The sequence below is a fragment of the Apostichopus japonicus genome, chromosome 12 (genome assembly GCF_037975245.1).
Source record: "Apostichopus japonicus isolate 1M-3 chromosome 12, ASM3797524v1, whole genome shotgun sequence".
Lineage (NCBI taxonomy): Eukaryota > Metazoa > Echinodermata > Holothuroidea > Aspidochirotida > Stichopodidae > Apostichopus > Apostichopus japonicus.
Genome location: NC_092572.1, coordinates 10000149 through 10069571, shown reverse-complemented (window position 1 = coordinate 10069571; position 69423 = coordinate 10000149). Strand labels below are relative to the sequence as shown.

General features: G+C 34.2%; 3 protein-coding genes across 9 annotated transcripts; all 3 read right to left on the bottom strand.

The window, feature by feature from the left end:
- Window positions 1-1604: 1604 nt before the first annotated feature.
- LOC139977936 (uncharacterized) lies at window positions 1605-22166 on the bottom strand. 3 transcript variants are annotated; one of them, XM_071987676.1, is made up of 15 exons: window positions 21294-22166; window positions 20123-20271; window positions 18363-18426; window positions 17956-18005; window positions 17471-17767; window positions 16784-17086; window positions 15958-16176; window positions 15530-15640; window positions 13544-13604; window positions 13254-13294; window positions 12483-12540; window positions 12320-12363; window positions 11534-11662; window positions 11161-11307; window positions 10200-10360 (listed from the first exon to the last, which is right to left on the bottom strand). In XM_071987676.1, exons 3-15 carry the CDS (start codon window positions 18377-18379, stop codon window positions 10338-10340), a joined length of 1500 nt encoding a protein of 499 aa, XP_071843777.1. In that variant the 5' UTR covers window positions 18380-18426; window positions 20123-20271; window positions 21294-22166; the 3' UTR covers window positions 10200-10337. The 3 variants fall into 3 exon arrangements, with proteins under 3 accessions (XP_071843775.1, XP_071843777.1, XP_071843776.1); XM_071987675.1 differs by lacking the exon at window positions 21294-22166 and having other exon boundaries at window positions 20123-20475; XM_071987674.1 differs by lacking the exons at window positions 11534-11662; window positions 12320-12363; window positions 12483-12540; ... (8 more) ...; window positions 20123-20271; window positions 21294-22166 and adding exons at window positions 1605-2860; window positions 3673-3777; window positions 4147-4275; ... (6 more) ...; window positions 9101-9232; window positions 9442-9570 and having other exon boundaries at window positions 10125-10360; window positions 11161-11284.
- Window positions 22167-26274: 4108 nt separating this feature from the next.
- Window positions 26275-62092, bottom strand: LOC139977938 (tyrosine-protein kinase CSK-like). Of its 5 annotated transcripts, XM_071987684.1 has the most exons (20): window positions 48466-48675; window positions 47799-47921; window positions 47325-47426; window positions 46681-46812; window positions 44797-44947; window positions 43750-43777; window positions 43286-43542; window positions 42487-42615; window positions 42016-42124; window positions 41110-41358; window positions 34738-34765; window positions 34447-34508; window positions 33308-33478; window positions 32713-32823; window positions 32342-32508; window positions 31914-32033; window positions 31105-31219; window positions 30715-30808; window positions 29827-29908; window positions 26275-29318 (listed from the first exon to the last, which is right to left on the bottom strand). In XM_071987684.1, the coding sequence occupies exons 10-20, from the start codon at window positions 41168-41170 to the stop codon at window positions 29217-29219; spliced, it is 1113 nt and encodes a 370-aa protein (XP_071843785.1). In that variant the 5' UTR covers window positions 41171-41358; window positions 42016-42124; window positions 42487-42615; window positions 43286-43542; window positions 43750-43777; window positions 44797-44947; window positions 46681-46812; window positions 47325-47426; window positions 47799-47921; window positions 48466-48675; the 3' UTR covers window positions 26275-29216. The 5 variants fall into 5 exon arrangements, with proteins under 5 accessions (XP_071843785.1, XP_071843784.1, XP_071843781.1 ...); XM_071987683.1 differs by having other exon boundaries at window positions 47325-47921; XM_071987680.1 differs by lacking the exons at window positions 41110-41358; window positions 42016-42124; window positions 42487-42615; ... (5 more) ...; window positions 47799-47921; window positions 48466-48675 and adding exons at window positions 60390-60500; window positions 60969-61187; window positions 61692-62092.
- Window positions 52034-53715, bottom strand: LOC139977942 (uncharacterized). The gene is made up of 4 exons (XM_071987689.1): window positions 53549-53715; window positions 52979-53036; window positions 52555-52781; window positions 52034-52209 (listed from the first exon to the last, which is right to left on the bottom strand). The coding sequence occupies exons 1-4, from the start codon at window positions 53670-53672 to the stop codon at window positions 52049-52051; spliced, it is 570 nt and encodes a 189-aa protein (XP_071843790.1). The 5' UTR covers window positions 53673-53715; the 3' UTR covers window positions 52034-52048.
- Window positions 62093-69423: the final 7331 nt, after the last annotated feature.

Below are 69423 nucleotides of genomic sequence, written 5' to 3'. Positions count from 1 at the left end.
TGAATGCTAAACATGCACTAAACCCTTTGAATATCGTCCTAGTGTAACTATCTTGCATGTGTGTACGTCATATACATTGGTTTACTTTTCTTTCTTGAACGGTACCCGTAATTTTACACCGTATCGTTTTTATTGTTCCATACACATGATTTCTGGGTCAGCTTGATTTTCTTGTCGCAATGTAAAAATGTACCAATCAGTGAAAACTGTGCATAATTGCTTTAAGCGCTTTGCATTCTACGTGTGAATCTGACTAGTTTCTTCAAGGAATATTCTGGTGGCACACACAGTGCTGTCCTAACTTAAGCTTCTTGTTGAATTGCCTTTGAAATTTGCCACATTTTACATTTCTACCTGTATTCTCTTCATTTAGAATTCATCAATATAATATCCTAAAAATTAAAATTCCTTAAAATTGATTGTATATACATTAAAAATGACAAAATACCTGTTCATCTTAACTGACGTGATGACATTATTTACTGTACTGTTGCTAGATGCTTTCGTCACCGATGAGGTGCTGTCCAACAGATGCAGAAAGTTTAACGGTGATTGTGTTGAACGATAAATTTCAGCCACGGGAATCTCTTTTAACAAAATTATTTGTGATATTTAGCTTGTGTTCAGCATTGTATATAATCACAAACACATCATGTTTGTTATCATTAAAAGGAATAACTAAAAGAAGTTGACAAAAATTATTTTCTGCAAATATATGCATGTGAGTGTGTAAGAGTGAGTAGCGCCATGCGTGTCGATCCTGACAGGGCCTATGTTGTTGCTTCCAACAAAGATATTTCTAGAATCGAAAACGTCGTCACGTATTGTAAGTGTGCATGCTGCTAAAGGGTGTATATTGTTGCTGGTGTAAAGGATATCGTCACGTCTTTTAAGTGTGCATGGTGCTAAAAGGTGTTTATTGCTCCAGGTGTACGGTATCTTGAAAACAACATCTGTGCATTAAGAGAGCTATAGCTTAAAAATAAGATTTTTAGAGAATTTGTATTAAACAAACCGCTTTTCTCACAGAATCCCTGAATTTTACCACCCTTCGACTTTTCAATGTCACAGTAGATGTGGCTCTGTTTTGAAAGAGAGAGGAGTTCAACATGTATTTCGGTTGGTAGCTCTATAAACTACAATACTGCCACACTAAACTATATTATCAGCAACAGGAAAATCAACTCTATAATTTTATATAATCTGTTATTGCTCTCCCAATTGTTAAACTGGAATTACTGTTATAATCATATAGCATTCATATACTGTACAAGTTCATGCTAGAAATGCGCACCACCAGTATATTACACGTTTTGTTAATTTAGAAGAACAAGTCTTTAAAATCGTTTGTGTTAAGTTACAAAACCATTCCGTTACCTTTGACTATGATAAGTAACCATTCCAGAATTATAGATAGTCACTATGTGTGTTTGTTCTAAGCTCACATCGCAGAGTGAAACAATTCCTTTTAAACGCTATACCCTGCAATTACTTTCAACATGTTAGTTTTGGTTTCACTTACGTGGGGATATTGTTATCATTAATGTTCTGATTTTCCTTCTCTTTCATCTCCGGACTCCTTGACACGGTGCATCCTGGTATTTATACAAGAAAACAACTTTATGGTATTTAGGTTTACATCACTTTAATTTTTTTTTTTTCACCTGGTTAGAACGAAAATTATAAAAATAAAGAGTATTGTTATGATTTTTATTCCAAACATTGTTTGCAGCAGTAGCATATTACAGCATAAACGTGAAGTATCATTACTGTTCACTATAGGTAAGGTATACAATAGACATAATTTTAGTAATTCCATTGAAACAACAAACATGTAGGATACTATTTAATTACCCATCATCTTCATCAATTGTGTTTAACTTGCATTTTGCTTACGATGTAGAATTAGTTTCTAAGGCAAATAATTAGCAATTTTTAGACATTCCATTAAAATAAACTATTTTAGAGTACTATTCCATTTACAGCTTCCCTTTTTACATAGTTTTTACATAGTCAAGTTTTACATAACTTGAATAGAGAAATACTCTAATAGTTTCTACATGAAAATTATATACGCTAGTGAACAGACACAGATATATATATATATATATATATATATATATATATATATATATATATATATATATATATATATATATATATATATATATATATATTTATATTTATACACACACACTCACACAAAATAAACGACATTACAATGCACGAGTTGACACTACTTTGTGTCCTTTAATAAGAACACCATGGATACGGAAGAAAAAATTAATAACTAGAACAAACATTGTTTGATAGTTTATTTTGTATGAGAAACATGACAGTGTAAAAACAAATAACTCAAAAAAGGGATTTTAATCTCTCAAGCTGAACAGATGCCACATTTCCGTGAAAGAAATAAAACAAGTTCAGCGGTTAATATATACATTGAAGCGGTTAATATATACAATGAAAAATAAAGAATGACAGATTTGTTTACTGATTCTAGTTAATATTCAAAGTATTTTAGAGTGCGGATCTTTATCAACAAAGTAATGGTATTCCTAAGGATGTGAATGAAGTACGAAAGCGTTTTTGGAAACTACTAATTATTAAGAAGGTAAACACAATTGCAAACGTTATGTTAAAAGAATAATAACGTTCCTGTGAAGAAAGCATACGTGATTAATATCAACAAATAGATTCTTAGGTCATCACATTACTAAAAAAAGAGTTGCCCTCTCTGTACCAGCTCTGTAATTATCCTTATACAACCCACAACTGACATCAGTAGTACAATCTGCCTGTCGTCAACTCTATCGTTACATTTGAAGCAACCCTGAAAACAATTGCCAAGCATCAGTTCCTGCAAAGAAAACAGTAGATATGTAAATTTATTCCGATCGTTCCCTTCATTTTCACTTACAATAAGCAGATATTCTGAATAGCCTACGAGTAAGAAAACTATCGAAAGCTTAACCAATAACGTTCATTGGAGGGAATAAAGAAAGCAACAACATGAGTCATGGGTGTTCTACACCAATGTCTTTGCTACATCAAACACTATTCAAGATATATTTTCAGTAATATTGTCGTTTCTGTCACTGATGAAAGATCGACTTCCCAGTTTTTACTGGAAAAAGAATTTCTTCGAATTGTCTTTAGTGACCTTTTTAAATGATACTCTAAAGATCTGAAATAAGAAGGCATAAACAATCAACAAATATTTCCTGAAGAAATCAAAACTAAACAAAATATTCAACAGTTACATCGTGAAGGTCAGCTATATCTGCATGCCCATCATCAAAACCATCAAAACATAACCAAAACTCATTTCAAGCTTAGATATGGTAACCACAAGCAATCATTCAACTCCCACCAAAAACACCAAAACGTCTCGAACATATTTGGCAGCTGAAACAAACCAGCAAGCCATTCTACCAGCAATGGTCGATCGCCAGTGGATCACAAGCTTACAACAACGAATCGAAGCGGTGCAACCTTTGCATCACAGAGAACAATATATATATATATATATATATATATATATATATATATATATATATATATATATATATATATATATATATATATATATATATATATATTATCCCAGCGTTTATCTCAGCAGTCACAAATAATCGCAATAATGTAAAATTGTATTAATTTAATTATTACCTAACTTAAAGGATTCTTTCATGGCTTTTTCATCCATACTTTTCTGAACATCATGATTGATATTCATTTTTCTTATCCACTTGGAGATAGCCATGCGTACTCGCTCTAAGTGAAAGATAATAAATACTTTTGATTGGAGTATATGTTAATATTAGACCTTTGACTCCTTTCATCAACATATGATTCTATAACATACTCATGGCAGTCCCATTGTAAATATAAAACAAATACCGATATGCGAAAAGAATAAATTCCGTCGGTGATGTTCAGTTCATGACAATTATGCCACATGCATCACATCTTACGAAGTGTGCACTTTATTACAGTGAGGTACTGTGGTATGTAAGACAAAAGTAAATACTTTATTATAGAAGGAACATCGTATTATTCGAGCAAGGTCAATGTCAAACTTCAAATGTACTGATGATAGATGATGTTGACATATTCAACGTTCATGAACCACGAACTACTTGCCTTCGTTTGACTGGGCTGTTCTCTCGAGGTAAACAACATCCTCGTCGGATAGGGATAAGCCATACTTTGCTAATTTGTCCCAATCAGATGCTCTCTCCTTCGAAATGGTTGCTATAACCTCATGAAGTTCTAAATATATGAATGAGATTGCAAAGAATATACCTCATGACATTTATATTGGATCATAGCAAACAAATGGGTCGTGGAAGAGCGTGCAATCTGTTGGTGAACATGTGACTTCGATGTTAATGAGAAATGTTTGAAGAAAATGAAGTTTATATTTTTTGCAATAACAAGACACAATTTTTTGCAAAAGGGCACTTTTTACGAATAAATGGGTGGTACTTTTTCAATCTAAAGTAGCACATGTAAATATGATATGGGCACTGGTGTGGATTTTCATAAAATTTGGAGGACAGTTACCCCAGGCTCTTACGACACTATTTAACAATGACTGATTCACCTAACACCTAAGCAAATGGCGTGATTATTTTTTTTTACCAAGAATTACTCTTAAATTCTTAGTATAACACACATATTAGAATGGTAATGTAGTTAGTTTTAATATGGTCGACTTTCAATGTTTTTAGTCCCTCCACCTTCATGTTTAGGGGCAAATTTAGTTAGAAATCAAGAAATATACATTAAAAGTCGCCTATACAGCAAAAAGCGTAAAATATAGACTATTCAGTTATTGATAATGCCAAGCGAATTCAACTTAAAATGAAAAAGAATCATACTTTTCTCAATGTAGGTTATGACCACATCTCTTGCTGTAAATAGGTTTGCTTCTCTCAACATAAAGCACAGTTTTCCTAGAGAGTTAACGCTGTCATCCACCGAAATCCCCTCTGATGCTCCTGAGAAATTGATCACTTCACCCACAAAATCTAGAACGCGAAGTAGTCCATTCTTAGAGTTCCTTTCTGCAAAATGTTCCCTTCCAACAACACCAATTCTCTTTCTAAAATTTGTTAACATCTCCGAAAACTCATTACTGCCAATAAAAAAAAAATACACGATTATAATGCATTGTATTTTAGGAACCCCGTGTAATACAGATACATATCCTCTAATGTTGGACTGATTTCAACTAAATAGCGAGGAACAATTGATCACAGCATATAAATAGTAATAAAAGCAGTTTAAAATGTTGTAAAAATGTATACCTGCAATCACCCTCGTTGGTTTGTGTCACTAAAATAAAATTAAAAAGCGGTAATTACACTGATTGTTAATTAGAAACGTATCACCACAACTGATTATTTAATGGTTTGTATTAGACATAATTCAAAGTGTTAGTCTTTTAAATAAAAATGTGCAATGTGATGGTACCTTTGAGGTATTGAGAGGTATGAGACTTGAAAAAAGTAATAATATAAAAACAATCTTCCGCACATAGGTATACATTGCCTGCTCCCATATTTTCCTGACAATGATATGTAAACAATACAAATTTTGAACACAAAACACAAATATAAGTCATTGTGAGTTCACTTGCATGTGCTACTGTCATAGACCCGCATCGGGAAAATAGATCTTGCATGACAACAATGATTACATCGCTTACTGTAACTAATAATCTCATTAAGCGAAACGAGCTCCAAGAAGCTGAATATTTTAACCCTCTCATCCGAAGCAAATACGTAAATTTAAAAGTACTGGTAGATAGAGACTAAAATTTAAACTTGTCAGATTGTTTAGCTAACACATCACTTTATGAAAAAAATTCTAGTATCTACTTAGCAGAACGTTTCTTCATTTGTTTTCGTACTTCATAACAATTTATCTACATTGATTTAGGCTGATAGCTCAGTTCAATTCACTCAAGATTTCTTACCTTTTAATGCAGTAACATCTTTTGGTCTGTTTTCTTTTGACAATATTTTACTGCTTAATTTATTGGCGTTGATGAGTTCTTGAAGAAACTGCTTAGAAAATGTTTTCTGCTGACCATGCATATACCTCCATTTCCTAAACATGCTCAGCACCTGCCCTGAAAATTTAACAGAAAGGAAAATATTTTAATTTTATATTATATGATATAATACGTAAGAAATGGTTCCCTACTTAAATTGAACACTATATAACTGATTTTTGGTCCATCTTTAAGTAATTTAATTTGTTTAATTTGCACAATTCGTTATGAAAGTGAGTGTAGTCTGTATTTGTAGAGAATAAGCAGAATTTACATGGCTGACTCACAAATTATGCAAATTTAATTGTTATCTTTAGAAGTACCATCTACCAGTGACTAGTCCTACGTTTTCTGATAAATTGGTTTTATGATGTGAGTAAGAGATGCGAAAGACACTTACCGAGAAATATAACGTAAGGAATACAACCAAGAAACAATAGTTTTCTCACTGAATAATTTGTTATTTAACTTAACACTGTTCAAGAAAACGTTTTACTTACACTGTTTATGATAAATTATAGATCTAATCCAGACTCCATTGCAATAGTTTAAAATGTTTTATATACTTTGTTAATGTAAAGCTTCCTGCAAGTATTCCTTACCCAATGTTATGACACTAATCCATCACTTTCATATTTCTTGTATATCGTCAAACTTTCGTCATGGATTACAGTGTGTATCATTTCTATCTTTGTAGTCGAAATGACATTGACACAAACAATAATTGGAGTAGTGAGTTCATTTGCGACAACTCAGATATTAAAATAATCGGTCAGGGGCAGCCGGCCGAGGGTTATGGGTGTTGGGGTCCAGTGCCTTTTGCATGAACTAGAAGTAACCCTTTTCGTTCATAAACAATACCCATTTTGTTTCTCTGTTGTTATTGTGAATGCGCGTTTGTTTTGTTCAGAATTTAGACACATTTTGAGATATTGAACAAAATTTAACAAATAAACAACAGAGACGTGTGATCCTTCAAAAGTGTCATTTGAGGGAATGCATTCAACCTACAACAAGCACTTTGCGGCAAATTGTTGCAAACTGAAATGCAGCGAGGATTCATTTACGAGGGGGTTATTTTGGTATTGTCTTTACTTTCTTTAATATCAAATCACAATCACCTTTCCCCCGCCCTTAGACTTCTGTGCTCTCTCCACTCATATTTACTCATATTTACCACAAACGACAATTCAAATCCAACTTCTTTGCCTTTGGTAGTCGACTTCTGTGCTCCCTCTAATTATATTTAATATTCTCCCGCCGCTTCGCTACTCAGTTGGCTTTACTAAGATTTATAACAACATGTGCTGAATCATAACATATATTTCAGTTACATTTCAATGAACTTAACGACAAATCGAGTTTCAAATAAAACGTACCCTTTTCGTCCTTGTTTTGTTCAATTATATCCACAACATAATATGTTTCCAACTCCAGGACATCAACTGCAAATATTTCCCAGTCCAAAGATATTTGTGGACAGAGGTCATAGGTGATGTACTTCCAAAGGTCTGTGGTGAAATAGTTATTGTAATGAGTGAGAGTAGACATATGTTTCGGAGGAAATATATTAACATCAATATGTCAGATTCGCAATTGTTTACTTAATTTACAGAGCATCAGTTCTGATAATACGGATTTTGGTCATTTTCCAGTATTTTATATAATATTCACCCTATTCCATAAACACGCGTACGCACATACAACCCTCGCCAGTATGACTGTACCGATGTACGGGGACGGACATTTTCAAAGAAGACAGAGAACGTTATAATGGTAAGAATATCAGCAAGTTATACCAAAATAGCTTTATTGATATTTAATAGCACGAATGGTAAAGAACATTAAACTACGTAACCTCATCAATAATTCTACATTTATGAAGCAGTATGTTAAGAATATTCAGATTACTGAATTCATAGCAGAACCATCCAGTGCTGAAATTATGATAAATATAAATATACCAATACATATCGCAGCGATGCAATAATAAAGCATAATAAAGCAAAATAAAGCATTTTCAGTGTTTTCAAGATCGTTCATTGAGACTTTGTGTCACATTCCTTGATATATATTAATTAAAAAGTATAACAAACCTGCTTCTAAATACGCAAACACTATTTTTCTTGCTCGAAACAGTTTGCAGTCTGAAAGAGTTGAGAGCAAATTTGCACAGTCTTTGTTTATTACTCCATCTTTATCCAGCTTCTCCAGGACGTTGGTTTCGTCTTCAGTTTCAATATTGCCTTTTGTCAATGCTGTCAAAAGTCTACGGATCCCAACTTTCCCAATCCTTTCTCTGCATAATTTTAACATATCGTCTCTATTGTTATCAACGGCGATGATTAATATAATAAGGAATGAGAATAGAAAATTAATCAAAAGATCTCGTCCTAGTATTTTATTTATTACATTGTTTGTATACATTGCGGCCACATTAAGACAAAGAAAACACGTTTACATATTAAACATAATATAACAAATAAGGAAAGTTAACAGACCTGCTTTCGATAGATGATAGATCTTGTTGGGGGATTATTTCTTCGCTTGACGACTGTTCTGAAATTTAATTAAGTTAATTAACATACGCATGATACTGTTCGCAATTCTTTTATAAGATAGGTAGTTAACCTCCGAAATTCACAGACATTTTGATAATTGAAGTTATGAGAGTAAGACACTAGTTAACTATTTACTATTGCTATTTGTAAATAGTAAACCAACGACAACGCTACGTGTTTACTTGTTAACTCACCGAAACGGTTCTTCATTTTCTACCTGACACGATGCCACCTTACATTGTAATTTATTTGTACGAGGTGGATGACAATGACTGGAGCGTAACGACTTACTTGTGAGTTCAAACACACACTCATGTATAATTGTTTGTTGTAAACACGTTATCACGTGTAAAAGAAATGTTGTGAATACTGTGCAATACGTACTTAAACGGAGTATACACACATACAGAAAGCCATCTTATATTATGTAGTCAAGTTTTGTTTTACTTTCTCAGGTTTCTGAAGTAATATTTACCTTCTTCCTCAACAGATTGAAGGTTAAACTCTTCCAGTAAATTTCTCTTTTCCAACTTGTTATGCGTGTTGATGTCATCCATCATTCCAATATGCTCCGCTGTTATTTCACTTATAACTACCTCAATTTGATCTACAAACAATCGTAGAAAATATTTGTTATTTCCGGATAATTACCGAGGAGTAAAACTAAAGCATCCATGAAAGCGGACTGAAACTCAGATTCAAGACAATTTCTTTCTTTCAGATGATTCTTTCATTTTACTTCTAGTTAACGTTTTGTAAACAATAATAATTAACATCGATATATATATGCAATAATAACAAAAGAGTATATCTCACCGTCGTAAGTGTCGTAGTTAATTACCGCATCCTCTACAAGTTCTTCTGTTATGTGTAAAATTTCGATTGCAAATATTTCCCAGTCATTTTTTACATTGTTTCGTATGGTGGCTTTTAGTCGCTGTAAATCTAACACATAATTTGAAAAGAAAGTAACGTAATTGGGACATATAATTGTTGTGATGCTGATGTTGCAACCATATTACCGTGTCATCCGTACAATCCACTTTAACTCAATTTCTAATAAATTGAACCAAAGCTACGGAAGGACACAATGACTTCAGAGAGTAAACTTTATTAAATAGTAATTTATGGATCACAATAGAATATATATTTACGAATTAAGATAAATGAATACATGTAATTCTATGTACTGTCACAGGATTACGTTTAAAACTAGTTCCTGTATATTTTATTACAAAGTTAAACAATAGCGCTGTTACCGTGATATTATTTTTAAGTGAGTTAATAAATCAAGCTATATTCTCACTTATCAGATATTATTGACACATATGATATGAAATGTTCGTAACATTTCGCTTCACATTGACTTCTTCACGCTTCACATTGACATTCAAATAATGTGATCTTGTAGACATATAAGTTAGAACAAAAAACTCGTTTTAAATTTGTACGACCTTGACAATATCGTACTTTACTTTGCAATATTATAATTCACCAACCTGTTTCGAAATTTAAAAGAAGTATTTTCCTCGCTCCATAGATGTTGCACTTAGTTAGTTGTCGTAGAAGATCGACATACGGTTTCCTTATCAAGTTCGTCTGCTCTAACGTTTTCAAAATAGTGGCACCATCCTCAGTTCCAATATCCTTTTCGCCGAATGCTTCCAAAAGTTTCATAATTCCAAGTTTACCAATTCTGATTCCACATGAGACTAATATGTCGTCACTTTGGGGACTAAAAGTAGCAGTAGAAGAATGTAGAAAAAATGTTTTCAATTGGAACTACCTTGCTTTAATGACTACATATGCACCCTCTACGCAAATAGAACACATTTACTACTGTAAATCTAAAATTATGTACCAAAGTAAAAACTGGATCGTGCTATAAATCGGTAGCATGTGCTATTAGGATTACAGTTAGAACTGAGGATATGTGTACTCCCAACAAATCCAGTTGCTAGGTTTACACATATCCTCAATTCTTACTGTAAACCTAATTGCAATGCTACCGACTTCTCGGATTTTTCAACACAACACAGTATTTACTATGGTAGAAAATTTAAAGATTTACAGTAGTTACTGTAATCGTTACATGTAGTAGTGATTGGATTATTTCGTTTCTCTCAGTCATCGTACAATGTATTACTTTTAAGACTTATTGCATTTATTGCATAAATACAATGCACTTATTGTATTTATGTTTTGGAATGTCATTTGTTACATGATAAACTTGGGAATGGGCTTCACAAAAAGGCGTATTTACCACCCCTCTAAAAATAGTTTGTTAAGTAATGACAGTGTAGAGACATTACTCTTTCTAATATTCAATTTTAGTGCTTGAAAGCGGCTACAAGAGAACAAAATATATCAGTATTTTAAAGCTTGTGGGAGATTTGATCATGGATCTTCTCTCCCCGATAACAGTCAACAAATAAGGTTCCCTTCACTAAAAAAAGAACCTGCTCCAAAGCTCTTGGTTTTCCACAATCTCAAACAAATGGTTCTCAACAAACCTTGAGAAAAGTACATACTTACCAGCTTTTGTCTTGTCAATACGTTGAAACAAGTATCCGTTGTTGTCCTTGACGCATTCAAGGCCAAATTGCTTATACAACGTTGCATTGTTGCATAATACCTCGATATGGTATGACGTCATATTTTCAGTAACAGCATTTATTTGATCTGCAAGGAATTATCATGAGTTTCCAATAGCAAGAAGTATTTCCATGCAACAGTACAATGAACTTGAATATAATCTAGAACCATGCTGACGATAACTTTTGATAAACAATTACTGACGAAATCCAAAACAATGAAACATTATGATCTAACACTTTTAACATTTTCTTATCTTATTTGCCAGTTCGCACATGTACCAACTCGTAATCAATATCAAGTAAAGTCTCACCTGCGAAGTTGTCATTTTTCATCACTGCTTCTTCCACAACTTTTTCTGATATGTTTAAAACTTCAATGGCGAAAAGTTCCCAGTCTTTGTTAACTTGTAACAAGATTTTACTTATGAACTTCTGTGGATCTATGAAATTAACACATAAAACACATTAAACAAACAATATTTTGCTATTATGACCAAGCTTATGAAGTGTCACTTAAAAATTTTCAAATGTATTTTATCGTTTATATTATATACTCGATATTTTCTTTAAGTCGAGTCCCTAGCCATTCACATTAGTCCATTACACAAATCCTGAAGACATTGAGTTAAGTTTTTGTAGTTCGATCACACACAACTTTTTCAACTGCCAACTTTATATTTTTTTCTTTTTAAACTGTTTTTTTTTTAATATCATATTGATACCTCTGGCGACGGATTTGAAAGAAAGTAAGATAATACAGTTTTCATTTGAAATAAATGTTTGTCCACTATAATTTGTTTGAGATAAAGAGATGATCAGACGCTTCTTATTTCAAAGACTTCTGTAATACCAGAAAGTGTTAAGTTATATAACCCGGAATGAGTAAATATTGTTGAGATGGCGTGTGGAACCTGCAAGAGAAATCTTACAGCTATGAGCAAAGACAGCTTTGTACTTTGATTGTAGAGGAAACTATCAGATGGTTTTCTGAAATACCATAGTCTACTGTTTCTGAGCACGTTTTCAAGACCACCAAACTCGATTTTGGATCACATATTATCTCAGTAAAGATATGGAGTAAACTCAAAAATCTGTACCTTTTAAATCACCGGTTAGGTTAGTGTGTGGCGATGAAGAGTCACTGAAGTAAATAACAAACAGAAATATGTGATAATAACGTTAAAATATGATGCATTTGTTTTCTCGAAAATAGTCAATTGAATGTGTATAATAATTGTCATTTATCCGTCGACTACTCACTGTTGAGGGGGGAAACTTGAAGCTTCCTCATCATTTGTACTGTTTCTCTCGGACATTTCTATTGTAGAAAAGCAGACATGTTGACGTAATCTTAACAGTGTATGTATTTTGCGAAATGATTTAAATAAATTATATAATTAAATGGTCCATTTGCATTTAATAAAGAATAGGTGCAGGTATGGTCACTTCATTTTGTGAGTCACATTTCATTGATCAAAGACGGAGACTGTATCGAGCCGGTAGGAATAAGTGTGTTGCTGCGGAACGATTTCCGTTCCATGCAAAATTAAGAATAAATACACCGCGTTGCTATCGGTTATAACCAAGAGATGTGATTGACATATCGTATTTGAATTACAATATACAGGAAATCAGATGCAAATACACTTGATTGAAAATGGTTTCAAAATTTTGCAAATTACCAACCGTCCTTGTCAGACCATGTTGATTCAATATTAATGAGTCAAAACGCAACAAATGTTTCAAAAAATAGTACGTAGTGTTCACAGGAGTGTGAAGAATGTGTGCGTTTGAAGCATGGCTATGCTATTGGTTCGTTGTATGATTTTGTTTTTTACTTCATATTTGTAGTAAACATGTGTGCAGGATATGCCTTGTTCCCATACAGTAAGTGATGTCCACTAACCAGTTTTGTTTCATGGTTTGGCGATACCTACAACTTCTTATTTCTTGGTCAAAGATACAAGTCAGTTATTGACAAGAAGCAGATGAAATTTTATTTTATTTTAAAAATATATATTATATATATACCTTTGTTTACAACGTCGAATTTTTCAGGTGGTGTGTGTTCACTAAGATGACGGAAGACAAAATAAAACAGGTTAAAATCTATGTTCAACAAAATATCAAGCTGAATGAAGTACGTTGATAAAATTGGCATTAATTATTTAGACAAGCACTATGATCAGCAAAGGGAAGGACATTTAGGTAAAGTAACAAAGGATAGAATGTTTGGTTAGGTTAGGTTAAAGTAACAAATAACACTTATAAAATTGTATTAAATTGCTATGTTGCGTCCTGCACTGTTTCGATTTACTCACGGCTGAGGGAGTAGATTGACACTTTCCGCCTTGTTAGCACCATGTTCTGTAGGTTGCTCTTCTGTTGGAGGAAAATCATCAATATTGTCTCTATAAAATCTAAACATTTTGAAGACGATAGTCCGTTCATAATAAATCAACGGTTATGTTTTGCCAATGTCCCTAAGCGTTACATATATGAATAAAAGCGAACAAATCATCTAAATGTTTTTCTAATGTTTGAGATATACTTGACATGCAATATCCAAAATTGAGACTAAGATTGCGTACTCAAATAGTAATGTTACATAAGTTATTCACAATAGATCTTACAGTATAATGACTCGAACATATTGAGATAAAATTCCAAATGTATTATAATGACCTCATTTGATCTGAAAATCAGACACAGAGTATTTTCTTTTTACAATATGAGCTTCTGAGTACCACATTTGTTGTTGGACATGTTCATCCAGTTAACTGGAGCGCTGCTACTGCAGTACCGAAAGGACTTTCTGTACAACCAGGATTTTAAAAGTTCAAATCATCTAAACAGTTGATTTTAATAACATTGCCCTATTCTAGCCAATATTGCTACCACATCGTAGATATTTTTAAAGTATATAGAAAACACCAGCAATATGAAGTGCCTCACCTCTGTTGTTTTCAGAATTGTCAAATGACAACCTCTAGTAGGTATAAACTTAACACGAAAGTTAACTAATCTCGTAAGACAAAGAATACACTTCAACGTAATGTTGATGAAGGTCACGGATATGCATATTATGAGCTTATGTATCATATATATTATGTATATATGCAGTATTATTAGTTCGAAATTGCTGGCCTAGTGGCTATTGATATCTAAACTAAGACTTTTATTGGTTGCTTCTTAGGCATATGTAACAATATGTACTTAATATTTTCATTGTCAATACTATCAACCCGAAAAATATATACATCGAAATAAAAACTGCACTCCTTGCGAAACAAATTGATGGATGTCAAGCTAGAATTATCAGTAATATAATATCAATGCCTCTGTTACATGCCATACGACTTGACGAATTAAGAGCATTTAAGCAGTTGTACTTTGTGTGTTTAAGAATAATCATTAGTAATGTAAATTATTGTGCAAATTAATTTGGACAGTGCTCTTTCCAGTTACAGTGAAAACTTACGCGACAAGCAATACGCTTCCAGAATTACAGTTACGAAAGTGGTTCATTTTCAGGGTCGGATGCAGAACATGCGAATCAATATCATTCAATATTATAGATATTATTGACAGCAGCAGCTCGCTGAATGTTTTCTTCTCAACAACCTGGAAGTCATGTTTGTCAGGCCAGATAATTTACCCATTCAAAGTTATTATCAAAATGTAGCGTCAGCAAGCACCTTTCCGTCTCCAGATTTAAAGATTTGACGCTGTTAATATTACTAAAGATTAATGTTTCGACTTTGTTATTTCATATACGAAGATACGGTTTTGGTTTGTAACGTATGGACAAATCGTCATACGGAGACGTTCACTTCAGAATTATTTGTTGCAATCGTATCACCTGACGGTGGAGTCTTGCTCTACTAATATATTTTATTTTCAGAATTATAGTTTATCAGGAAAATATGCTATTAACTATATACCGTATCAAATATGCATCTCTTCCATACATTCATTCATTTATTAATACATGGATAATTCTTGCATCATCACATCCATCCATTCATGATGCAATCCGATCGACCAGCCAGTCATTCATCTGTGAATCCATTCATTCACACATAGATCCATGAACCCAGCCAGCCACTTATCGATATATGAAACCATCGATACATTCACACATGCATTAATACATCCAGCCAGGCATACAGAATACCAGCATGCAGTCAGTGACACACTCACACACCTACCCACTCACCAATCCATCCATTCATCCTTCCATCAAACCTTCTATCCATGCATGCATATGATTACATCCGATTATATGTACAAAGATACACAAATACCGTCTGATTTCTTATCCCTTGGACCGAGTCGATGTCTGATGTATATAACTGTTAGAACCACCAGCAAGACAACAACTGACACGATCACTGCGACTGGGACTAAACCAAAACCTTTATCAGAGAGAAAAGGTTGAGAAAGTTGGTTTTTCGTTTATGAACAAAACAAAATATTAACTTAAAGGAGCCTAGAGCAAAGAATGCGAGATAAGTACACTTATTCCACTCACACGGAAAACCCTCATTGAGAAACAAAATGCAAGTTGTACATACATTTTTCCGGTATTAGGACACCATCATGAAAAGGTATTAACCGAATGAGTGCCTGGTCCTAGCTTGGTTTCTTTCATTTTTTTACCACAAATTAAGAAACACTACCCACTCTGCTTTTCTTATAGGGTCCATGTCTCTATAAAAACACATGCACTTACCATAAGTGTCGTCAGGAAACAGAAGATCAGATTGCCCGGTTCCTAATTCATTTGTAGCATAACATCTCATATTCATCGTGTTGTCATCTTCAATAAACAAAACATCTCCGTCGTGGTGATTTCCATTAACGTCTATGTAATACGTGTTCACTTGTGGGCTAGCTTGGCATAAACATCTAATCTCGTTACCAGAGATTGTTATGTTGCATCTCGGTTTATCTGTTTGTTTTGAAGTTAAAAGCTTCTTGTCATTGATCAGAGCATGTTTTGTGGAGAACTTTTTCCTAAAAACACAAATTGCCACGTTTTCCATGTCCGTTGTTGTACCACTGATGCGATAATCCTTCAGTATGACTTACAAACTGGACATCGAATGGCTTAAAAGTGTACTATTAGATCCTACATCGAAAGTGACTAAAGATTAATATAAAATTCACAATTTGTAATTTTATTAAACTCAAGTCATACTCTTTTAAATTGCGCCATTCTTTAACGAGTCTATATTAAAGGAATGACGAAGGCAGGGATCAAAGACAATTTATATTATTCAGTAACCTCAAAACTATTTTGTGTTCGATTTTCAAGTGAAACACTTCCTGTTCGACTAAATACGCTTGCTTTGAAAACTAGCTCATCAGTCCTCACCACAGTACACAGTAAACCGCCATTGATTACGTATTACATATGATATTCCATAGTGATTTTTTTATTAGATTTTCTATAGAGCTTCTCATTCTTGGACTCTGAATCTGTTTTCTATTGACTTTTCCTTCAAGCCGTTTTCAGCTTAAACATCTACCATTGATTAACATGACACAGTACTTACAGAAGTTTTCAGTGTGCTTGATAGACCGTCCGGCTGTAAATACTCGGCAATATACAGACATTCCTTCCGATGACATGATGTAAGGAACAGAAGCTGATGAATTATAGGTATTTCCATCTTCGTTTTGTTCGGATTTATCGTTTGTTATATTCACCGCCTTTCCACTGCCAATGACACTTAGCTCGAACACAGACACTACAGGTCTAGCGTTGTATGCAGAACACGTAATGTTTACTTCTGTACTTGTCTGTGGTGCTTGTGTAGCTTCTGATTGCTTTACAGAGAGGTACACGTATGGTAATACTGTCAATGTAAGATACGTATTCGACAGATTAACATATATCATAGCTTTGAACCTTATTAAAGTCACACAAGTAAACAATTTACTACCGCAGTACAATTGCTTCTCTGTGCGTCTTCACTTTTAATTCCAACTACAAACCACATTCCTTTCGATTATTACCTTGATTTTGATTAAAAAAGTTCCATATTTAACTATGTTTGTGGAACTTTATGTTTGAAAGTAATGTTGTTTATATGATTGACAGTTGTCTGTATAAAAACAAAGACAATAACGTCGATAATGTTCAGTAACAAAAGGCTTTGTTTTCCGCAATTGCCCTGAAACTGAGGGATCTATTGTATGTTTTAGCTTTGAATAAAATTTAGAGCTTTAAAATATATTACCTCCGATTGACACCGTGGCATTTGCAAGTCGGTCTTTGTCTTTGCATATGTAGGTCCCTTCATCTGATAATTGGACGTCTTTTATACTTAAACTGAAATCTTCATCAACAGAACTTATCTCAAAGTTGTCATACTTCTTCTTCTCTGTATTCTTTTCCTTGCCAACGAAAATCAATGTCGCATCCCTGAAATCTTCCCATACAACGTTGTCATTGCCTTCAACAACGCAAGTCAATGTAACATCACTACCTTCCAGGAAGATACCACTCGATGGAGCCTTAGTAATATCTGCATACACTAGAACAAGAAGCAATTACAGTTTGAATATCAAGATCAACATGTTGCGATTTCGTATAATTTCGAATAATCACAATTAGTCTAAAACATAAATAGACATATCGTAGTTTGTTGTAGCGTCATTTCCTAAGCATGATATGGATACCCACTAAACATTGAACGATTTGTCGTCGACATGATTAACTTACCGTTTGTTGATATTAACCCAAGTAGCAGCAATATGATTGTCCGCATGGTCCTTACAGAAAACGAGATTGAAGAAAAGATGAAGAATAAGCCAATGTTGAAATACTAAACTTATATCAGTACAGATTATTTTACCTTATAGTATTTAAGCAGTCGACAAAGAATTATATATCATTTCTTCAATAAATTTGGAAACCATGCAGCAGGTATAAACAACTAACGATTGCTGCTTCCTCGTGGAACCACAGAAAAGTGGAAATTAACATGAGACATGTTGCTTAACCACTGCTGCATTGCTACATTGAGCTGTGCTCAACCTCTACTGTACTGTTTGCTTCTTACGAAATGATTCAACGTACCCAACGTAAAATGGTGAATGATATGATAATTTATTCAGTAATATTCTTACCTTTCCCAAGGCGCCATAGTGTTATGTATGTCAACAATGGTGGTACTTCACAGTGCAATAAAAACTGCAAAATGAAAGTTGAATTCAATCCGTGACAAAGTTCAAAGTCTAATGGTGATAATGCTATAGACAGACTAAGTGACGTCACGTCAGTGCACAACTATGTAGGTTTATTTTAATACATAAGCTATACTCAATATCTTCAGTACGCTTTTGTCGTATAAGAGCGTATTTACATATCATGAATTAGGCGGTACAGCATATATGTTGCGTTTTGTTTTATTTCTTTATTCCGGTAGTAAGTAGCATGCAATCAAATGTTTTCCACACATTTTTTGAAAAATATTTAAATATAGTTGCTCTTAAACTACATTTAGAATTACTTTGCATATGCAAGCAACATGTTCCCAAGGATACACATTTAAAATATGAATACCACTTTTACTACCAATCATATAGGGAAAAAACGGGCTTATCTGAAGTTTCTGACGAATACTCCATAGTGTGTCCATCGTATAATCTTATTACTGCCACTCTTGCATATTGTATGGGAAACAAAAAGGTTGACATCCTTTGGCAAAAAAGACTAGAAAGGTTCAAATGAAATTAGCAGATATATTGGCAAAAAAAAAACATGATGTATTTGTTTGTCTTGCGTTATGTTACATCTGATTCTCGTAGTTTAATAGTAGAAATAATTTCCTCAGTTACTTTTATAGTTATATGGTTGTTTATTGTATTTACTGTTTTTCTGGTTCGCTATCACAAATTTTTCTCTTTTCTCTTCAATATGAACACTATAAAGTCTCCCATCACCGGTCGATTTTTATTTTCTGAGCCATTTTCATGAGTGAAACAGCTGTATTACAGTTCTTACTGTAACAGCTGTAACATGTGTTACAATGTTCTTCCCACAGCCTAGCAGCAATAACTGACGAACACTTTAAGCCCGTGACCAATTTCTTCTGATCATTCTATGATAATTGGATAATAACGATCTTCTTTGTGCAAGCAATAGATTAATATTTTTAACACAACTCCTGAGCCTTCGTATTAAACTAAAGACATTGACATGCACTAGAAACAGAAGCAGTAACGGAGCTTGCTAAAACAAAAGACAAAATGAAAGATTATATGCACATAATAGGTTAAAATACTACAAGCTATCATTGTTTGTCTTACAATTCGATACTTATACCGTTCTTTACAATAAAAGATTATTTAAGAAGAAAGTATTGTCATTTAATCATTAATTATGGGGTAAAAAACGAAGAAATTCCGAAAAATGTTACGTTACAATAATATTAAACAGTAACATTTCTAAAATTCGAAAAACAAATTATAATTATTAACAATTAGTATTAAAGCATATCATATTAACCGTAAGCTTCTTCAAAGGTTGATTTCTGTTCTATTGACAGCATGTTCTGAAAAATATTCCTTATCGGTCAATCTTTGTCAACATGACAGAGCTAGAAATGCCACAAATGAAGGCATCTTTTTCATGCAAAGAATATTAGAACAATGGATATCAGTTTCGAACTAAGCAAAGTAAACGTGCATACTGATTTTGTATTTTTTTCGAATTAAGGGTCGATTATTAATAATAATTTGATGTATGAATCATTTGCCTTACCACAGTTTGTATGTCGCATTGTCGCTACAAGAATATGATAGAAATTATATGAAATACAATGAAGAATTTGTTACGTTATTGCTGTTCAAACAAACGATAGAACAGTTGATCATCATTCGCTTACCGTATCGTTGCTTAGGCTGATGTCCTTGGTAATTTCCTGATCGGGAATACTATGCTTCATGTACAGACTACGTACTTACGTAGCGTTCCTTACCCGCAATACAAAAGATGTCGTGTTCTGCCTGTAATTCAACGTTAGTAACCGAAGCACTATACGGTTGCATAAGGAGGAAATGGAGAGTTCAAAGTCTAAATTGTTAGCAATACACCACATTGTTATGAACGCCCAATGGATCACAACTGATGATAATGTGATATTATATGATAATAAACAAATTTATATAATAATATACTTAAAATACACCATAATATACTGAGTTTACACGTTGATAATAATTAGATAATAATAAGAACCGCACGATGGTAACAATCGAATACACGATACAATTAAAACTGCTTATGATATAACACACGGGCGTATGCATATATGTACGTATACGCGAATCCGTGTGCATATAATTCATAAGGTGAACCGCACAACTCACATACAGGTTAGTTGATTGTTATTGTTTTCACTGTTGTAGAATGTTGTTTCGTGTGTGTGTGTGACTAATTTAATCGTATAAACAATCAGTATTTACGATATATAAGTGTTTATTACCCAGTCCACGGCGGCAACAGAATACCGCGTATGTTGCTGATCGTATGTTGCTGATAGCAAGTTAGAGGGAATTCTATATACCCTGTATAAGTTTAAAAAATGTCCGAAATATCATACATATGCAGACGCAGCGCTTCTTATTATAATCCGTAATTTCTGATTATAGACATAAAGTTTCGTTATTATCATGTACTTTTTATATTGTAGACTTGTAGATTCTTGTGTTCATCGTGTAGTTTCTTATTATCATCGTTAATCTCGTGTATATTATCGAGTTTAAAATGTATAATATAGTATATAATCAGTATATTTCCTATAAATTTACTATTTAATCATATAGATTGTATTATCAGCATGATTTGAGGTTCTTTTGGCGTTCCATACGTTGTAATGTATGATCGATCTAAATAAGGTAATACAATAATTATTCAGATATTTATAATTCAATTTGAAGAGTTGAGTAGGCGGTGCTACTATCGGACGTTACGTCGTATGGCAACTATGTTGAATTTTAGAACTCCAAGTCATCCAAGGGACTTAAAACGAAACAAATATGACATTTTTAACTTGCCTGTATTGAACTGTATAGTTTGGTCTTCTTTATCCAAAAGCTAATGATTCTGCTTTGTAATAACAATCAACCCTTCCCCGTTTCTCCTTTAACACATTAACACCGGTTTCTGCTCATATGATTTAATTAAAGCCAATCGTCATCAGCAGTGCGCTGAATTTGAGAAGTTTGGAATTATTTTCTGTAAGTTGGATTATATTTTATTTCTTCAATCACATCCATTAACGTTCAGAGTTATAACTATCGTCTCGAGAGTTAGGGTCGTTATCAAAATGTAAAGTGACTCATCTAGTGCATTTTCTAGGTTATGCATAATGATATCACATATCGCTGGGTGGCCTGACTACCCATAGCATAAACCTATCTGTTGGAGGAAGAAGTGAGAAGCCGTTTCCCTGTACGGTTTAGTTTGACCATGGTGCGTCTGGCGGTATGGGATGTATTTAAGTACCGTTTTATCAGTGTTCAGGTTGTTGATGTGCTAGTTTACGTTCCGTGTTGCGAGAATGTAATTGTTATGCAAAGTATTTACGTTTTAAACGTCGAGGATAGAGTGAACAATGAAGTCGGTTGTCTTAAGAAAGATGGAAAGATCGATGAAGTAAACCAAAGGTATTCCGTTTATTGGTCATGTTGTAATACAAGTACTGTATCGTATTCGAGGAATTCCGATCACGTGACGACAATCGCTGCTTCAGTTTCTAAAATGATATGGAGAATTACTGACTTTCCTGTTCAGCTCAAGGATTTATATATTTATATGTCAATGTAATCGAGAACGACAGCGTGTTGGTAAAATCTACGCAGTATTTTGAATGATTTGTAGCTAGTTCACAGAAATTACTTCATGATTCTAACACTAAAAAACAGTTTAGTGTACTCGTGCTGTAGTAACCTTTTATATCTGAGGAGCAATTTCGATTGGAACAATTTGATGGCAAAAATAATCTTTCGTATTACAATTTTATTAAACAGGAGACACTCTTTAGTTTTTTCCGCTGTATATGTGTTAGCTGTGCTCATAACTAGAAGTACTTTTGAAAGTTAATCAAAATAAGGATATAGAGAATCAGTTAATCATTGATATACATAATAAAACTGTTAACTGGTTTCAACTACCATAATGAGTTTGCTTTTGTTACTCCTATATAATTACAAGGACAATGCTTTCTCTAGCACTCAGACCCTGTGGATGATTTATGTGAAACTCTTTAAAGCCTCTTTTACGTGCTTGTCTCTCTCTCCACCTCTCTCTCTCTCCACCTCTCTCTCTCTCTCTCTCTCTCTCTCTCTCTCTCTATATATATATATATATATATATATATATATATATATATATATTGTAGCGGAAAGCTACGAGTTTTCCTTAATGACAACGTTTCCTTTACCTCAGGGGTTACATCTGTTGAGCTGCGGAGGCAACGAGAGATGTTTATCCGGAACGAGAACCGATTACGTAATTTTGCTATATCGATGTATTCCCGTGACTGGCTAGGCAGGCACGGCGGTGGGTGTGTGAGTCAATCCCATTGGTCGCAGCTCACTGTAGTTATATACAGGTAGTCCCTGATTGGTCTAGGCATTTCTTTACAGTTTATGTATGGGCGTGTTTATACGGGGTTATTCCGGGGTATTTAATGAAGGGTTCTTTTATTAATGAAGAGGTCGGTCGGGTGCAAGACGAGGAACTTTCCATTTGGCGGCGCGTGGTAAAGCCCATGCCTAAGTCCAAACAATGTGTATAAGCATTTTATAGTGCCCGACCCCTGTGCTGCCCGAGTCCATCTGATTGCCCGACACCTGCGCTGCTCGAGTCCAGCGGTATGCCCGTATGGCAAGCCGTTTCAACATTAATCTCGCTATTCTACTTAAGTAGAATTAATTCCACTTAATTAGAATACAATTAAGCTTAAGTGAAATCAATTGCACTTGAGTGGAATTGCATTTACTTAAGCTTAATTGTATTCCACTTTAGCGGAATTCATATTAGCTTAAGTTCAAATGTTTTTTGTCTATATCGTATTTTACCTAAGTAAAATTCAATTTAGCTTAAGTAAAATACAATTCTGCTGAAGTAAACTACAATTCTGCTGAAGTAAAACTCAATTCTACTCAAGTAAAATGCTATTCTACTTAAGCTACATGGCTTTTCAATTTCACTTATACTAATTTGCATTTTACTTAAGTGAAATAGAATTACGCTTAAGTGAAATGCGATTGGTCAATCAGTATGCTACTCATTGCGTCACTGTACTTGCCGCGAAATGCAACTTCGTGTATACTATTATAGGTACCGCACCGCAATTAGAGTAGTGTTCATCCACTAAAAACGTTAAACATTGTCAGAGAAAAGAGGTAAAAGTTTCTAAGGTAAAGCTTGTTTAAGCATGTTATCAGTAACTGTAATCGATAGTTCTGCCTGTATATAAAAGAGTATAATTTAAAGTACAGTCGGTGTGAAAATAGGGAGGATCGAAGATGCTATAAACCATTTTAGAAAATCTTTGTTAAATGTTAATATTACTCCGAACGAGCAGATGGAAGGGTGGGGGTTCAGTATGCTAAACTTGCTCCTCTTCTAGCTCAAAATAAAAACGGTCATGATATGGAAGTTTGCAAGTGCCATGATAGGCCAAGATCTCAGCTATCATGTGGTGGGCAGGATATACCAGTTGAAAACTTTTATCTATGCTTTGGCAGGTCTTGGAGGTGACCAGTTTAGTGTGTAAGTCAATAAAACAATTACTTGTGATGCGAGACCTATGGAGTCACGTTCAAGACGTGCTAGTTACGTAACTATTTGCGACCATTCCCCCATATTGCTATACTTATCCAACTTTAGTTGTGTATGTACGAAAATAACACCATACTTACCCTTAGCAAATGAAGCAAAGCTATGTTTATCACTGAGTCTGAACGTTAGACATTCGGAAAATGCAGCCTGCCAATCAATCAATCGTTGCAAACTGTTGCTGATGCAGTTAGAAGGACACTTTTGAGAGCAAGGGAACGACTACAACACGACACATCACCAAGCACTGGTACTAGTAGTCAGTGGCGTAGGAAGTTACTTTTGAGTGGGGGGGCTGAAGACCGATGGCCGGCCTGGGGGAGGGGTCTAAGGGGAGGGGGTGTCCCCCTCCCCTTTGGATTTTTTGGCATTTCCAGGTGGCCTCAGATGCAATTTGGTGCAATATAGCACACTTCAACACCCACTCCATTTTGTAAACTTAATTTTGTATTTTCACCTGGCCTTAGATGCAATTTGGTGCTCCAAATGAGATTTTTTTCTCATTTGGAAATGAAAAAGGGGTTTTTTGACTTGCGAAGTGGGGGGGCGGAATGATACTTCCGCCCCTCCACATTTTTCACTGGGGGGGCTGGCGCCCCCCAGCCCCCCCCCGGTTCCTACGCCCTTGCTAGTAGTAGTACCACAAGGCATGGTACCATGTAAACATTGCCCCCACTGCAGACCAACCACTTCTCCGCACGAGGTAAATGTTAAAACGGCTTGCCATACGACCGATCCTTCCATTCCACTTAAATTAAATTGCATTTTACTTAAGTAGAATTGAATTTTACTTAAGTAAAATGCAATTGTATGTAGCTTAAGTGCATTTTAATTCTTCTTAAGTAGAATACAATTTAGTTAAATTCAATTTCACTTAAGCTTAATTGAATTCTACTTAAGTAAAATACAATTTTACATAATTAAAATTCATTTTGCTTAAGTGAAAAAGAATGACACTTTTACTTATAGAGGTATTGAAATGGAAAAAATGTCTTTATCATCGTATTTTGTACACTCGTAGCTTTCCAATGATACCCAATTTGTGTCAAACGAAGCTTGCATCCTTGAGGAATAAACGATAAAAAATTCGAGGGTAATAAAACTTTCTAAAAATTGTTGTATTTACGGTAATGCGGCGTGACGTCAGTCAAGGAACTCAACTCACTTCCGAGACGCTATGTTTACATTCTTAAACGTCTGAGAACACACAACATTACAGGGGCGGATGCAGGATTTTTGACAGGGGGGGTCTGACTGGTCCAGCCGCGCCTGATCGAAAGACTATCTAAGCGGAGCGCCACCATCGGTTGGCGCGGAGCGTACCAGAAAATTTTTGGCTTTACAAACCCCCCCAGATGGCCGGAAACGGCACTTCCCGAGTATTCTAAGCTGCATGTACCTAGCCTGAAAAAAATGGATCTCATGTCTGCAATTTCTCAATTGATGAGAAAAAAACAATCTATGAAATATAGTAATACATATCAGATGAGTTGAGATGATACAAAAATCATAATGCCTTTAGCCACCAATCCCCCTCCCGTCCCTCACCACTGTTTGATGCAGGGCCTCAGTGGCTTAGCTAGGGGTATTGGTCAGGAGGGGCAAGAATGGTCTGTAGGGGCGCTTTCGACACTATCTAAGCGGAGCGCCACCACTAGTTGGCGCGTAGCGTACAGAAATTTTTTGAGTAAAGATACTCCCTAGATCGCCGGAAATGACCCTTTCCGGGCCTGGCTAATTTGCAGATAAACGAAGAATAAATAGGTGTCATCGCCAAATTACACCAACAAAATGTGACAAATGTCAATAAGTAGATGAGAGCGCAATAAAAAAGTCAATAATCGCGAATAAGTAAAAAGTGGTAAAGAGCTGAAAAGGGCGCCAGCAGTCCATTTGAGTCCGTCAGGGGGGGGGGGCATCCGCCCCCTGACTGTATGGACGCTCCGCCACTGCAAAAACTCAGTCGAAATGTATCTGCATCAGTACGAGTTAGCTAGTTTTATTGATGATCTCTTCATGATAGATTGGAGAGAACAAACGCCGTGGATGTTTCTCAATGAACTTTTGGACCACTTCGTCAGTGTCGATAGGAGTGTTATAATACGTGTTCATGAGAACAAGAGCTGTGAGACGTTCCTTGCCCATTGTTGATCGGAGAACAGTTTCATGCCTTCTCACCGCAGAAAACGATCTCTCATGAAGAATTCGTCGGTGCATCCTATGCAGCCTACCGCTCTGCCACCTCACTGCCCAAAACAATTCGAACACCACCTCAATTTTGAAACTTTTCGGTCTGAAAATTGAGATTTTTAGGCATTTTTTGCACGTGTAGCACGCGTGCACACTATAGTTCATTTGACGGAAAAGACACACCTGGCTGACTTGTAAGGATAACCTCCCTTCTGACGTCCTACGTGTTTAAAATTGGTGTTTAATTTAATTATTTTTTCTCTCTCTCTCTTTTTTTCTCTCTTTTTTTTTCTCTTTTTTTTTTTTTTTTGGGCCAAGAGCAGGGGGGGTCCGGACCCCCTGGACCCCCCCTGGATCCGCGCCTGCATTACACTGTTGCAGTGCTCCGTAGTAATTGAGATTTGGTGTTTGGAGTTTTGTTTTTACGTAAATTTATCTCGTAACTGTTAGGTATGCCGAGCCGATATGTGGTATCAGGTTGCTCCACCAGAAGTAAAGACGGATTTCTACTGCAAGCTTTTCCAAAAGATGACAGAAATCGAAGAATTTGAACACGACTCGCTCAAAACACTACACATACACAACGTTACGAGTGCCTGTAGGCCTATACTTTTGCCAAATTACTTGTTATGACCATAGCCTAGGCCTCCTTGATACAGCAAATGACGATTTTTTTTTTTGGTTACCTAATATTTGGCACAAAACTGAAAGCCATTTGGTTTAACAACAATCAATACTATATCTGCAATTTTTCTTTTGTGGTAAAACTGGCGTTGTTGATGTGATGTGTTGTGATTTTACGTAACAGTTGGATGATACAATTACACGGGCTAGCCTGTTATACAACGTCTATTAGTAAGGTCTAGACCCCATGTTACCATTACTAGTACTATAGGGTTACACTGTACATAATGTCACATTTTCCTTGCACTGTAAGACACAAAATTTTAGAAGCTTCGCTACGAAGTTAAGTAGCAGGATCATCGACATTCGAGATAATTTAAATCATATGATGGTCTTAATAACGGTGGGTTTGTTTATGCTCAACCGACCAGTTTTGGTTCAGGGTTCTGCTCGGGGACTTCGATCGGCAGCCACGCGTCTCGGCCATCGGGATCGTTTTACAATTCTTCTGCAAGGGGCTCAATTGATAGGGAAAAACACCGATATTATCTTCATCACCCTCGAAAACTATTTCCTCCTCTTCTTCCTTAAGAAAATAATTTTCGTCAAAGCTTACGAATGTCCTGAGAGGTAAAGTCCTATTTCCTCGGAATCGGAAGATTCGGGAGAAGACATTTTCAATTGATGAGAAGAGTGTTGTGGTTACATGTAGTAAACTGTGTAACGCCGTATTGGTAAACAGCGGGGAGTCGGCTTTGGCTGAAATGGTTCCTTTGATGACGTCATATGAACTGCGGTGGGCAGCTTTGCTTTTTTTTACGAGTGGCTGCTCGGGAGGTCTCTAATCTAGTCTCTAATGTAGATAAACCATTCCAAGACATGAAAAAATTTCATTTCATAACCTCTGTAAGCTAAATTAAATTTTACTCAAGTAGAATACATTAAGCTTAAGTGAAATTGAATTTAACTTAAGCTTAAAAGAAAGTGGTAATTTTACTTACGTGGAATACAATTAAACTTAAGTAAAATACAATTCTACTTAAGTGCAAATAATTTCACTTAAGCTTAATTTTATTCTATTTAAGTGCAGTTAATTTCACTTAGGCTTAATTGTATTCTACTTAAGTGGAATTAGTTCTACTTAAGTAGGAAAACGAGGTAAATGTTAAAACGGCTTGCCGACGTCTAGACTGCCCGACCCCTGTGCAGCCCCAGTCTATCTTAGCCCTGCTTATCCTTGGGTTGTGCCCGACCCCAGTACGTTATATTTGGCAAATGTAAATATTTATACGATGTAGATGTAGAACGAGACGAGAAATTATACTTGTATTAATCCTGCAACTCTGGTGTCTGCCTCCTGATTTAGTGATAATCTGTACCGTCCCCCATCTACCTCCCCTACCCTCCTCCAGTTGGTTTCGAGACAGGTTTTTCACGACTAGATGTTGATGGCGTTACAATATATTGTAACGATGATACAAAGACAGTATTTATTAAACCTTTTAGAACAAAATTTTGATATACATCATTAAGTAATAGCTTTTTCAATTGCTAGTTGCCTTTTAATAAAATGGTCGACTATTGGTCAACATTCAACCTAATGTCTTAGAAAAATTCTTTATTCAGCTTTCAATATTGGTAATCACCTCTTGTTTAAAATATATCAGTTCATAATGAGTCAAATATGTTGCCTTCTATTTAGTTAGTGCATTCTTATTACCAGGTTTCCACTTTAGTGTATATATTACAAAATCTTGATTTCTTCAAATATTTGCCTTTAAATGAAGATAACTAGTAAGTTGCAAATCCATTCCGTAAATCCAAAACATGTGCATAGTTTTGTTTCAGTATAATAACAAACGTCTACTCATTTCTACGGTAGGTGTGCAAAACAAAAAATCAAAACGGTTATCATAAAGAATGTCACCTAATAAATATAATACTTAGAAAGTGGTTGTATAGCCATATAGTAGTACCTTTCAAATCACGTTAAAATTTTTGTTATCCACTGACAAGCATATAATATACACAGAATATAAAACATATAAGTTTCTACACAAATATTTTGTTTATATTTTTGAGAACATGATATTTCCAAAAACAATACAGGTAAAACTGTCCAGTCAAAATGATAAATAAATCAAAACATCGCTCTTTAGTTTTCTTACAGTACACGTACTGCAAAATCAGTTCATTCTTACACAGGCCTACTTTCCGGCATGATATATGTAATCATGAATAAATTAATACATCGCTCTTTAGTTTTCGTACAGTTCATTCTTACTTTCCGGCATGCTATGTATATATATATATATATCTTATGAGTAGGTATCTTCAGCAACATTCGCTGATCCCATAGCCACATACGTCGTTGATAACGGTATCTCATAAGAACTGTCATCTAGTAACTTCTGAAATATCTGTTGAGAGTTAATTTGATCATATTACACACTCAGTTAAGTAAATTTATAACGAATGAAAATATTGTTTAAAAAGGTACATGCAACCATTACTTTCCAAGAAATGTCATGTTGCTTTCCTTGAACAGTTTCTTCAACTGCGTTTTGGCGCAATTTTAATTGATATTTTCAAGTCATTTAAACGATCCTTGTATGCCTTTTTTCATTATACTGCTTTACACATTTCCTGACATGTTGTATATCATATTGTAATATATTTTCTGTATTTTATATTATAATTAAGGAGGTATACGGATGTAGTCACAATTTCACAGTCAAATGTTTAAGACATGTAGGTTGCATGTTTTAACATGTTTATTCTTCTCGCCAAGCCTTTGTGTTCAATGGGTGTGGCGTGTCGTACCGGTCTACATCTTAGATCACATTGCCTCATTCAGTTATGCGAGATATATATATCCGTGTCATGAGAAACGTAATGGCAATTTAGAAAGAAGAAAGGTTCTCTTACTTCCAGGAAAGTTGCTTTCAAACGATGTATGGATGGTCGAAAAGCACAGTTATGGCTCCAACATTTGTACAGGATGTTATCTCTGCAGATTAGCCAAGTGCAATAAAATCAAGTGAAACCATTGACGTATACATAATCAGGGCCGATTACGTCAAGATGGAGACGCCCGGAATTAAGGGTCATGTGACGTGATTCATGTAGCACTGAACTCTTATTGTACCCCTTGACTGTGTTTGCTACGACACATGGTCTCATAGCTATGACATTTCTCGTAGAGCTACCCGAACACGAAACCCAGCTTAGTGGAAGATGTTTTCAATGTTTACCGCAATTTTCATTGAGACTTCCAGATTATGTATATTTCGATCAGTTAATTATGATATTGAAACACAGGTAAATAATTTTCCAAGACATTTTCAGTAGTACCTAGAAATATTTTGTAAGTTTTGAACCTGGATTAATTAGTAACTTAACTTGGCTTGTTATATGGCACAAACAGTTGGAACAAACATATGGAAGAAACATATGGAACAGTGGATGTTATTTCAAAGGCAAGCTTGATTTTAAACGTTTCTTACAAGGATATCCTCGTTATGCTATTTTTCAAGTTCACCGTCATCATAGTCATTGCATAGTCAAGATACCTGGAAAGGTATTGTAAGTTATAAACCTGGCTTTATCACTAACTTAGCTTTGCTTTAGTTATATAGAACAAGTTCACCGTCGTCTTAGCAATTGCGGGTTATAATTGATCACAAGAATAATAATTAATGATCATATCTACCATATTAAGGTATTTATATCGAAAGATAAATACAACAATCAAAGATAAAGCATTCATGAAACCAAAACAGTATACATATGGAATTTGAATGTAATCATGATTACTTTATCTGGAAATATTTCTTTGGCCATGGGAATGATGGTTCAAACAATTCTTTATGCGACGTAATTTCTGTATCATCAGGGAAAGGTGACATTCCTGTAGAAAAACAAATCAATGACATCATGTACATTCTGACGTAGGGACGAAAGGATCCGAGAAATGAGCTTTTTAAAAAAATTTAGATTTGTATTTCGTTTCCTGGTTATTGTTCAATGACATTTATTATGTGATTAAGATCATATTATGCATGAAGAGCTATTGAATAACTGTACACAAATACACTTGATCGTGGTGTCGTAATTGACTAAGTTTCAAACTATTCACGATACCCAATCTGGATATTCTCTTTCACTTTCACATCCATAGAAGAATAACAGTACATTATTTTTTACCATCGGACATGATTTCCCATATCGTTACTGCTATAGACCACACATCACTTGACTCTGTGTATACGCTGGAAATCAACATTTCTGGTGGAAATTGATTTAAAGTTGCTGAAAACATCTATTGTGGAAAATAGTATATAAAGAGGGTTAAATTTCAATTGTAAGAGCCCTTTTGGTTTTTGTTACTAACTAGGATGGTTTAGCTACGTAAATGCGTAAGTCCCAGACAGCATTCGCAATGTTGGGACTTATGACAAGTTGAATACAAATTCTCACATTAGGTCGATGACGTGAAAAACTACTAACACTACTAATAAACACCATCGACACCATGTGTCTCATAAAATTAATATTGTTATAAATGAGCAAACAATTTCAAGTTTTATTGTTGTTTTTAATGTTGTTTGCTTATTTATAACAATATCTATTTTGTGAAATGACGGAACGTAAAATAATTAAGTTCTTAGCAACACCTAATACTGGCAACGAATTCAGTACTTGTTACTATTAACTTTCACCTAGGAAATATGAACAGAAATACAACAGGCAGTAAAATGAGTCACAGCTTTATATAGTATTTAACTATAAGTTAGTGTTCTTTCAAGTCCCGAGAGAACTTGAGGTAACGAACTATTTAGTTGTAACACAAGAATGAGAATAAGAAGTTGTAACGTAATTGGTGGTAATAATAGATCAATCTACGCTTTAATCATTGCCATGCATATAAAGTATATACAAAGCACATTGTGAGTTATTTGCTACTATGTTCAATTATTCGAAAGAAAATGTAGAATTAACTGTTAATATTACACCTGTGATCTCTGCAGGGTAGCTATTTTGGATGCGTCGCCAGCGACACAGAAATCGTACAATTTAAGTTGTCCATCTGTGGTCACCAAAAGTTTCTTGGTCGTTAAGCCGGGATGGAGAAACTGTTATAATAACAGTAATAAAGTAATAATAAAATGTAATTTATTTCAAAACTTTCGTTTTTATATTCTTTAGTTACAAGCATTATGATATACATTACCTAACAGCAAGTCTTAAGAAAAATAAGGTTTACGCCCTGACATTTAAACTTAAAAACTATAAAAATGGAAATTTTCTGTATGTGCTTGGTTCTTTATGTAACCTAACTAACCTAACATGAAATTTCCTCCAGCGAGAAGACAGGAGAATACAACGCAATGCAAACATAAACTTCTTAATGAAAATAAATAGAATGATTTTCTTATCTTACCCCATACGTATTTATGATATGCATCCCTTCCAAAAGACCAGTGACGTGTTTAATAATGTCAGACAAAGACCTGCGACAATGGTCATTCCTTGTTGCTACTGCTTCTCGAGTCAACAAACAATGTAAAGTTTCACATACAATATGCTCGCTCATGAGATACAAGTTATCTAAAAACAGAGGATGAAATCAGATCGATGAATGCGAATGATAAAAATTTAAAAAATCATATATTTGAAAGTGACTAACGTTGGGAAAGTATTGCAAACCAGTTTGACTTTGTTACGCTGTTATGTTCCTTATGAAAAGATTCTCGAATTTTCACATTATTCACAGCAATATTTCACAGTTAATCAATTAAAAGTAAAACTCACTACTTTCAAAAGATATTGCTTCGATTTTCGTAAGATTCTTCGATTCCGGCAATTGAAGACAATTTCTCAGAAATGCTTCCCAATGGATTTCGTTCGTTCTCCAAACTATTTCTGCAAATATACACAATACCAAGAACACAACATGTACACATGTTTCTTGATAGAGTCATACTTTATGTGACATACATAACACTAACCGTGGTATAAATAAATATGTTGGCTGAAGTTTCTTCGATATTGAAGAAAGCTGTTCATTTAATGGCTGAGATGATATAAAAATGGTTGTACTTTTTTTACCAAGATACAATACCACTGTTGGTACAAAATCTACAATAGGAAAACCAGCGGACGTTTCGGAGATGTTATTGTTTGTTTTCAGGTTTTCTTGTGCAGGCAGTTAAAAACATACGTTCGGCAAATGACTTTTCTTTCCGCAATTCTTAAATTTGGCCACAATGACATTGTTTATAGACTACACTATCATTTAAATGTATATTAACTACATCGTTTAATGTCACCAACCTGTTATTTTATTGCGATACGGTAATGATGATGTGATCGACGCAACTTAATTTTGTGTTGTTATTTCACTTACCTGTGATGCTTGTTATTACAACACAAGTGTTGGATCTACTAGGGAGATTGACGGACCCCAACCACCTGTTGTATATGTTCCCCATCTTCATGCTATTTATGATGGAGATGTCTTTCTCATCGACAATAATTGGGCTTCTTCCATCTGTTACATCAGCGGTAGAATAGTAATCTGTGAGAACATTGATTATACAATGGGAAGGTATAATTCTGGCCGGAAAGCAAAAACCCAGATCGCATGTAAATATTGACTGCTAGAATGCTATTTCAAAGACAAAGCCCGAAGCCTAGATTGCAGAAGATTAAGAACAATTTATGGCAGCCATTGTATGCATCTTTTAAAAATAATTGAAAGATGTATATAGAAGGCTTAGAGTTGACTGTATGGGTATGAAGATCCACGCTAATGAAATGTAATTCAGTTTTCCTTCACTTTACCGAAGTATTAGTGGATTGCTATTTGCGTAATTCATGAAGATGATATTGAAAACTGTTGCTGATTGTAAAACCAAAGCTTGAAAAGCAGTAGATTCAGTTATTTTTTAAACTGAAACGTCATAATGTGAATTATATATGCAGGTGACACCAACGATACCCAATCTAATTACACATGCTATGAAACAAACAACTTAGTACAGGCAACGTTTTGCTGAATTTTTGATAAATGTGGAAATATATATACACAACATGCATTATCAGTAAAATGTTATCTTTATAAAACATATGAAAGCTGTTCTCCTGGCAGAGTGAGGTCGTTTTGTCTCCTAATTTCTGCTGTGAAGTCAAAAACACTGTTAAAGGCCTGCAGGCAATTTACCTGCATGTACCAAACAGTAGATCGAACATTCCAAAGTTGCATAAACTAAACAGTTTGTTTCTTGTTTGATGAAAAGTCACTAACGCTGAACACAGTCTGATTAAATTTTCACTTTTCTGCCCCAACTCTTCCTCTTTTGTTCTAAGTGACAATCAACGTTGAGGCTCTGTTGTTAATGAATATCTCACACTAACAGTCACAATGAGACTATCTTTAGATAATAAACTGATTTCGTATATGACAATGAATAACGACATTGTCTCTAACATAATATTTATGTATTGTTATTCTCACGAAAGCCATACAATTAAAATGAGACGTACTTGGTTCGTCAGTTTCCAGAACGTCGTTGTTTTGTGTGTTCATTTGATTCTTTGTAGTGATACTTTTATTTCAAAAAAAAAGAAAGAAATTAAACAGTCAAATCTTATATAAATATATAAATCTATTATATAATGCAAAAGCGGTGGATGAATATATAAGAAGGCAGGGGAAATAGATTTTGATTTTGATTTGATGTTAAAAAAACTAAACTTTCCTAAAACAAACTTTGTGCACGAAATAAGAAGCAGATTACATATCTTTCTTATTATCACGTGATTTATATTACTTACCTTTCTCTTCTGTGCCATTTTACTGGGGCTGTTGATAAAAAGGATGAACAAGGTGCTGAAGAGGTCAATTTGATTTGAAATACAATGTTGATAATTACGGAAGATCGACTAGTCTAACAAAATCTAACTATGACAGTTATGTTATGGCAGTTATGGCAGTCCATGTGATCAATTTCCGATTACTGAAAATTATTGAAGTTATAAAACGAAAAGAAAAATAATGATAACAATACATTATTTTAGTCACATTCAATATGTTGTAGAGTATCTCATAACAGCAGCTAAGAAAGTAATATTATCCTTATCTGAATATGAAACACGCAAAACGAACTTCATATTTATCCAAATAAGTTAGTGCTCTGTTCGTTTTCTTTTTTTCATGAACAAATGCAGTTTAGGAGGGATGTCATATCAACAAATTATTCACATCATAAACGATAAATTTTCGGGAATTATCCTTTTCCACACTTGGTAAATATTGGCAGCAATTTGAAAAATAGTAACCATAGTTTAAATTTTCGATATTAGTGACGGGACAATGTCATTATAAACAGTCATTTATATATGTATTATAACAAATATTTATAAATGTGTCTTTTTTTGAAGACATAATTTAAGTCAACGTATCCATGTGACCTTTACATTTTACTATTTCGGTTAGAATATGATTCATGATGATACATTTGCACTGAGAACGGGTGCTGACTCCTGCTGGTCACTCTTGTTCATAAATGTACCATTAATAACTTACTACGCAAGTCATTTGTATTTCATATTTTGTGACATTCTGATTCACCACAATCCATACAATTTAGGGTGTTCTGTTAAGTCTGAAATATATTTCTTCAAAATTCAACAATGGGAAGCTTCGAATTAGCTGCCCAGAGGCCAGAAATATCTCAACCGAAAGAACCCTACAGGAAGAACTAACTGGTGACACAATTGTAAGTTAGATCCAAAGGAAGACAAATGTCATCTGACTTGTTTAGCACAATACTGGCCCAGTATTACCTGGTTGTTCTGCTTATAAACCACTTCGGTAAACACATGAAAATTATGAACATTTGTTTCTAAGAAGGTTTAAATATCCACCACTTCTACTACAGAATCAACAAAAGTAAACCTTTCCTACTTTCTTATTTGCCCTTATTTTATAACAGTTAACTTTTGCTCTTCCAAATGTCATGTATCACGTTAATACCTTTGAGCGCTACCTGGACTCTCAGATTCTGCAAGTAAAACAACGTAGGCTTCCATAATGTCTTCTTAATCATTGAGAATAATGGCAAGAGGGTCTGGTGTGAGACTTTTACCTTGTTTTACAACGTTACAGTGAATACAGCCATTTTTCTTCCATATTGGCAATACAAGAATTTGCATCTTCATATAGCGAGCAAAATATATGGTAGCGATTCCTATTTCTGTTGCATTTCTTTGATGGGGCGCCAATCAAAAGCCATGGTACATTGGATTTAAGTTCAGTAGTTAATACGTTATTAGAGTTATTATTGTTACTGTTCAGTATGTCTATCTTTTGTTTATGATATACTGCAAGAATATTTATAAAATATAAGTCACTATCTTAAGTAAATAAATATGTAGCAGAAAATAAAGTAACGCCAACGTATTTCAAAATGACAACATTTGGTTGAAAGAAAAGGTTCTTTACTGAAATTTAGTAAAAAAGATAGAAAGTTGAAAAAAGGAACATCAAAAGAATTTGTCTGAGTTAACAGAGACAAAACTCCTTAAAATTACAACCTGAGTGGCCGAGGATATGGAACACACTTTGACCAAATTCAAATAGTTGCACACGCGATAACTCGTTTTCCCGAGTTTGCTGCCCTGGGTTGAATTTTCTTGAGAGATCGATATTGTGTAACACGTTGTTCAAACACAGACATTCTATTGTCTCTGAGAAGTGACATTTGTAGGCTTAGTCTTAACAACAGTAGCATACTCGCACACATTGTCACTTTCACTGGTACGATAAAAAACATTCTTGCTACTTTCGTGATCAATATCAATAAAGTGCAGCTCTTTTACTTTTCTCTGTAATATAACAATATAAAGGCAACGTTTCTCCTACTAGAATTTATCTACTCGTCAGACAAAAGGAAACTTGAAGATTTGCAGTCTCTTGTCGAATAGCTGTAGTTTCCAATTCGAACATTTTCCGAAACCTAGAACGATGATCATACCTTCAATACCATTATCCACAAGTCTCGTTTGCAACACATTGTTAATTTAAAAATAAAACCTCCAAATACATCCGTGCTCAAGAAGTTATAAGCTACCAAGAAAATAATTTACCAGGCCGTTAATCAGAACCGTTTCGGTATTCACGACATTACCAGGCTATCGTGAGTTGCAACGAGCTGCATATCTCTATTTCAATCGTAACATTTTCGTGTGTAGGTTTATGTCTTAAGTGAAGCAGAACACTCTCATACTCATATTTTGTGAGCATTGTGCAAGAAAGGTGAGTAAGAAAACATTGTTCATATTCTTGTGCAATGTTTCAACTTTATCCTTGTTATTGCACTAATGTTGATGGCACTTTAAAGCAGCATTTTGCGTCCTTTTCTATGATTTTTCTCAACCTCACTAACTCCACTATGCCATAACGACAAAGCTTATTTACTTAAATCTTACTTCAAATCATGGCATAAAAGTCGAAAATTTGCAACTTTCATTTTTGTTTTTCTCCAAAATATTTTCCGTTGGGATCCCAATAAACCTCGCCCATAATATGAATATTTAAACACTACGCACGTCATTGACCAATAAATACGTAATACAACACCATGCTTGATTTGTGTACAGTCTTTATGGCAGTTGTACCAGGGAGTCCCATTACAACTTCCTGGTTGTACCAACGCAAAGTCTTGAATCTATTCTAGCAACGGCTCATAACTAAGCCTGCATCTCTGATTGGTTGAATGTGGGTTTGAGGAACTGTAGGCGATTAATTTTAAATTTGGAATTTGTCGTGGACACTTGTCTCATTATCGGCAAATATCATTAATTACTCGCCAATTAACGTTGTTGGCGGGAAAAACTTGGCTAATATCTTAGTTTGCTGTTTTGTGATTGATACATGTAAAAAACTTGATGGACATGTCAAAATAGTAGAAAATGGCGACCAAACGCAAAATGCTGCTTTAATGGAAAGTAATCGAGCCATTTGCAGCATTTGTATTCAGAGATGTCATTTTTTGACAATAATCGAGAAGGCAATTACATGAACGATATTCCAGTAATGCAAAGTGGACCATCATCAAGTAATGCTTTCGTCCAATGATACAATTACGGTGGTAAATTATTTAAACATCACATATGTATGAAGTATTATGTAATAATTGAATGCTGAACATGCACTAAACCCGTTAAAAATCGTTGTTTCTGGTTGTTTCTAGTTTCTGCAAGGAATATTATGGTGGCACACAACTCGGCGCATACGTGGAAAGGGAAAATGTTCTTCATTTTATTTTTTTAAGAGGATCTTATCAGATGGTCTATGACGTCATCAGGAGAGTTCTTCTTTAAAAGCTGAATTGTCCTAATTTAATCATCTGGTTGAATTGGCCTTGAAAATTGCCATATTTGACAACGTTGCCTTTACTCTTTAGATTCATAATTTGTCAATATAATTTCCTCAGTGAATAACATTATTTGTACATTAAAAATCGCAAGACCATTTTAGCTCAATTGTCGCGATGATATTATTTACTCTGCTGTTTCTAGGTTACTTCGTCACCGATGTGGTGATGTCTAAAAGATGCAGAAAATTTACGATTCATTTCAGCCACGGAAATATCCTTTAACTAAATGTTTTGTACTATTTAGCTTGTGTGCAACATTCAATACAAACACATACACATCTGCTGTATTCAGAAACTGGAATTATAACAGAAAGTTGACAATAATGATCTTCTGCAAATATATGTTTTTGATTGCGTAAGAGTGAATAGCGCCAGGCGTGTCGATTAATGCAGGCCTTATGTTGTTGCTTCCAACGAAGATACTTCTAGCATCGAAATCGTCGTCACGTCTTGAAAGTGTGCATGGTGCAAAAAGGTGTACCTTGTTGTTGCTGGTGTAAGGATGTTGTCACGTGTGCATGGTGCAAAGGTGTAAATTGTTGCTGGTTAACGGACGTTGTTACGTCTTGTAAGTGGGCATGGTGCTAACAGGTGAACATTGTTGCTGATGTACGGATGACGTCATATCTTGTAAGTGTGCATTGTGCTAAAAGATGTATATTGTTGCTGGTGGACGGATGTCCTCGTGTCTTGTAAGTGTGCGTGGTGTTAAAAGGTTAACATTGTTGCTGGTGTATGGCATTTTTAAAACAAGTTAGCAACACCTGTTCAATAAGAAGTTTATAATTAAGATTATTTAGATAATTTGTATTTTACTAGCCGCACCCCCACCCCCCCCCCCGCCCCGACTTTCAAAGGTCACAGTGGATGTGGTCCTGTTTGAAAAGAAAACAAGGTTTTAAATATATACTTAGGTTGTTAGCTGCTGCCTGGTGCTGAAACGTGTATATAGTTGCTGGTGTACGGCATTTTGAAAAAGTTAGCAATAGCTGTGCACTAAGAAATTAGAGCTTATTAATCCGATTCTTCAAATAATTTGTATTGAACACACCGATTTTCTCACAGAATACCTGTATTTTTTTTTACTACCCCAAGACTGTTAAAGGTCACATTGGATGCGGCACTGTTAAAATAGAACAGGATTTCAACATGTATTTCGGTGGTTAGCTCCATAAAACTACAATACTGGTACACTAAACTATGTTATCAGCAACAGAAAAAATCGACTCTATCATTCTATATGACATGTTATTGCTCTATCAAATGTTAAACTGGAATGATTGTTGTAATGTTATATCGTTCATATACTGTACAAGTCTATGCTAGACGTGTAAAACACTAGTACATAACACGTTTTGTTAAATTTAGTCATTTAAATAAGAAAAGTCTTTGAAAAATCGTTTGTGTTAAACTATGTAAATCATTCCGTTATCTTGGACTAACCAAATAATCATTGTAACATTATAGATATTCACAACGTAATTCCTTTTAAATGCTATAACCTGCAGTTACTATCATCGATTGGTTTTGGTTTCACTTACATGGGGATATTGTTATCCGGACTCCTTGACACGGTGTATCCTGATATTTATATGAGAAAACAACTTAATGGTATTAAGGTTTACATCATTTTCAGTTTTCGACATACACCTGGTTGAAGGCAAATAATTAGCAATTCTTAGTAATTCCATTGATATAAACCGTTGTAGAGAACTATTCAATTTACAGATCCCCTTGATCAATGCCTTTTTTATTTTGATTGTCGTTGCTATGTAGAAATATTCTAAAATACATTCGGAAGTATTGTAACAAACAACATTAACGTACACCGGTACTTTACTACCGTTGGCAAAACGTATTTTCTACCAATGAGCAGTTCTGTTCCAAATTGCTCATGTTGGGTACTAGAGGACAATTCTTTTCAAATCACTTTTTAACGATTAATGTATTGGTGTGATGTCGATTAAAGAGGTCGTTATGTTAAAAAGACATTAGAAATGTTTAATTACTCAAAAAACTGGTTCTGTGGTAACTGAAAGCATGGTCCTATTGCTGTTAGTGTTTGTCTTTAAAGTCGTTATATCAACTTGAGATGTGATTGCATGGTACCCCAAAACAAAGCTTTACATAACTTTCATAGAGAAATACGTGTTATGTGTTGTATCACTTCAATTCTCAGATATTTAGTTTCTACATGACAGTTATAAACGCGTATTGAACAGACACGGCATTGCCTTCTCAAATAATATATATATATATATATATATATATATATATATATATATATATATATATATATATATATATATATATATATATATATATATATATATATATATATATATATATATATATATATATATATATATATATATATATATATATATACACACACACACAATAATCAACATTTATATAAACGAGTTTACACTACTCTGTGTCCTTTAATAAGTAAGAACACTATGAATACGGAAGACAAACATTGTTTGATAATTTATTTTTGTCTGAGATAGGACAAATCAAAACCACATAGGAGAGAAAGAGCACAATGAAAGATGTGTTCACTGGTTCTAGTGAATAATCAAAGTATTTTAGAGTGCAGATCTTCATCAACAAAGTATTGGTATACTTAAGGGTGTGACTGAAGTACGAAAGCTTTTTTGAAAACTACTAAATATTAAGAAGGTAAAAAAATTGTAAACATTATATTAAAAGAAGAATTATGTTTCTGTGAGAAATAGAGGACTTAGTTCATCAAATTACTAACAAAAGAGTTGTCGTCTCTGTACCAGCTCTGGAATTATCCTTATACAACCCACAGCTAACATGTACAATATGCCTGTCGTCAACTGTATATTTTCATTTCAAGCAACACTGATATTATTGTTATACAGTCACTTGATCTTTGCGGGAAAAAATGAAAAACAAAAGCAGCTGAAGCAAAATTTGTCATGTCGATCACCATTCCTCTGTCCATTCACTTGTTAACTGAATTACAGTTACCAAGCATCAGTTCCTGCAAAACAAAATCAGTAGATATGTAAAATTATTCCAATAGATCCAATTTCACTTATAATAAGCAGATATTATGTATGGTCTATACATAATATGGAAAACTATCGAAAGATTAAACAATAAAATATATTTGAGGGAAGAAGGTAAACAACAACATGAGTCATGAGTGTTCTGCACCAATGTCTTTACTAAATGAAACACTATTTGAGATATAGTTTCTGTAAATTGTCGTTTCTATCACTGATGAAGAAGTTATTAAGAAATCAAAACTTAACAAGATATTCAACAGAAACATGGTTAAGGACAGCTATAGTTGCATGCCTAACTTTGGCTCTATATTAAAAGGACACAACAAACATATACCAGCGTCTAACATGAAAAACGAGAAGGGAGCTTGCAACTGCCGACAAAAGGAAATACTGTTGGGCAGCTAACATCATATACATGGCCGATGTCAAGGAATCCGACAAATCTAAGACTCAAATATGTCTAACCGAACCTCCTTTCAAGCCTAGATATGACAACCACAAGCAGTCCTTTAACCAAAAAAATCATCGAGGCGCCACAGAACTCTCGAACATATTTGGCAGCTGAAGCAAACCAGCAAGCCTTTCCCCATCAATTGGTCGATCGCCAGCAGATCACAATCAGATCTTACCCAACTCTTGAAAATGTTGCTCAGGCTTTTTTTTTTTTCAAAGTTTCCGGAACATCTATATCGATCTTCTTTTTTCTCATCCATTTGGAAATAGCCATGCTTACTCGTGCTAAGGGAAAGACAATCAACATTTTGAGAGGAAAAAATGTTAATATTAGACTCTGACTCCTATTATCCACATATATGTATATAACCTACTCATGGCAGTCCCCTTGAAAGATATAAAACAAGTTAATAACGACGGCAAAAGTAATAACTTCCGTTGGTAATTTTAGTTCATGGCAATTACGTCACATGCATCACGAAGTGTGCACTTTATTGCAGTGAGGTACTTTATATAAGACAAGAGTAAATATTTTATTTTAAGAAGAACAAGTTTATCTTTGAGCTAGGTCAATGTCACAAAACTTCAAATATACCGATGATACATGGTGTTCACATTTTCAACTTCATGAACCACAAACTATGTGCCTTCGTTTGACTGGGATGCTCTCCTTATGTAAACAACATCATTGCCAGATAGGGATAAGCCATACTTTGCAAATTTGTCCCAATCAGATGCTCTCTCCTTCGAAATCGTTGCTATTACCTTATGTAGTTCTAAATATATAAATGAGAGTTTAACAAAAGGACCACATGAAATTTATATTAAATCATAGCAAACACATGACTCGTGGAAGAGCGTGCTATCTGTAGGTAACAAGCATCGTGGGATAAAGGTACATGTGAATGAGATTTGTTTTGAAAAAATATATATTTTAATGATTTGCAACAACATGGCACCATTTAATGTAAAAAGAGCACATATTACGACTATAGGGTTGGTACTTTTTAAATCTAAAGGAGCACATGTAAATATGAAATGGGCCATGGTACGGATTTTCATAAATGTAGGAGGAAAGATACCCCAGGCTCCTCATGCGTTGAAAAGGTTCACTTGATGGAATATATTCGACAATTTTCTACAATAACTGATTTACACTTACACCATCTAAGCAAATAACGTAATTGAATTTCTACCAAGAATTACTCTTAGATCTTTGGCCTTACAAATATATAAGAATGGTAATGCAGTAAGGTCAATATGACCGACTTTCAATGTTTTCATATTCCCTTCACCTTCATGTTAAACTGCAAATGTAGGAATTAATCAAGAACAAAATACATTAATAGTCGCTTAAACAGCAAAACGTGTAAAATAAAAGATTTAATGTTTGATAATATATCAGCCAAGAGAATTTAATGTGGAATGACAAAGTATAACACTTACTTTTCTCAATGTAGGTTATGACCACATCTCTTGCTGTAAATAAGTTTGCTTTACTCAACATTAAACACAATTGTCCTAAAGAGTCAACGCTGTCATCCACCGAAATCCCCTCTGGTGCTTCAGAGGAAGTACCCACTACACCCGTAGCAACCAGAAATTTGCGTAATCCACCCTGAGAATTGATTTCTGCCAATCGTTTACTTCCAACAACGCCAATTCTCTTGCTACATGTTGTTAATATCGCCAAAAACTCTTTACTGCCAATGGAAAAAAATGGATTTATATTGTTTGTGTCCGTTGCAACTAATGCCAATTAGTATAATGTATTGTATTTTAGGAACCCATGTAATACAGGTACACGTCCTTTACTTTTTAAATGAGTTTAATTAAATAGCAAGACACATTTGATCACAGGAAATAAATGGTAAAAAAAAAACAATTTTAAATATTGTAAAAATGTATACCTGCAAGCACCCTCGTTGGTGGGTTTCACTAAAAAAAGAAAATAATAAAGCAACAATTTAACTGATTGTAAATTAGATACGTATCACCACAACTGAAAATTTAATGGTTTGTATTAGGGATAATTCAACAGTTACAGTCTCTGAAATTATAATGTTCAATGTGATGATAACTTTCAGATATTGTGAGGTATTATAATTGAAAAAGAGTACCAAATTAGGAGCAATCTTCTGCAAATAGATCTAATTGCCTGCTACCATATTTTCCTGCCAATGTATGTAAACAATACACAGTATTCAATCTGCAATTATTTCTGATGTCATTTGTTAAATTGTGACGATAATGTCAAGCTGATATTACTGCTAGAAGATGTATTGGACATTGTCAGGCACAAACTATTTTCATACTTATCAGTTTTTCTTTCTCTACAGCGTTAAATTCCTTGTGCCAAGTCAAGTCATAGTAAAAATGTGCCTACTAATGTAATGCACATGTATTATATTATTATATATATATATATATATATATATATATATATATATATATATATATATATATATATATATATATATACATATATATATATATATATATATATATATATATATATATATATATAAATATTCATTCACGATAGTTCACCTAATCATATCCTTCTATCCTCTCCCCACCATACAAACTATAACCCGTTGTAATTTCACATGCTAGGTGCTAATGCTATAATCCCGCATTGGGAAAATAGGTCTGTCATTACAACATTGATTACATCGCTTACTGTAGCTAATACACTGCTTAAGCGAAGCGAGTTTTCAAGAAGCTAAATATTTCAACCATGTTATACGAAGCAAAGACCTAAATTAACATACTGGCAGATCGTGACTTAATTTAAAATTACACATCACGTTAATACAATTTTATTTTCTGGAATATACTTAGCAGAACTTTCTAGTATCTATTTAGCAAGTTTCTCCAATTCGTACTTCATTATAATGTGTCTACATTGATTTAGGATGATAACTCATAGTTCATATCTACTCAATGTTTTATACCTTTCAAAGCAGTGACATCTTTTATTCTGTTGCCTTTTGACATTATTTTACCACTGAGTTCATTGGCCTTGACAAGGTTTTGAAGGAACTGCTTCGAAACTTTCTGCTGCTGACCATCCATATACCTCCATTTTCTTAACATACTCAGAACCTGTCGTGAAAAGTTAACAGAAAAGATCAAATAGGCCTATATTGATTTTATATTATCTGATCTCCGACGTAAGAAATGGTTTCCTACTTGAATATAAATCTATATAAATTGTTTTTGGTTAGTTTTTTAAGTAATTTATTCTGCACAATTCGTTGTGAAATTGATTAAAGTCTTTTTTTTGAAGATACATAAGCAAAACTAACACAGCTGACTCACGAATTATGCAAATCTCATGTTTTATATTTAGCAGTATCATTTACCACTGACTAGTCCTAGGTTTTCTGATAAATTGGTTTTATGATCTCATTAATAGATGCGAAGGACACGTACCGAGATTTTGCACAAATATAACGTAAGGAATACAACCAACTAACAGTACTTTGCACACTGAATAATTTGTTATTTAACATACACCCAACTAACAGTATTTTGCACACTGAATAATGTGTTATTTAACTTAACACTGTTAAAGGAAACATATACTTAAGCTGTCTGTGATAAATTATAGATCTAACCCATACTCCATTGCGACGGTTTTAAATATTTTTTTCCTATTTTATACAGCTTATTGACATTGTTCCTTACTCAATATTATGTCGCTACTCCTGCACCTTAATATTTCTCATACATCGTCAAACTTTCATCATGGAATACAGTGTGAGTCATTTGTTCCTTTGTAGTCAAAATTACTCTGACACAAACAATAATTGGAGAAGTGAGTTTATATTCGAGAACGCAGATATTATAATAACCCATCAGGGGCCGTGAGCCGGGATGTAGCTTGTTTCGGGATCAAGTGCTCTTTGCATGAACTGTCAGTAGCCTTTTCGTAGATGAACAATACCCATTTGTTTGTCATTTTGGTTATTGTTAAAGTGCCTTTTGTTTTTCAGAATTGAGACATTTTTCAAAAAATGAAGAAAATATTTACGATTAAAACACAGAGAGTGTGGTCCTTGAGAAGTGTCATTTGTGGGAATGCATTCAACCTTGGCAATTTGCTACAATTTGTTGCAAACTGAAAAGCACCGAGATTATTTTTCTTTCTTTACTTTCTTTAATATCAAAAACACAATTACATTTCCAATTGCCCTTGGACTTCTGTGCTCTCTCCACTTAGATTTACCACAAACGACAATTCAAATTCAAACTCCTTTGCGACCGCCTTATGTGTTTTTCTTGATACATGATTCGAATAGCAAGTCTATATGTAATAGCACAGAGTATTACAATACTTAGTCAGGGGCAGCGAAGCAGAGGTGTGGGTGTTTCCGGTACCAGAACATCAAAATTATTTTGAACATTTGGTTTAATGAAAAATATACACTTTTTCTCTCAGTTTGTAATAATGTTCGATTTTTGTTATTAAGAATGCGCCATTTGCAAAACATTGAATAAAACATTTAATATATGATAGTAGAGTTAGTTTTGGTAACAAAAAACTGCCGTTTGGTTTTAAAACATTCAAACTAGGACAATTAACTGTTCTTCAAAATGCATCAAGACTACACTATACCGGGTGATTATTTTGGTGATTACCTATCAAATCAAAATCACATTTGCCTTTGGAAATCGATTTCTGGGCTCCCTCTTATTAGATTTAATACTCTTCCACCGCTTCGGCACTCAGTTGCATTTACTGATAATTATAAAAACAATGTGCTGCGTCATAACATATATTCAGTTACATTTCAATGCACTCAACGACAGAGCGTGTTTGAAATACGACGTACCCTTCTCGTCCTTGGTGTGTTTAATTATATCCACAACATGAAGTGTCTCCAAGGCCAGGACATCAACTGCAAATATTTCCCAGTCTACAGATATTTGTGGACACAGGTCATTGATGATGTAATTCCAAAGGTCTGTGGTGAAATAGTCATTGTAATGAGTGAAAGTAGACATATGTTTCGAAAAAAAATATATAAACATCAATTTGTCAGATTCACAAGTTTTTACTTTATTTACAGAGCATCAGTTATAATAATACGGATTTTAGTCATTTTCCAGTATTTTATATAATATTCACCCCATTCCAAATACACGTGTAGGCACGTACAACACTCACCAGTATGACTATACGATGTACGGGGACGGGCAAACAAGACAGGGAACACCATCGCAATACATTTTGATCTTTAATATATATATATATATATATATATATATATATATATATATATATATATATATATATATATATATATATATATATATATGTATATGTATATATGTATATGTATATGTATATGTATATATATATATATATATATATATATATATATATATATATATATATATATATCTACAGTTTAATGTGATCTCAACGGTCATCATTTATCGTAATAATGTACAACTCTATTAATATACTTCTTACCCAACTCGGAGAAAGTTGAGGCTTTTTCTTTCAAATTTTCCTCAACATCTTTACTGATATTCGTTTTTCTCATCCACTTGGAGATAGCCATGCGTACTCGTTCTGAGTGAAAGACAATACAAACTTTTGAGGGGAATAAATGTTAATATTGGACGCTTGTCTCATTTCGTCAACATATATTTCTAAAACATACTCATGAGAGTCCTATTGAAAGATATAAAACTAGTAAATATACATTGCCAAAAGATTAACTCCCATCAGTAATTTTTCAGTTCATGACAATTATGTCACATGCATCACATCTTAAGAAGTGTGCCATTTATTGCAGTTCGGGACTGTATCATGTAAAACAAGAGTAAATATGTTATTTAAAAAAAAGTATATTCTTTGAGCAAAGTCAATGGCAAAACTTCAATTGTACTGATGATAGATGGTGTTTACATTTTCAACGTTCATGAACCACAAACTACTTGCCTTTGTTTGACCTGTCTGTTCTCTCTAGAACATCCTCCTCGGATAGGGATAAGCCACACTTTGCTAATTTGTCCCAATAAGATGCTCTCTCCTCCGAAATGTTTGCTATTAGCTCCTGTAGTTCTAAATACATGAACGAGATTGTAACGAATAGACGACATAAATTTATATTGGACCATAGCAAATAAATTGGTGATGGGAGAGCGTTCAATCTGTAGATGAACTAGCATCGAAAGGCACGTGTGACCTCTTTATTCTAAAGGAGCACATGCAATTATGAAAATAGGAAGTCAGGTTCTCCAGGCTACTCAGGCGTAAACAAGGTTCCTTAGATGATAATAACTATTTTTAGATGACTGATTTACCTTACACCATCTAGGCAAATGACGTGATTAAATGTCTACCAACAATTACTCTTAACTCTTTGGCATTACACACAAATTAGAATGATAATGCAGTAAGGTTTAGTGTGACTAACTCTCGATTTTTCATTCATGCCATTTACCTTCATGTTTAACGGCAAATGTAGTTATTAATCAATCAGAGAATACAATAATAGTCGCCAATACAGCAAGACGCGTAGAATAAACAAGAAATAATATTTAATTATAGATAATGCATCAGCGAAGCGAATTCAATTTGAAATGACAAAAAGTGACACACATACGTTTCTCAATGTAGGTTATAACCACATCTCTTGCTGTAAATAGGTTTGCCTCATACAGCATACAGCACAGTTGGTCTAGAGCATTAACGCTGTCATACACCGAAATCCTCTCTGATGCCCCAGAGGAATTAGAAAACAGTGCAACCAATCGTTTACTTCCAGCATCGCCAATTCTCATACTACAAGTTGTTAACATATCCACAAACTCTTTACTGCCAAACGAAAATAAAAAATTAAGTTGGATTTGTATTGTTTATTTCCAATACAACTGATAAAAAGCACACAAAGATAATACCTTGCAATACAATCGATTTGCCCTTTAGGAAGCCCATGTAATACAGGTACATATGCTTAAATGTTAAAATAAAATTAGTTAAATAGCAAGGCACATTTGATAACAGGAAATAAATACTAAAAGAAGCAGTTATATATTTTGTTAAAATTTATACCTGCAGTCGCCCTCCTTGGCGGGTTCCGCTAAAAGGGAAAATTAAAAAAGGAGCAATTATACTGATTGTACGTTAGATATATATTACCACAACTGATAATTTAATGGTTTGTATTAAATATTGTTAAGTATCTTAAATAATACTGTTCACAGTTATGATAAATTTGAAGTATAATGAGGTCTTAGATTTAAAAAGAATAGATTAATATAAAAAAATATTATGGACACTGGTCTTATTGCTTGCTCACATATTTTCCTGATAATGATATGTAAAACAATACACATTATCACACAAAACACAAATATAAGCCGTTGTGAGTTCACAGCCCATGTGTTAATGGTATAGACCCGCAGCGGGAAAATAGGTGTTTCATGACAATATTAATTACATCGCTTACTGTAGCGAATAAACCATTTAAACGAAGCGAGCTTCAATAAGCTGAATATTTCAACAATGTTATCCGAAGCAAATACGTAAATTCAAAGGTACTGGTAGATAGTGCCTGAAATTTAAACTTGTAAAATTTGTTTGCTACCACAATTTTCTTACAATTTTAATTTCTAGAATCTACTTAAGCAGAACGTTTCTTCCTTTTTTTTTTTGTTCTTACTTCATTACAATTTGACTACATTGACTAAGGCTGATAGCTGATTTCATTTCCACTCAATGTTTTTTACCTTTTAAAGCAGTAACATCTTTTGGTCTGTTGTCTTTTGACAATATTTTATTGCTGATTTTATTGGCGTTGATGAGGTCTTGAAGAAACTGTTTAGAAACTTTCTTCTGCTGACCATGTATATACCTCCATTTTCTAAACACGCTCAGCACCTGCCCTGAAAAGTTAACCGAGAAGCAAATGTATATGATTTTTATATCATCTGAACCTTTTCCGTAAGCAATGGTTCTTTACTTGAATTGAACATTGCATAAATGTTTTACTGTTCATTTTTCAAGTAATTTATTCTGCACGATTCGTTATGAAACTGATTAAAGTCTTTATTTGCAGATGAATAAGAAACATTCACATAGCTGACTCACGACTTTTGCAAATCTCATTGTTTATATATAGAAGTACCATTTATAGGAGGACACTTATCGACACAGGCTGCGTTGCAACCGTTTGAAATGATTTTATAGAATTTTACAGCTTCTTGCACTTGCACCTTATTCAATGTTATGTCGTTTATCCTTCATTTTCATATTTCTCATTCATCGTCAAACTTTCAAAACAACTGCTTCGGTTGCTCTTTCATGTGAGTGTTAAATTCCTACTTGAATGCTGTCCACATTACATTTCTAAGTGTTTAATCCCCATTGTAGTTGGACTGAATGGGCCATGTCGGAAAGATGGAGACATTTTAGAAAACGGTTTGAGTCAATTGTTTCTTTGTAGTCGAAATTGCATTGAAACAAGCAATACTTTGATTAGTGAGTTTACTTGCTAGAACACATTATATTAAAATGCTCTTTTTTGAGGGGGGTGTTGTGAATGTGCGTTTGATTTTCAGAATTCAGCTATTTATTAAGCGTGGTTGCAAGGGAAATTTCCGTTGGGTCGAAGTCGGGCGAAGGCCACTGCTGCCCTTACCTAATTTAGTTTAGCTGTGACCTTTTATACCCGCCTCCCTTCTTTGCATATGTGCGTATTATGTGAGTTACATGCTTCATTCCTCTCCTAATTCAGAGTGTTTTCGCATGTGCTATAGTTGCAGATAATCTAAGTAGTATGTGTAGTATTATGTATGTTTTATATAGGCCTTGGAGGGTTAGGTATCGTAATTGTATACTTGTGTATTATGTCCCATTTATAGATTTGCATTTTTAATGTTCTTTCGCTATATGCTTGTGCCTGTTATCGTTATCTGGAGTATTTGTTGTTTTGCTCATTAGTAAAGGGTATCTTGAGTTAAAGTATTGTCTTTGAAGAGTATTTTTGTAAAGGATACTATTGTTTTTGTATTCTTTACATTCTCCAGAAAGAAGCAATAAACCACAGAAAGTCGTTGTATATCTACGTTTATTGTTCTGGTAGTTTTTTCCGGCAACAACTTTTTCACCGAGGTTCACTCTCTCTACGTATTCGAAATAAAAGTGTAAAAAATCTCCGCCTACGTGTTTAGCTCTATCGAGCGTTGTTTCGGTGACAACAATTTTTCGAGACTATTTAATCAAGGTGACAACAATTTTTCGAGATAATGTAATCAAGTTAACGACTAGAACACAGAGAGGTGTAGTCCTTAAAAGTGCCATTTGTGGGAAAACATTCAACCCAGAAGAAGATGGTGCTGCGATTTGCAAAAAATGATTCCTTTTACCTAGCGGTTATTTGGTTCTTTCTTTACCTAATATCAATCACAATCACACCTCCCCCTGCCCGTGGACGTATGTGCACCCTCCGCTTACATTGACTACAAAGTACACTTCAAATATAAATACTTCGCGACCGTTTTATATATTTTTCTTTACTATAAATTTTACAGCTTCTCTTTCAAATGGTCCTACACAATTTAACGTTGATAAGTCTTTACTTTCATATTTCTCATACATCATCGAGCTTTAATCATGAAATACAGTGAAAGCTATTGTTTCTTTATATTTGTCTAAAGTACATTAACACAATAAATCATTGAGTAGCGAGTCTGTTTGTAAAAGCACAGGATATTAAAGTACTTAGTCAGGGGCGAAAAAGCAGAATTTTGGGTGTTTCCGTGTGCCGGAACATCAAAACTACCTTTTGCAGGAAATATTGGTAGCCATTTGGGTTAATGAAAAATAACCAGTTTCCTCTGTGTTTTTATTAAAAAGGACCCCTTTGTAATTACAAATGCGCTATTTGCCATTTATATAAAGAAAAAATTTACTGAATGTAGAGTGAGTTGTGGAAATAAAATGTGCTCTTTTTTAAGTATTCAAACAAGGACAATAAATTGTATTTCAAATGCACCAAAAATCTAAAATGGCGGGCGGTTATTTTGGTGATTGCCTATCAAATCAAATTTGCCCTTGGCAATCAACTTTTGTGCTCCCTCCGCTTAGATGTAATCTTCTTCCACCGTTACTCAGTTGCTTTTACTGAGAATTGTAACAACAATATGCTGATTCAAAGTATATATTTGAGTTATATTTCACTGCACTCAACGACAAAGTGTGAAATAAGACGTACCCTTCTCGTCCTTGGTGTGTTCAACTATATCCACAACATGAAGTTTTCCCAATCCCAGGACATCAACTGCATATAATTCCCAGTCCAAAGATATTTGTGGACATAGGTTATTGGTGATGTACTTCCAAAGGTCTGTGGTGAAATAGTCATTGTAATGAGTGAGAGTAAACATATGTTCGAAGGAAATATATTAACATCCATATGTCAGATTCGCAATTGTTAACCTTAGTTACCGAGCATCAGCTCTATACACGCGTAGGCACATACAGTCCTCGCCAGTATTAATGTATCAATGTACGGGACGGAAATTTTAAAACAAGACAAGGAACACATTCGCATATGTTTTGATGGTAAGCATAGCAACAGTTTATTAAGTTATACCAAAATAGCCTTATTGACAATTATTGGCACGAATGGTAAAGCACATTACACTACGTAACCTCATCAAGATATTTTAAATTTATAATTATAACAAACCTGCTTCTAAATAAGCAACCACTATTTTTCTTGCTCGAAACAAATTGCAGTCTGAAAGCTTTGACAACAAATTTGCACAGTCTTTGTTTATTACTTCATTTGCATCCAGCTTCTTTAGGATGTTGGTTCCATCTCCAGTTTCAACATCGCCTTTTTTAAATGCTGCCAACAGTCTACGAATCCCAACTTTCCCAATCCTGTCTCTGCATAACTTTAACATATCGTCTCTTTTGTTATCAAAGGAGATGGTCAATAGAATAAAAAATGAGAATAGAAAATTAAACCAAACATGTCGTTTATGAAACATGTGTTAGCTTTTACATTTATTACATTGCTAGTGCGTATACATTGCGGCCCCATGAAGACATACACATACAAGTTCATATAATAAACATAATAGGACAAATAAAGAAAGTAAACAGACCTGCTCTCGATAGTTGGAGGATCTTGTTGGTAGATGATTTCTTCGTTTGACGACTTTTCTGAAGTTTAAATAAGTTCAGTAACATACGCATGCATGATACTGTTTGCAAATATTGTTTATAAGATACATAGTTAAACTCTGAAATTCAAAGAAATGTCGATAATTGAAGTATGAGAGTAACACACTATGTTATACTATATAATGGTGCTACTTGTAAGTAGTAATCGAACGACACAGCTACTTGTACACTTGTTTGCAACTCACCCAAACCGGTCTCAATTTTCTACCGGACACGATGCCACCTTAACATTGTAATTGTGCGAGGTGAATGATGATGATGATGATGACTGGAGCATAACGACTTACTTGTACGGTCAAACACACACACAATGTATAAATGCATGTTGTTAACACGTAACCACTTCTGGAGTGGAGTATACAAACATTTCAAAGGCCATCTTATATGATCTGGTCGGTTTTGGTTTTACTAACTCTCATATGGAGATAAAAACTCGTAACTGCTTAAAACTAAAACATTTTGAAGGTGGGAAACACGCCAAAACGTCTTACCAGATTGTGTGCTCTCCATGTTCTTGAAGTAATATCTACCTTCTTCCTCGACAGATTGAAGGTTAAACTCTTCCAGTAAATTTCTCTTCTCCAACTTGTTATGCGTGTTGATGTCATCCATCATTCCAATATGCTCCGCTGTTATTTCATTTATAACTACCTCAATTTGATCTACAAACAATCGTAGGAAATATTTGTTATTTCCGGATAATATTGAGGACTTAACACTAAAGAATCTATGACTGCGGTACTGAAACTAAGATTCAAGACAAATTCTTCTTTCAAATGATTCTTCCATTTAACTTATTAGGTTGTATACATTTAATAATTAACAGCGATATATATATATATATATATATATATATATATATATATATATATATATATATATATATATATATATATATATATATATATACAATTAGAACAAAATAGTACATCTCACCTTTGTTATATTAAATAATATTAACACATATGATATTAAATGTGTGTAACATACAAATACTTCACATTGATACTCAAATACTATGATCTTGTAGACATGTATGTAAGAAAAAAAAACGCTTTGTAAATTTGTGCAACCTTAACAATATCGTAATTTACTTTGCAATATTATAATTCACCAACCTGTTTCGAAATGTAAAAGAAGTATTTTCATCGCTCTATAGATGTTGCACTTAGTTAGTTGTCGTAGAAGATTGACATACGGTTTCCTTATCACACTCTTCTGCTCTAACGTTTTCAAGATAGTGGCACCATCCTCAGTTCCAATATACTTTTCGCCGAATGCTTCCAAAAGTTTCTTAATTCCACGTTTACCAATTCTGATTCCACATGAGTTAAATAATTCGTCACTTTGGGGACTACAAGTAGCATTAGAAGAATGTAAAAAAAAAGGTTTTCAATTGGAACTGCCTTGCTTAATTACTATATATGCACCGATACACACATAGAACACATTTACTACCGTAAATCTTAAAGTTTGTACCAAAGAAAAAAAATGGATCGTGCTATAAAGCGGTAGCATGTGCTATTAGGATTACAGTAAGAACTGAGGACATGTGTACTTCCAACAAACCCAGTTGCTGGGTTTAAACATATCCTCAATTCTTACTGTAAACCTAATAGCAATGGTACCGATTTATCAGATTTGTCAACACAACCCAGTATTTACTATGGTAGAAAAGTTAAAGATTTACAGTAGTTACTGAAATCTCTGTGTGGAACGGCTGATATATATATATGACAAGTAGTTGTGATTGGATTATTTCGTTCCTCTCAGTCATCCTATGATGTTTTACTTTTAAAACTTATTTCAACTAAAGAGAGAAACTCAAACGAACCTGCTTGAAACATTCGTAGATTCATTCTCCTGTGCTGCTTCTAGAATCAAGGTTAAAATGAAAAAAAAAATGTCTTGAAATTTTAAATTGATATCAATAAAAAATACTTTAGGAAAAGGCGTTTGCAAGAAAATATACCACGAAAGCACCAATTTCGTTAAAAAATTGCACACTATAAAAGTAGCAGAAATCTACTGCCACATCCAATTGTATTTATAAAAACAAAAACGATAAATGTAGTCTAAAGCGGAGATGAAGCGGGATGTTAATGAGTTGCATTTCATGTTAACATATTAAAGACAAAATCAATTCAGAGTAAATGTGTTTGTAGAGCCCCTTGTAATTCAAAAAGGCAGATGGGAAGAGTATTATAGCACTAATGCATGAGATACTCATGATAATACATAATTACACGACACGTCCAGACTTACATGCAGAGTAATAAGTAAACAATAAAAAATGAGTGTTTTAGAATAAAACTAGTTACATAATAAACTCTTTTCATTGGCTTTGAAGCCTGGCGGTGGTAAAGGGAATATTTACCCACCCTCTACAAGTAGTTTGCTAAGAAATAAATTGCAGAGACATTGCAGACACTAGTAGAAAGAACCTGTTACTAAGATCTTAGGTTTCCACAAACTCAAATCAAATGATTGCTCTCAACAAACTTTGAGAAAAGGGCAAATTACTAATACACTTACCAGCTCGTGTTTTGGTAATGTGTTGTAGGAAGCATCCGTTTTCTCCCTTAACGTATTCAAATCCAAATTTCTTCAACACCTCTGCATTTTTGTCTAATTCCTCGATATGATCAGATGTCATATTTTTAGTAGCTGCGTTTATTTGGTCTGTGAGGAATTCAGTGGCAAGAATTATTTCCATGCAACAGTACAATCGAATTGAATATAATCTAGAATCATGCGGACGATTAATTTTAGCAAAAAAAAAATTCTGGTGAAATCCAAAACAATTTAATTGATAATTTTCTTATATTATTTGCCAGTTTGCAGCTATAACAATTCTTAATCAAAATAATAAAAATTCTTACCGTCTAAGTTGTTATTTTTCATCACTGCTTCTTTCACAACTCTTTTTGATATGTTTAAAATGTCAATGGCGAAAATTTCCCAGTCTTTATTGACTTGCAATAGAATTTTACTCATGAACTTCTGTGGATCTATGAAATTGAATGGACATAATAAACAAACAATATTTGCCATATTTTTTGACCAAGCTTTATTTAATGTCACAAAATGGTCATTATATATCATTAATTTCTTAGGGATGAAAGGCTTAGGTCAGGGCAACTCCAAACATATGATTTTACTAACTTGTTTTACTACTTAATTATGGTACTATAGGTGTTGTCATAACGTAGAATAACGTCTACATTGGTATTGTCAGTTCGTATAATATAAATGATCATTTGACAGGTTTTCTTTATACTGAGGAACTGATTCTGTGTCATCCACGTGTTTTTGTTATATATATATATATATATATATCTAATATATATATTATATATAAGCTATTGTGTGACATCTCAATCTGAATTGAAATTTGTAATAACCCCACAAATACAGTATTTGCACTAGTTTTGTTTCTTATCTCCTTCTGTGTCATATGTCATACTTATGTTGTGATAGAACGAAATAAATAAATGCAAAAAATAAATGAAATAACCCCACAAGTACAGTAATTTTTTGGCTGGAAATCTTTACCTGTCCAAACATATGTTTAATTATTTATATTATATCCTCGATAGTTTTCCTAAAGATGAGTACCTAGCCAATACTCTCCAACGAATGATTACATGTATCTTGAAGACAATGAGTTAAGTTTGTGTAGTTTGATCAAACACAACTGCTTAAAATGCCAACTTTATTTTGTGTTTCTTTTGAAACTGTTTCTTATACCATATTGTAACCTCTGACGACGGATTTAAAGACAAATTTATACAATAAAATTTAAGCGTTTTCATTTGACATAAATGTTGATTCACATAGCATTGTTCTAGATCAAGAGATGATAAAACTTAAAAAACAATTATGACACACAAGTCTGCAATATCAGAAAGTGTAATGTTACTATAACCCTGAATGAGTAAATATTGTTGAGCAAAGTGTGTAACTTGCAAGTGCATTCTAAAAACTAAGAGTGACGACAGCTTCGTCTTTGATTGTAGATGAGCTATGAAATAGTTTACTGAAATAACAAAGTCTAGTCTGTTGTTCCTTTTTGGCATGTTTTCAAGACCGCCACACTCGATTTTGGATTTACGATTATCCCAGTAAACAATTTTGTTAAAAAAAAACAAAAAACAGGTCCAGTACTAGAGAACGTATTAATTATTGTACGGTGGTGTGTTAACGGTATGGTCTTGTTAACACCAGTCATGTGAGGTATGAAGTAAAATCAAAAATCTGTACCTTTTAAGTCGCTGGTTAGATCCGTCTTGGGAATTGATGAGTCACTGAAGGAAATTAACAAACAGTTACAAGTGTGCTAACATTGTTAAATTACGATGCATTTGTTTTCTCGAAGAGAAAAATTGAATGATTATACTTATGTTAATTGTGATAGAACAGTCCATTACTCACTGTTTAAGGGAAAGACTTGACACTTCCTCATCATTTGTATTTTCACTTTCTGACATTTCTATAGAGGAAAATAAAACATGGAGGCGTACGCTTGGCAATCAATGTTCTTAATAACCATTTGTGCATAAAGTATGCAGTGGTCACACGGGATTGTGAAGAGTTTGTGATATGCCTCGTTTTACGTACAGTAATTAATGTCCATCAACAATTTGACTTTTCATCGTGCGGCCATCCATCAATTTCTTATGTCTTAGTCAAAGTTATTTGCTAGAAGCAGATGCAATGTTGCTTTATATACTTTATATTATAATTACCTTCGTTGCCAGGTGGTATTTGTTCACTAATATAACGGAAGGAAAACGCAAACAGGTTTGTATCAATGTTTAACAAAACTTCCAGCTAATGTGGAACTGTTATCAAAATTATATTTAGTTAGCAAGAACAGACATAAGAATGTATACCTATGCAAAAGTAACAAATACAGGAATGTAGAGTTATTTTAACGTAACAAATGCCATTTCGAAAAATGTATTAAATATTGCGCTCTGCACTGTTTCGAGTGACTCACGACTGAGAGGGTTGATTGACACTTTCCTCCTCTTTAGCACCATGTACTGAAGGTTGCTGTCCTGTTGGAAGAAAATCATCAATATTATCTCTATAAAAAAGAAACTTGCGGCGATACCAACATTTTCTTATATCTTAGTCAAAGTTATTTGCTAGAAGCAGATTAAATGTTGTCTTACATACTTTATATTATAATTACCTTCGTTGCCAGGTGGTATGTGTTCTCTAAGATAACAAAAGCAAACAGGTTAGTATCAATGTTTAACAAAACTTCCAGCTGATGTGTAGTACTATTATAACAATCACATATAGATAGCAAGAGCAGACCTAAGAATGTATACTTATGCAAAAGTAACAAAGGCAAGAATGTAGAGTAAGGTTAAAGTAACAAATGTCATTTTGAAAATTGTATTAAATATTGCGAGATACTCACTGCTGAGAGAGTAGATTGACACTTTCCTCCTTGTTAGCACCATGTACTGAAGGTTGCTCTTCTGTGGGAAGAAAATCATCAGTATTATCTCTATCAAAACGAAACATTTTGAATACGACTTTCAAAATAAAAAAAGGGGGGAATGAATAGTAATGTAATTATAACAAGCTCAGTGTAATGAATCATACCTTCATTCATGCATTTTATTAGATCAGCTGCATAGAATGTTACATATATTGTACTATCGTGACTCGAAAATATTGAGTTAAGATTTCCAAACTTATTCTTATGACCTTATTAAATCTGCAAATCAGACAAAGAGTATTTTCTTTTTTTTTCAATATGAGCATCTGATTACAACACTTGTTGTAAGACGTATTTATCCTGTTGACTCGAGCTCTGCTACTGCAGTATTGAAAGGTCTTTTGATACCAACAGGATTTATAAATTCTAAATCAATTAAACAGTTGATTTAATATAATTGTTTCAGCCTAATAAACATTGCTACGATATCGTGGATATCATTGTAAGTAAATAAAAAGAGCACCAGCAATGTGAATTGCCTCACCTTTTTTGTTTTTAGAATTCTCCAAGGAAAACCACTAGTAGGTATTCAATTAATCCGAAAGTTAACTTATCTCGTGAGACAAAGAATGTTCACTTCAACGTAATGTTGATAAATGTCACAAACATGCATAGTATGGTCTTATGTAGTGTAATACTATTAGTTAGAACTTGCTGGCCTTACGAATATTCATATGTAAGTTGTATGCTTTCTAGCCCTATGTAACGATATGTAGTTAATCATAGCATTGTCAATACTATTTGTTCAAATTGAAATATATATACATCGAAATTAAAAAACAAAAAATCCATGCAAAACTAATTGATGGGTATCCAGTTAGAATGATCAGTAGTAGAACACCAATGCCTTTGTTGCATGTCATACAACTTGACGAATTAACGGGAATTTATGCAGTTGTAGTTTGTATTTAAGAAGTAATTATTGGTAATGTTAATTATTGTGCAAAATAATTTGGACGGTGCGCTTTTGAATTACAGTGCCAACTTACGCGACAAACCGTCCGCTTCCAGACTTACAGTTGCGAAAGTGGTTCATTTCAGAAGTCGGATGTAGAACACGCGAGCCAATTGTAGCAAACGTAGCAATTTCGGAATGCTTTCTTCTTAAAAATCATTGTTTTGTCAGGCCAAATAATTTACGCATTCAAGATTAATATAAATATGAAGCGTCAGCTATCAATTTTCGTCTACAGATTTAAAGATTTGACCACTGTTGATGGTACTAAAGATTAATGTTTCGACTTCGTGAACCATTTGTTAGTTCATATAACGAAGATATGCTTTTGCTTTGCAAGGTAGGTAAAAATCTCTATTCGGAGACATTACATCAGAGGTATTTGCTGCCATCGTATCACCTGTGGAGTACTGCTGTTGATATATTTCATTGACAGAAAATATAATTTATCAGGAAAATATAATTTATTCAGAAAATAGGATATTAATTATATACCATATCAAATATGCATCTTTTACATACATTTAATCATTCATTTATAAATGGATATATTCTTCCATCAACACATCCATCCATTCATGTTGCAATCCGATCAACCATATATCCATCCATCGATCAATCCATTCATTCTCACATACATTCTTGTACCCAGCCGCCCACTTAGCGATCAAGGAAACAATCTACACATTCACACATGCAATAATACATTCAGTCGGGCATACAGAATGCCAGCATGCAGTCAGTGACCCACTCAATCACCCACCCACCTACCAATCCATCCATGCATCCTTCCATCAAAACTTCTATTCATGCATTCATATAATTGCATCCGTTTATATCTACAAAGATACATAAATACCGTCTGATATCTTTTCCCTCGGACCGCGTCGACATCTGATGTATATAACTGTTAGAACCACCAGTAAGACAACAACTGACACGATCACAGCTACTGGGACTATACTAAAACCTTTTCAGGGAGACAAGTTGAAAAAGATGGTTTTTCGTTTCTTAACGTAACAAAGTATTGACTTAAAGTCCTGGTATAAAGATTTATGAAAAAAACTGTTAGAAATGGTTATAACAATATCATAAACATTCAAAAGTTTACAATTAGTTTTGAAATAATGAAGCATCTGTCTACTGAAAAATGCGTTTCGGTTTCTGAATGCTTTCCCATTAGATAAGGGGCCTAGAGCAAAGAATGTGACATGATTAGATTTCTTCCTCTAGAGCGAAACCCTCATCAAGGAAATAAAATGCAAGTTGTGCATACATTTCGGTATTAGGACACTATCATGAAAAGTGATTAACAGTATGAGTGCCTGGTCCTAGCTTATCTTCTTTCTTTTTTTCAACCACTAATTAAGAAGCACTGCCCATTTTACTTTCCATATAGGGTTCATGCCTCTATGAAAACACAAACATATACACTTACTATGCATGTCGTCAGGAAACGGACGATCGGACTGCCCGGTTCCTAATTCGTTTGTAGCAAAACATCTAATATTCATCGGTTCGACTTCTTCAATAAACAAAACATCTCCATCACGTTTATTTCCATTAACGTCCATGTAATACGTGTTCACTGGTGGATTAGCTTGGCATAAACATCTAATCTCGTTACCAGAGATTATTATGTTACATCTCGGTTTATCTGTTTGTGTTGAAGTTAAAAGCTTTTTGTCATTGATCAGGGGAGGGTTCGTGGAGAAATATTACTAACTAATCATTGACACCAGTTTCTTGTCCGTTGTTGTAGTACTGATGCGATAATCATTCAGTTTGCCTACAGACTGAATATGAAGGGCCCAAAATGGTACTAATTAGGTCGTACATCAAAAGTGAATTAAAGTTTAAATAAAATTTTACAATTTTTATTAAAAATTTAAGCTATTTTCTTTTGACCTAAGCCATCGTTTATCGAGTCTACATCGATTTCATTGGAACTAGTATCCTGTGCATTGGAAATGTCGTCAATGACAGGCTTAAAAGAATTGTGTTCTAGATTCTTGTAGTTGAATTGGTACTTGACAGATTGATGTTTTTTAATTAGATTTTCCATTGAGCTTCTCATTCCTAGGCCTTCTGATGTTGTTGCTATTCCTTACGCCCTTTCAGCTTAAATATATACTATCGATTAACGTGACACAGTACTTACAGAAGTTTTCAGTGTGATTGAGCCACCGTCCGGCTGTAAATACTCGGCAATATACAGACATGTCTTCCGATGACACGATGTAAGGAACAGAAGCTGATGCATTATAGGTTTTTCCATCTTCGTTTTGATTGGATTTATCGGTTGTTATATTCACCGTCTTCTCACTGCCAATGACACTTAGCTCAAACACAGACACAGCAGGTCTAGCGTTGTATGCAGGACACGTAATGTTTACCTCTGTACTTGTCTGTGGTGCTTGTGTATCTTCTGATTGATTTACATACAGGTGCAAGGTTGGCAAAACTGTGAATGTAAGAAACGAATCCTACAGATTAACTAAGCCCCAGCTTTAACACATTAATGCTCCACAAGTTAAAACTACTGCAATACAGTATCCTCTCTGGGCGTCATAAATTTCGAATTCCAACTCCAAACTATATTCATATTGAATATTACCTTGATTCTGAATGTAAGAGTTCAATATTTTAATACGTTTTTTGGGAATATATGGTTGAACATAATGTTTTTATATGATTGACAGATGACTGACATAATAACAGAGACAAAAAAGTTGATCATGTTCCTTAAGAAAAGGCAATGACTGTTCCCCGAGAGCTTTGTTTTCCCCAATTGCCTCTAAACTGAGGGCTCTACTGAATTGTGTTAACTTAAGTAGGTTTCGGAGCTATTAAATGCATTACCTTCGATTGTCACTGTGGCTTTTGCCAGTCGGTCTCTGTCATTGCATACATAGGTCCCTTCATCTGATAACTGAACGTCTTTTATAATTAAACTGAAATCTTCATCACCAGAACTTATCTCAAAGTTGTCATACTTCTTCTTCTCTGTGTTCTTTTCCTTGCCAACGAAAATCGATGTCGCTTTACTGAAATCTTCCCATATAACGTTATCATTGCCTTCAACAACGCAAGTTAATGTAACATCACTACCTTCCAGGAACAAACCACTCGGTGGAGTCTTAGTTATATCTGCATGCACTAGAACAAGAAGTACTTACTGGATTGGATATAAAGGTCAACATGTTTGCGATATCGGTTCTTTATAATCAAAATTAATCTAAATTATACATAGACATATCTATGTTCGTTCTAGTGTCATTTCCTAAGCATGCAACGAATACCCATTAAACATTACACAATTTATCATTGATATGTTTACCTTACCGTTGGTTGATATTGAACCAAGTAGCAGGACTACGATTGTCTGCATGACCCTTAAAAGAAAACGAGATTAAAGAAAAGATGAAGAATAAGCCAATATTGAAATGTACTAATTTATATCAGCACATATTTTCTACCTTACTGTGTTCAAGCAGTCGCTCAATAGATCAGATTTCGGCAATTGCAGTCATATATTATGTCACTGGCTTTAACAAATACTACTCAGGCTTAATTGCTGCAGGTATAACAACCAAACGATGGCTACTTCCTCGTAGAGCTACTACCTAATGGATATTAGCATGAAACATGTTGCTAGCTACTGTTCCATTTCTACATTAAGCTGTGTTCAACCTCTATTTTGCTGTTTGTTTCTTATGAAATGGTTAAACGTATATATATATATATATATATATATATATATATATATATATATATATATATATATATATATATATATATATATATATATATATATATATATATATATATATATATATATATATATATCACAAGTGCTGATGTAACATTCATCTTACTATTTACTTCAGCTTACAATTGCCTCAAGACCTCTTTATCCTAGATGTCACTGCAAAATTAACATATGCTATTGCAAGAATAAAGCTCATGTTGAATAATTACATGAGCATGCATTAAAGTGCAGAGTTGTACGTACATTCAATGCAACACCAAATTCGCCCCCCTCCCCACCCCACCGAAAATAAGCGATACGTTAATTAACGCACGGAAGCGGTTAATGACATCCTCTGTCGTCGTTATAAGCAAATGCATGTTGGATAATATGATAATTTATCCAGTAATATTCTTACCTTTTCTCAGGCGCCATCGCGCTATCCATGTTAGCGATCATAGTACTTCACAGTACAATATAAACTGCAAAATGAAAGTTGAATTCAATCCGTGACAAAGTTCAAAATCTGGTGGTGATAATGATATAGATAGACTAAGTGCAGTCACCTCAGGGAACAACTATCTAGGGTTATTCTAATGCATACGATATACGCCAATTTTTCAAAAAATATCTTCAGGATATTTTTTTTTTGTATGAGAGCGTAGCTACATAGCAGGAATTATGTGGTACCCCATATGCATCGTTTTCCCCCTCGAGTACTACTTTGCAGCATGCAATGAAATGTTTTCCGTACATGTTTTGGATAATAATAAAATTATATATTTCTGGTTATATAACCAACATTTCCTGGTTGATGTGACTACTATCCTGGTTAATTTCAAACGTATGCTACCTCTTTCCTGGTTAAATCAACCAACATTTGCTGGTTGATGCTAACACTATCCTGGTTTATATCACATAATGTTCCACCTCTTTCTGGTTAAATTAAACAACATTTCCTGGTTGAAGTCACCATTATCCTAGTTAATATTAAAGAATTTTCCACCTCATTCCTGGTCAAATCACCACTATAATACTATTGGGTATGCCCCTTTTTCTTCATTTTAGTTGCAATGCATTCAAATTTTGAAAAAGCAAAACATAAATTATAAACAACATAGTTAATGCTACTGAAAGGTAACTTATTTGCATCGCCATTACCTTTGAATTTTGAGTACTATGTGAACTTTTACAATATAGTTTAATTAATACCTCAAATATTTATACAATGAATTTCTGTAAGAAATTAAATACTGAAATCAAAATTTTGAGGATATTATTTAGAACATAACAATTGTCGCATGCTGAAGCACTGATTGCTCGACATCAACTGTGAAATGTAACAGGGATACCAAGACCTTGATTCACACTTTTGCACAAGGAAACAACTTGGAAATGACTCGAACAGTTTCACTACAAAACAAGAAATGTACCCTATACCTGTCTCTTAAAAACTTGATCAAAGCCTCTCTCCCAATAACCTTTGTCATGACAACTTCAGCCCTATGTCAGTAGCTCCTTTTCTTAAAAGGTATGCTGTTTTAGCCCCAAATATGCTAGATATTCAAATATGGTCACCTCTGGTCAGATTTCTTAGACTGTTTTTATTACAACCTTAGAGAAAATTTTCCTCACTGGGACTTTCAGTCATCTTGTGTGTTCCTTAAAAATGTCTGAGAAAAATTGCAGAGTAAAGACCTCCAGGAAAGTACTTTTTGAAAACTTATTGCAATTATAACTTGCTATAGTCTATACTGACTACCTTTAAACTAGATAGGAAAGTCTTAGAAGATCTATGTTCACATTGTTGCTGATAGGGATCACATATTACCAAATTTATATTTTAAATTTAATTACCATTAAATTTTACCACTTTGCACTGGCAAACCGAACATCAAGCAAGACTCTGCAAGACAATAATTAGGCTTCCAACGATACCATTAATTTTTTAGTCACAAGCTCCTCCTTACAAACTTGTGCAAATTATTTAAACTCCAATAGAAAGTGGTAATTTTAGCTTATTATAATCACAAGAAAGATCAATTTGAAAAGATTTTGAACTAACAGTTAAATAGTTAAAGAATAGACCGATGCGTCCTTGAACATGAAATTTCTGAAACCCTGACCCTGAATGACCAAAATTATGATCACGTTTTGCATACATCCACATGTCCGTCCGTGGACTCAGGAAGAAGCGTTTCCAAAAAATTAAGTAAACCCGACCCTTTAACATAAAATTCCTGAGCAAATTTCACATGTCTCTTCATAACAGGTCATCACTATGCAAGTTTCATTGGAGTTGTACAAGCAGGTTTTACCAATTGTGGAGAGAGATATGAATTGAAATGCAAAATATCAAATTGTTACCTCATAAACAGCTACAATCACATTCTTCATGTGCATCATCCAAGCCAAAGACATATTTTTTACTACTGCAAAGCTGTATTACTTGGTAGCGTCTCTCAATTTCTCATTTTCACCTGATCCAATTTGTACAAATCTAGGAAAGGAATGAAACTATTAAAGTAATAAATGGTGTGTTAACGAACTAGAATGAAAAAGAAGTTAAATTAAAGATCACGATTTTTCACGGTCGTTTCCTCTGATCTTTTCGGCAAACAAGCCTGTGTTCGTGAACTTGACATACCAATTGCATAATAGGCGAAGATCAAATGTGTAAATGTGCATTACACGATAGTCGCTTGGAGCAAAATGAGTCAATAGTGATATTTGAAGCACTTACCCTACAGTCCAGGGTGTGATATTGGTTCAACATTTTGTTGTTGTCATTTTGTGGGCAGTGGGCAGTGGCTTGTCCTTCGAACAGCCATGCAATGGAGAAGTAAGACGACTCCTTCCCTCCACTAGTCTGAGGTGGTGCCTTGAGCAAGTACCAGCTACCTCTCGCTCCCCGCCATGGGTTACTGGTGAAGATGTTGGCAGCAGGGCATCGATTGTTGGGGCTGGCGGAAGAACTGGCACGTTTTTGGTCAACGGTATCTCCAACATGTCTGCATGCGGATGAACTGGCTCGTTCCGGTCAACGGTTGCGGACACTAGACCAGTATGGTTACTGCGATGTGGAACACACTGGTGACGATCCACATTATATTTCACCTGATACTGTCCCATGACTTTTGCTAATGATGACTACGAACCCTAGAACGATAACCTATGCCTCTCCTCCCACCGGGACCCCAAGGGTGGATGAGCGGTTAAATGCTACTTGGGATGAAGCTGTATCGGCGATGACTCCTTGTCATGATGACGCTCATCACCCAAAGTCGGTTACGAACGGTGATGTGCCGATGGTGCAAGACCAGCCTTCGCTCCTACAGCTTTTCTCTACCGGGTGCTGGAACATCCGTACACTTCAGACCCCACTTGCTGCTGAGCATCTAGAACTGTCTCTGTCTAACTACAGATATGATATCATCGGTCTGAGCGAAACACACAACATCGGGAAACAAGAGGATCTCGGAGGTCGATTGATCATGTCTGGGGGCCAGATCAAACGTTCTGGAGTAGGCATATTGATGTCTCCACGAGCCTACAGAGCTATGTGTAATTGCTGGCAGCTCTCCGTCCGCCTGATGGCAGCTAGATACCGTTTGATGCAGGGCAGTCTGCTTTTCATCTCTGTCTATGCACCTACTGCAAACTCAACCAACGATGTGGCAGCACTGGAATTTCTCTGTAAAAGCAATTTTCTCTTCGTTTTAGACAATTTATTTCCATGCTTTGCAAAGTCCTGTTATTTCTGGGCTGACACCTCCGTAAATAAATTGTTCAATTTCCTTAAATCCCTAACATATCTAAACTGGTTCCAGTTTACCAATAATCAGTGGGCTATCAGCTAGCGCAAATCCATGTAGATTAAACATAAATCTAAATAAAAAACTTACTTGTTTTACATCTACGAATGATTGCAAGGATGCTCCCTCGGACCCTTCAATGTTGAAATTCCCCAAAACAACAGACAAGAGAAAATGCCAAGTTCGTCTACAATAAAAGATTTTTGAAATTGCTTAAATTTGATACATTAAAATAACATTCACTGGAAGTTTACATCTTCTCTCAACCCCCCCCCCCTCACCCTTCCCCTTTCCGAGATAGCCAAGGTATCGCACTGCTCTATGACAACAATTTTAAAAAGGACTGACACTTACTGAAGGCCATGGTCACACTCTTTGTTTATACCATAGAGAAAATAAAACTAGAAGTCAGAGACTTGCCATCTACAATACAGAATGTAGGATATGCTTAGAATAGTGTACATTTATATGTTGCACAGTCCTGATTTAGCCTTTCCGTTTTGAAATTTCTAAGATACATGCACCTTAATTTAACAAAATTTTACTATCATAAGAAAATTCATCTAATGTAAAATGACTTTGCAGTAACTTCAAGTTATGCTTCCACAATTAGCAGAGAGTAAGTGACCAATCTTTTGAAAAGATAAATCTATATCTTTCAACACTATAATAGATGGAAGTGTTTGGAAGTATGAGATAATGGTTATCGCAATGATCGCAGTGACCTCAATTGACCTCTACATGCATAACTTATACATGGTATCAATCACCATGCAACTCATTTTTGGTTGTAGTTGTAGTTTAATATAAGGCAATATGAAGCATGTCTTTGTTGTTCCACAAACTGTTTTAGCTGCTCAACTTGTGTATAGAGATATTTTACTTAATAGTAATACTCAAAAGTATTCAGTTGTTTTTTACATTGATCAACACTACCATAGGGCTAAGTAAACAGCAGCCAACATATATATATATATATATATATATATATATATATATATATGATGGAATGATAATAATATATATATATATATATATATATATATATATATTATTATTATCATTCCATCAAGTATCCAAACAAAATACAGTTCATAATAACATATACTTTATGGCAATTAGTCAATATTATCCACAACAACCAATAAATCATTAAACTTCAAATAGAGATTTCCAGTTATGCCATCTGATATCAAAACCATTTTGCTTACAATTTGTTTGATACATAAACTTTCCTTTTAGATAAACATTCTTTAGATCATTTTTACCATAGCTAAAGGAAGGTTTCTCTTTTTTAACCTTACTTTTGTAAACACTCAATTTTAGAACCAGAAGGATGTTATTAAACACATAGTCTTTGTATAAATAGTTTCCAAAGAGAACAAGTTCTTTACTAACTGCAATATTGATATCCAATTTGATTTGAACCCAGTTTTGAAAATCCCTCAATACTTTCTGGGTGTAGCCGCATTCCGAAAATAAATTTATTAAACTCTCATCTGCCACACCACAAAAAGTGCACAATGGATCATTGGTTTTGCCAATTTTAACCATGAGGGTAATTGTACCTAAAATTATGTTAAGAAGACGAAATTGGAACCAAGGAAGATTCACCTCAGAAGTACATTTCCAGTTGTATGAGCACACCTTATACCAATCTACTTCAGAAAGAAGTGGAGACAAGAGCATGTTCCATTTGTGAATACATTTATATTGGACCTTATTATTTGTTAATAAAATATTATAAAACCTTTACACCCATTGGATCCATAAGTACAGTTTTTATATGATAGCCTTAAAATGAGAGTGCAAGAGAATTATTTCTCTGGCCTAAAAGACCAGAAAAGGATTTCTCTCTTGCCTTTTTAATACCACGCAACATATTTTTCATGTAGTTTGCCAGTACGGTATTGAAGGGCTGAAAGTTGTGTGTTTCATGTACCCTGTCATGGCTGTTATCGGCTTTTGGGAAAAATCTTCCATTTTGCCAAAGAAAATGACACATAACAACAGAAAGAACTATTTATTTATGAACCTAACAGAAGCCGGTCAAACTTGTAGAAATATTTTCAAACTAAAACAATATCAATTCCATTAACATTCTTTATTTAAGTTTTGTACCATGTTTAAATACTTATCAGTTTATTGAGATTTACACCAATTTCATGATCTGATGTGCTTTATTTAGAAACATTATATACCTTACTGTAAAGGTGTCCCTATTTAATGTTCAGAAAATCCATGCCATAACAAGTGCCTGCTATGAGCAGTTCAGATTATTGAGATTTACACCAGTCTCATGATCCGCTGTGCCTAATATGGAAATA

Excerpts from the sequence above, each read along its gene's own strand:
- LOC139977936 (XM_071987674.1), bottom strand. The coding sequence starts at position 10,302 with ATGAAACTTTTGGAAGCATTCGGCGAAAAGGATATTGGAACTGAGGAT. Across the intron at positions 8,388-8,565 it reads CTATCATCTATCGAAAGCAG|AGACGATATGTTAAAATTAT; the intron begins GTCTGTTAACTT and ends TGATAACAATAG. Across the intron at positions 5,344-5,986 it reads AGATGTTACTGCATTAAAAG|TGACACAAACCAACGAGGGT; the intron begins GTAAGAAATCTT and ends ATTTTATTTTAG.
- LOC139977942 (XM_071987689.1), bottom strand. The coding sequence starts at position 53,672 with ATGATGGATGACATCAACACGCATAACAAGTTGGAGAAGAGAAATTTA. Across the intron at positions 52,782-52,978 it reads CCTCCAACTATCGAGAGCAG|AGACGATATGTTAAAGTTAT; the intron begins GTCTGTTTACTT and ends TGATAACAAAAG. Across the intron at positions 52,210-52,554 it reads GGTTGCTTATTTAGAAGCAG|ACCTTTGGAAGTACATCACC; the intron begins GTTTGTTATAAT and ends ATTTCACCACAG.
- LOC139977938 (XM_071987680.1), bottom strand. The coding sequence starts at position 61,752 with ATGTCTGTATATTGCCGAGTATTTACAGCCGGACGGTGGCTCAATCAC. Across the intron at positions 61,188-61,691 it reads CAATCACACTGAAAACTTCT|ATAAACCGAGATGTAACATA; the intron begins GTAAGTACTGTG and ends CAACACAAACAG. Across the intron at positions 32,034-32,341 it reads ATATCATAAATACGTATGGG|TTTCTCCATCCCGGCTTAAC; the intron begins GTAAGATAAGAA and ends TTATTATAACAG.